Source organism: Rosa rugosa, chromosome 6, assembly GCF_958449725.1.
Source record: "Rosa rugosa chromosome 6, drRosRugo1.1, whole genome shotgun sequence".
In the NCBI taxonomy this organism is placed as follows: Eukaryota; Viridiplantae; Streptophyta; class Magnoliopsida; order Rosales; family Rosaceae; genus Rosa; species Rosa rugosa.
This window is the reverse complement of record NC_084825.1, coordinates 21,898,265-21,970,353: the sequence shown is the minus strand read 5'-3', so window position 1 is coordinate 21,970,353 and position 72,089 is coordinate 21,898,265. Positions and strand designations below refer to the sequence as shown.

The window sequence follows — 72,089 nt, the reverse complement described above, 5'->3', positions numbered from 1 at the left end:
GTAGGAGCAATCCCTCACCTTCTCGTCTCGACTCTCGCAAGGGAGATCTCTCGACGGCGATCAACTTTAGTTGATGGTGGTCTTGTACCTTGGAATCGGAAGGGTGAGGGTGCTCTCCCTTCTACTCCTCTTCTCAGCGGCGACTGATATGGCAGCGCTGATGGTGATGATGGTCGTTCTTGTGTCTTCAGATCAAGATTCGAGGTGTGGAGCTGGGTTGTGGAGGGAGGCTCTTCCACTAGAGGCGGTGGTGCATCCAGACCTGGCTTTCTTCTCCATGGTGTCGCTGTGGTGGGGGACCCGTTTCCTGAGGAAGATGATGGAGCTACATCCATGGATGAATGGGCGTCGGCGCCGGGTTTTGGTTTTTCGATCGGTGGTCAAGGTCTGGTCCCTCCCAGAGGCTATGATGGCTTTGCTCTGAAACTGTCTTGTACTTCTCCGTACAAGGACGATGGTGGCTATGGTGTTCTCGCTGGCGGCGGCCTTGCTGGCTACAGGTACGGTGGTGGGATGGAGGCCACCAGAAGGATTCTTGGTGGCTTTGGGCTTTTGCTAGGGTTTCTCGTAATTGGGCCTGTTGGGTTAGCATGGGCTGGATTAACTTGGGCTCATAGCATGTTTAGGTTTATTGTTTTTATTTTAGCATTGGGTTATTATCATTTTTCACGAAATGATGATGGCCCTATTATCTTCTTTATTTGAGTGGGGAAGATTGGCAACTAACAAGTAGCCTCGTAGGTAGTTTATTGATTTCGGGATTACTTTGTTTCTTGTTTTTGCGCTTAATCAAAAAAGGTGGGTGTGCTAGGGGTATGCTATTTAGTATGCTCATGTGAGGGGTGTGCTCGAGTTGTGTGCTCTATGTAATGACTTCTACTGACGGTCCTCTGGGCAAGTCATTATTGTACTGCTTGCTGAAATGCTAAAAGAGATTGACCTTTTCACCTCAAAAAAAAAAAAAAAAAAATCATATTATGACCTAAATTTAAGTCTATCCTGTTTTAGGGAAACGAGAATTGAGAAGAATTTGCTGTGTATTCTCATTGATAATAGGGGCCTCTTTATATAGAGGATTACAATGTATAGAATCTCAATCATATAAGGAAAGTAATCATACATTGAATAGGAATCTAGATCCTTCCAATTCAACCCTATTACCACTAGGTCAAGTAACCTAGATTTTGGGCCAAACACAAATAGAGATATCCTTAAACACTCCCCCTTGTGTTGTCCAAACGCGGTGCTTCTCTCGTTGCCTCGTTAAAAACATTGCCGAGTAACAAAAACCCAGTGGGACAAAAATAACCTCGGTCGAAGGGGAAAAAGAGCACAACACAGCCTTCACGTTTAGAGGTGAACATGTAGACATCTCCCCCTGATGTCTGCGCCTCCCCTTGATGACTACGATCATGAGAGTTCAGATAATTTTCGCAAGCCAATTCTTGCCACATGTTTCTCGATCGTGGATTTGTGCAATGACTTAGTAAACAAGTCTGCCTTACTATCCTCAGATTGAATCTAGTTCACTTCGATCTCGAGGAGAGTCTGTTGTTGCTGATTATGCTTAGTGTTATCGCTTTTGATGTAGTCTTGCCTCATTTGTTCAAAATAAGCAGCATTATCCTAAATGCTCGTAGGCTCATCTGTGGTAGACTTCAAACCACAATTGTTCGAACATGCGTAATTATGGATCCAATCCATATACATTCACGAGCCACTTTGTGAAGAGCAATGATCTATGCATTGTTTGAAGATATACCGACTAGGGTCTATTCTGTAGACTTCCAAGATGTCACGGTCTTTTCCCATGGTGAACACTTAACCAGTTTGGGAGCGACCTTTGTGTGGGTTAGAGAGGTACCCAGCATCAACAAAACCTTCCAAAACACTTATATCGTTTTGGGATGGGGACAGAGAACGCAGGCCAGCATTGGCGGCGTTCCTGGTGTGTGATGGGTCCGAATCCATCATCTCTTTGTAGGGATAGAATAAGCCCATATCAATCGTACATCTCAAGTACTGAAGGATATCTTTTACACCAATCTAATGGCGTCGCGTTGGCGCAGAGCTATATCTTAGCTAACAAGTTCATGGTAAATGAGATGTCCGGTCTTGTGCATTGAGCTAAGTACAATAATGCGCATATTGTACTCAAGTAAGGCACTTCTGCCCCTAGCACATCTTCATCATCATCCTTTAGACGAAAAGGATCATTTTCAGGATCAAGACTACAGACAATCATGGGGGTGCTTGAAGGTTTGACTTTGTCAAAATGCCTAAGCATCTATCATGCTCAAGTTCCAAACCGAGACATAATCGTGTTCTCCCATAATCCTTCATCTCAAAATCGGATTTCAAGTGTTCAGCGGTTTCCCTTAACTCTTTAAGGGCTTCTAATGAAGATCATGTCCAACATGAACTGCGATGGAATCCGAAACTTGTTATGGAAACGCGTGGGCATATCCCCTCCCAATCAAGTAGTCATTTTAGCGAGCGTTTCAACCTCTTTGTAAACGCGCTCCTTGGTCTAAAGCCTCTTGACTTGGGTAAATGAAGTTCACCATGAACCTTCATGTATATTCCGTATCTAGATCCCCATAGAGATACATAGTGACCACATTTGTAAGCTGCATGTTCAGTTATTCGGAAACCACCAAACTGATAGGGTAGTGGAGTACAATTACATCCAATACGAGAGAATCTGTCTCATCGTAGTCGATTCCAGGGCGTTTTGTGAGAAGCCTTGAGCCATAAGGCAAGATTGCCATCTCTTTTTCTCATCACGCTTTCTAACGAAGACCCATTAGTCAATAGGTTTTATGTCAAGAGGTGTTGGCATTACTGGCTCAGAAAACCTTCCTCTTCGTTAGAGAATCCATCTTAACCTGGATCGCATCTTTCCATTTAGGCCAAATCTCTCTACGTTGGTATTCATTCATCAACGGAGAGTGGTTCGATATCATCGGACTCAACAAACTCATGTGCAACGAAGTGCGTGACTACATCATCAATTATGATGGAGTTTCTATCCCACGTCTCATGTACACTAGTGTAAGTTTCATAGAGCTCTATATTCTCAGGAATAGGTTCTGACGTTGAGGTGTCCCCCAACGATAACCATGACCCGGAAGATACTCATGAGAAGGATTTTGAGTGTCGATGATCAAAGGATCGGAGTATGCTAAAGTATCATTCGAACCTACGGGCCTCCCACGCATCCTAGCTGGGGCCATGGCCTGTAACGTCAGAGTGCCACTCTCTTTGGCGTTGGCGCCATGCCTACCTCCGTGTAGGGTGGCGGTACGTCCTCTCGTAGGGACGTACATCCTTGCAGGCATATTTGCAGCAGATGTGTGATCTCGTCACTTTAGTAGGGATCGAGGTGAGACATAGTGGGGACAGACCACGACAATTTCTGTCGTTCCTGCTGAACATTCGTGTTCTTATCTCCCCCGAACGATGGGAAGACTGTCTCATCAAAGTGACATCCGCAAATCTAGTGGTAAGGAGATCGCCTAGCAAGGGCATTAAGTGGTGGACGATTGTTGGAGTCTCAAATCCAACGTAGTTGCCCATTCGTTTGTACAGACCCATCATAGGGCGCTGTGGCTGGGCAATTGGCACATAAATCTCACACTCAAAGATGCGTAAGTACGATACTTGTACCTAGTCAGTAGCTGTAACGCAGAGGTAGATTGAGTGGCGATGGGTCGTAGACGGATTAGCATAGCTGCATGCGATATTGCATCACCCCAAGTGGATATAAGGAGATTGGTGCACATTACCAATGTCCGGACTACCATCGTAGTCGTTTCTGTGAAACCATTTGGGTATGTACATGAAAATATGATGTCAAACATCAGTCACATTGCAATAACCATCGAAAGTCTTTCGATGTAAACTCTCTAGCACAGTCAAATCCAATTGACTGAATAGGATGATGCGGGGACTGAGCCCGTTATTGTATGATATGTGCTAGGAGTGTAGCATAAGCAGCATTACAAGTGAACAATGGCAGAACACGTGACCAGCGTGTTTGCATTTTAACCAACATCATGAAATATTTAAGCGTCCGCAAGTTGGTTAAATCAATCCACAGAATCCCCATGGATTCTATGTAAGAATAGAATGAGTATGTTCATTTCCTTTGCATAGGACGGTATTAGTCCTAATTTCCCTAAGGAACGGGTTTTGTAAAACGAGCGAGAGGCTTTAGAAGCAACCAATGAGTATTTTGGTTAGGCCTGAGCGTCTGAAACTCTATTTGAAGCAAGTTGGTGATTGCAGCATCACCTGTGGTGCCATCATCATGATGGACGCTATCCATGGTGTTATGGATAGGGACTGTGCCAGCCCTAGGCCGGTGGTGGACGGAGGCGGTGCCCTAGGCAGCTGCGTCGGTCACACTTAGTCCAGAAATCAACTTTTGATTTATGCTTCGTTTCGCTCGAAAGAAATGATGTCCATGTGAAGTCTTTAGTAGACGGATCATCATATCATGACCAGGATGACCTATCCTGTCGTGACAAAGCCAATATGTGTCGAAATCCAAGAGATCTTTTCTCATAACTTTTATAGGATTAATAGCTCGAATAGTGACATAGAGTCCACTAGAGAGACACATAAACTTCTCTAAGATGCTCCTTTGTTTGCAATCATTAGAGGTATTACAAAGGAACTCATTTCTGTTCTCTACATGCGTTTTCGCATGAAATCCGTTGGCTACTCATAGGCGCGATTTGCCCTAGGAGCGTAGAGAGTTTTTGCGACAGTAATCAATGTGCCTTTTTGGTAAGGGGAACTTGGGCTATTCCATATCCTTGAATTAATATTGATGGCCCAGCCATCGTAGTCACAAAGTCATATGCTCAGAATCAAAATTGAGTCATAATGAAAAGAACTCGAAATTTTATTCATAAGCCAACAAAGTACATCATTGTCTCTTAACAATTAGGAGAATCTAATCCAAATGCTAGCTAATGTAAAACAATGGTAGTCGTCTAACTTGTTTCGGTAATTCCAAAATAAATGTGACCAGGTGAGTAGAGAGATGTTGGTGGAGCAAGGCTCGCTTAAGTACCACTAATCTCAGAACCTTCCTAGACATCACACTTCCTTTGGGTGAGCCTACTTTGAAGAAAGACTGAACCATTGGCATTTACTACAAAGTATATGGCAATTGCCTATTACATCTCTTGGAAAAATAAAGACTTAAACAGAATTGGCGAGCTATTGATCCCAGCTAGATTTGTAGTCTTCAACCCTTCACTCTATATCATCTTCTTGATCTTCTTGTTCCACATAGTGAGCTTTTCTTGCTTCACAATATGCTTTGTAGGCGGTGACAAGTTCTTCACGAGCTCTACAAATGTGTGCCCAATGATCAGACACTCCACATCGAGAACATACATCTCTTTGCTCGAACTCCATTGATTGAGGCACTTTGAGCGTCAGTTATATGGCTCTTAGTGTTGGTGGCGCTACCAACATGGCCAGAGGCGTTGCCTCCCTCTCTCTTTCCACGTTTACCTCTTCGGTTTCGTGTTCGCCTATTTTGGTGGTTACCTTCCCAAGTAGAGCGATTACATGGACCAGAATGTCCAGAAGTATCCCTAAGATTAGGGTTTCGCTCTTGGCGCCCTCTCTTAGAGGTGCGACTATAATTGGATTCCGGAATATGCTCAGTTTCCACGGATCTCGAATTATAGTTCTTCACAAGGATATTGTCATGCTTTTCAGCGACATTCATAGTCCCAATGAGCTCATGAAACCTTGTGATCCGTCTTGCATTAACATCGATTCGATAGTTCTTAGCAACCATCAATGCAGAGATGGGGAAGGTAGAGAGAGTCTTCTCAATCAACATCGCATCTGTGATCTCTTTACCACAGAATTCCATTAAGGATTTAATGCGAAGTGCTTCCGAGTTATAGTCAAGAACCGACTTGAAATCACAGAAGCGGAGGCTATGCCATCTCACTTCTAGGTTAGGAAGCAAGGAGTCACGGACGTTGCCAAATCTTTCTTCGAGTGAGAACCACAGCCTTCTGGGGTATTCTTCGTTCATATACTCGTATTGGAGTGAATCATCCATATGACAAGTCATTAGGATGATGACTTTTGCCTTATTTGCCTCTAAGGCTGCTCCATTTGCTTCCAAAGCTTGAGCTTGCTCAACAGTTAGCACGTCCTGGCTAGGCTCGAGAATCATATCCAGGATTCCATCAGCCTTGAGATGTTGGCGGATATCATGAACCCACCTGTGATATCCAGAGCCAGTTGTTCCCAATGGAGCAAAGTCTTCATCCTGAAAGAGAACAAGAAATTAGGGTTAGTTTCGGAGCGAAATAGGCTACCACGAAAACATATGAAATTTCTGAGCGTAATCGCTTCCAAGAAATTAGGAATTTTCGAGCGTAGTCGCTTCCAAGAAATTCGATTCCAAGAGATATTTGATTAGATCGAAACAATGATGTAAGTGGTCGATCATAAATTCTCTATAAACTCTAAGTTTGGAGATCTCAACAAGCTCTAAGCTGGGAGTGAGCACGAACCCCCACAGTTCGGCTTAATTTGGTCTCCCCTATAATGAAGAAAGGGGAGGGGGTAAAAGAAGGGAGGTTGCAAGTCCCCGAAAAACAAGAGAAATTGAATTAAAAAACTCTAAAAAAAAGGGAACGTTTAGTAAAAAATACCTTGAAATAGGTCGCCGGAAATTTTGGTAGGAAAAAGTTGCCGGAAAAGTCGACGGAATAGTGGCCGGAAAAGTCACCGGCGGCGGCTGGAATAGTGGCCAGAAAGTTGACCGGAAACGGTCAACTGGTGTTGACCTGAGTTGACCGGTGCTGATGTGGCTGCTGACCACTTGCTGACTGTGCTGCTGACGGGGCTTGCGTCAGTGGGCTGTGGCTTGGGCTGCCTCTTCCCCTTCTGCCGGTTTTTCTTTTTCTTTTCTTTCCTTTTGCCGGTTTTTCTGCCGGATCTTTAGTCGGCCGGTTCAGCTAGTTTTAGGTCGGTTTTCAGGGAATTTCTTCCTGTTCTGGATTTCTGGGTTTGATATGTTACTGCTGGAAAAATTTTGTAGCAATTGGAAGTCCAGAAGGTGGTGAACCGGTGAAATATTTACGCAAGTTGTATGGAGCTTCCTGTGGTCGGTTCAGTGGATTTCCGGCCGGTTCTTGGGGGTGGGGTTACCGGTTCTGGACTCCTGGGATCAAGTTCTTCAAGGTGTGAGGTGGAGGCAGAAAATGCTCCAAGGTTTTGAATTCGGATTCAAGGTTTTTAGCTTCTTGAATGAGAGTTTGGCTATTTGTTTCAGGGTTAGGGCTTCATGCTGATAACGTGTTTTAGGGAAACAAGAATTGAGAGGAATTTGCTGTGTATTCTCATTGATAATAGGGGCCTCTTTATATAGAGGATTACAATGTATAGAATCTCAATCATATAAGGAAAGTAATCGTACATTGAATAGGAATCTAGATCCTTCTAATTCAATCCTATTACCACTAGGTCAAGTAACCTAGAGTTTGGGCCAAACACAAATAGAGATATCCTTAAACATATCCATTATATTTGGCACAAAAAAAAAAAAAAAAAGGATCTAGCATTGAAATGACTAAGTTTTTTTTATTTTAAAGATTGTAGTTTGTTTGCAAATTATATGAATGTATGAATGAGGTTAATTATTTGAGAAATTTTTTTTAAGTTTAGTGATAAATTTAATACTTAAAATTTTGATAGGAGATGTAAAAAGCATAAAAGGTAAAATGAGTTAATTAAGAGGTTCCAATAAAAATACTCAAACAAAAAATGATATTAATATGCAATTTCTTTCTCAAAAAAAAAAAAAAATGATATTGTAAAGGAGAATCAAACCTTGGTCACTTTTTATGCGGAGAAAAACGTACCATTGCACCGTGCATGGTGTCCGCTAACTAAAATTCTAGTGTATGTTAATGTATGTCATACATGAACTTTTTTGAATATTTTAGACCATCAGATATAATTAAACTGAGAATATATGTAACGGTTCAGAATATTCAATAATGGTAACCTGCTTACCCGTTAGCCTATATCAACATTTTTTTTTTTTTTTGCAAAATTCTAAATTACATATCAACCATAAAATTTGAGACTTTCTCAGAAAACCCTAAATTGAAAGGGCAGGTAAGAAGTCGTTCAATTTCTTCTGGTACAAATTTTCCGTTTGCTCTGATAAAACCCTAAGTTGAAAAGGAGAAGACTGGAGGAATGAAGAAGTGCGTTGAGGAAGGATAGGTCTCCCAATACTCATAAGTTTTCTGGTACCATATTTGTTTTTACTTCCTGCAACATGATTAGTTGTAATTCTACGACCACATTCTCCAGTCCAATCTCCACCACAACGCCTCCTTAGCCTCCACTGTCATCTCTCTCTGCGCCTCTCTCTCTCTCTCCTCTTCCCCTCGCTACACCCACCATGTCTTCACCTCTTTCCCGAACCCAAATCTCTCTCTCTTCAACCATGTCATATATCAGAGCTTTGACGAAGACCCCCTCGCTTTATTTTGAGGTCATGATTTCTTGATTATGATTCTTACAATGAGTTCTTGCAGGTTGGACCATCTTGGACTCTTGATTACTTCCAAAGGACTTTTCTTTTCGGGTGTCATCACATACTTTTGAAGTAAGATTCTTGCTTTTCTTGAATCTTGATTCTGTCAAATGCAATTACCTTTTATTGTTTCTTTCATGTCCATAGAATTAGTGTAGATATGGTGAACGATGTGGCAAGAAAAGTAGAACTATTAAATCAATTTTATATTTAGAAGTTAGAGCGACATTAGTTGGCTAGGTGTCAGGGTTGAAAGTAATTTTAAAGACTGCATCTTAGCAATACTATCAATCTGGTTAAGTATTAGTTGCTGGAACTAGGTAGGTAGAAGAGCTGGACGTGAAGTGGTGAATGATTAATCATGGTCTTTGATATTTGGCATATAGGAAAAACTTGTTTTACAACGTATAACAATTATTGATGCATGTACAATAGGTATTAGCTCAGCCAAAGATATAATTATGCAGGGGTCTTTATCGTGATACATGACCAACCATATAATTAGTGTTGAGAATTGAGATATTAAAATCAAAGCCCGAGTTTCGTTGGGCAGTTCTGATTTTAGTTGTTTTGTTTTTTAATTCCCTTTCTTTTGCATATTCTACTTGATATTTGGAAGAGTTATTTTGGTAGTTGGAGGAGTAATTGGATTTTATATCTGGAAGCACAGATATATACAACAGAAAAGAAAAGGTAAAATCCTTTTCTCCTACGGTTCAATATGAATAAGGTTAATACCCAACCCCATCCCCTCATGAGCAACTAGCAGTAATTCTCCAATGTTTTCATAATGTATTTTTTCATGGGTTCTTTTCTTAGGTTTCAATGATGCAGAAAAGATGACATAAACCCTCAATGACGATAGCTTAAACTTTAAGTACTCTACAATTGAAAAGACCACATAATCTTTTGGTAATGACAATAAGCTTGAACAATGAGGTTTCAGAATAGTTTATAAGGGTAGCTTTTCTCCATATGCTTTGAACTGGAACTGAACGTGTTATTATGATTGCAGAAACTAATTGGTTAATTTCATCTTTGCAGGGAGTTTTGCCTGATGGGAGAGAGATTGCAGTGAAGAGGTTTTTCTTTAACAATAGGCATAGAGCAGAAAATTTCTATAATGAAATCAACATTACAAGCACTGTGGAACACAAAATTTGGTTAGATTGTTGGGTTGAAGTTGCTCAAAACCTGAAAGCCTTCTGGGCTATGAATACTTAGCCAATCAGAGTAGTCTTGACCGCTTCATTTTCGGTAATTTACTTTACTGTTGTTATCATAGTTTTATAAGGACGTTGTATTTCTCATTGCTCTTTTCTTTTGTTGTATTTGGAGAAGTTTAGGCCTTATGTCCCCTTCTCCCTACAAATTATACGTACTCTCTTTTTATCAATAGTAATTTTCTTATGGAGCTTACTATTTGTATTCTCATTTTGATGATTTCTACAACTTATCTATGAATGAACTGATGTATGTGTATATAGAGAAACAAATCACTTTTAGACTCAAAACTGACGTAAAAGAATGATAAACAAACCACTTGAAAAAACAAAACTGATGTTACAGAAAGATAGAGACATCGGTTCTACTTAAAACGCATGTCAAATATGGATAAAGAAATCAAAAACTTGACGGAAATGATGTCATAATAAGAAATTAAATCTGTTTTTTACAAATCAACTGATGTCCAGACTCAGTTTAGACATCGAATTCTGATAAGAAACCGATGTGTATAATTATTTTGGACATCGGCTAAAAACCGATGTCTTGATTTTCTGGACCTTTCTCATCACCCATTAAGACATCGGTCTTGATTTTGTTTCTCATTGATTTTTAGCCGATTTCTGATGGCTTTATTCTAGTAGTGATCAAGGCCTGTTGGTTGAATTGACGGCAACCTAGGGCTCAAGCGGCGGCGACGAAACCCCAACGGATTGGACATCATTGGAATTGGAATTGGAGTTCGGATTAGTCGTCTTCTGGCTCCAAGGAAGACTAAGAGAGATTGAAAATTTTAGGGTTTGGGGGTTTTGAGGCTTATTCGATTAGATTTCTATAAATTCAAACACAAGAGAAACTAAGGATGGAGAGAATTACAATGGAGAAGTGATAGCGGAGCGATGGTCAAGCCGCCATGACTCTGATACGCTAGAATTTCAACAATGGACCAAGAAGGAAGAAGGACCAAGGAAGAAGGAAGAAACAGAGAGGAAAAGAAAGGCAGATAGAGAAGACCCGTCCTCAGTTCAAAAAAAAAATATATATTCTCTTTTGATTTTACGATAATAGAGATCAATAGTAGTAATTAAGGTTGTAATTTTGATAATGCTTCGATGTTCCAAGCCTAAGTCATAAAATTGATGATATAACGAATTATTGTAAAAAGTGGTAGTCAAGTTGTAATTAGTGTTAATATTTCAATATAACAAGTTTAAGAACCGTTTTACCAATAAAACAACAAATTGTGGTAAATAGTGGTAATTTAGTTGTAATAAGTGTTAATACTTCACTATTACAAGTTTTCAGAACCACTTTACTAATAAAACAGCGAATGTGTTGCTATAATGGTAAAACTTCATATATTTAAGTAAATTTGCGGTGAGTCTTTTATGGTGTAATAAGTTTGTCTATGTTGTAACTACTGTCCTATAAGAGTATTTACTTATTTGACAATGTTTTTTCTAGATTTTACAGCAATTGAGGTCCAAAGTAATAACCAAAGTTGTATTTGTGGTAATTCTTCAATATTACAAGTCTGAGAACCATTTGACCGATGAGACAACGAATTGTTGTAGAAGTAGTAGTCAAGCTCTTATTTGTGGTAATTTTTTATATTACAAGTCTGAGAACCATTTTACTAACGTGACAACGAATTGCTATCAAAGTGGTAAAACTTTATGTTTATATTGTAAATGAGGCGCGAGTCCTTAATTGTATATTAAAGTTCTCTATTTTGTAATTAATACTTTTCTTGTGTAAATCTCATCATCCCTGAGATAATTACTCGTTTGACAATGCATTTTACTATAAATTACAACAATTGAGGTATAAAGTGGTAATTATGGTTGTTTTTATGATAATTACTACAAATATGATTTCATTTACAAAAAAAAGGATCACTTTACCAATGCTACAACAAATGTTTTGTTTATATGGTAAATAATCATATTAGACCTAAAACTTTTCAAGTCCTTATTCTTGTAATCCAGTTGTTCTTTTTGTAACTAGAGTCATTTCTTTTGTAAATTATATCATCTATGAGACATTTTACAATAAACGACCACATTGGACCTATTTAGTGATAATTATAGTTGTAATCAAAGTAATTACTATATTTATGATCTTCATTACAAATTTTTGAACGATTTACGTATAAAACAATAAATGAGTACTTAGTATGGTAATTTTTTTTTAAAGCACACATGTCAAATTATAAGTGGATAACCTGTTGACCTGTACAACAGGTTTCACCAACTAATTTAATTTAATATATATTTATTAAAAAGTTGATGTATGACAAACATCAACATACCTTAGACTTCCCCCTAAATATGACTATTCATCGGTTTTTTTCTTTCACTTTCTTTCCTCCTCCAGCCTCCTCCCTCCTCTTCTTATTTCCAGTTCCATCATCGTCTTCTTCTTTTTATAACACCGATTAGAACGAGCTGAATCTCTTTACCTGGATAATGATTGATTTCTGAAATTTGAAATTGGTCAAAACGGAAGCTTCTGTTCTGTTGTTTCTCTCTTATGTTAATTAAACATCATCCGATCAAATTATTCATATCCAAAATCTGATTTCATTTTCTGTTCCCTTTGAATAACTTAAAAAAGCAAACTTTTTATAACCAGATTTAATTATTGACAATAGATATAATCCATTTGTAACATCTAATCTAAAGTTTTGTGTGTGCAGTCTTTGATATGATTCAGAATTTTAAATTTTCATCATAAAAGTTCACTAAAATTCATACCTTATATTGTTTCGGTAAGTTTTTCAATGTGTCAGGTCAACTAATCATATGTAATAATCCATAGCTTCATTAACTAACTGAATTCAAAAGTTTCCGTTGTTTCCTACTAAATACACTATATACAGTGAATTTAAGTTTTGATCAGTTTAGGAATCAGAGCAGAGACATTCATGTATGCCTTTGTTGAAATTGTCATACAAGTTTGTATATCTCTTCTTCAAACAAAGCAACTGAAAAGGAATGATCAAAAAACTATTACAGAGGCACTAACCTGGTCCAATAGGATTCATACTAGGGACAAATTTTACATCGTAAAATTGTCATATAATAACTGCTTTTTTTTCAATATTACTGTAATAATTTGATTCAATTGATAATCTCTTTCCACAGTTGTACTTCATCACTGCAGTATAACTAAAATCTCCTCTTTTGACCATAAACCGCAGACCTATAATCATCTAAAGGTCTAATGCAAATTATCAATGTCCCTGTTATAATTGAAATAAAAATTGAATATTAATTTGGTAAAATTGAAACAACATAGCTATCATCTGAAATTCTGAATTACTCATGTATTTTGTCTTTCCTCGCAGCGGAGATACTGTGTGCACATTATCAAAATAAACTTAGCTCATCAAAAGGCAGTTGTTAAGAGGCTTCCTAAAACTGATCCGGCCATCTACCTTTTGAAGGTGAGTAAAACTCTGAAAACAAGATTACATTACATTCATAGAAGTTAGCTGCACTATCTTTAGATCAATCACTATATTTGTTCCCATATGATTTACTATTGGCTTCACTGTTAACAGCATTGTTCATTAGTGGATTGCTCTGTTTCAAATTTAGTGTGGTTGTGAATATGAAAAGGTCAAAGTATAAATAGATATGAAATTACATTAACAGCTAAATCAGAATCCCATTGCACCAAGTTAGTTTCCAATATGAGAATCCTATTGGCAGCTAAATGAGAATCCTATTATCCTCGATTAATGGCAAAACAAACAAAATCATTTAAACCTTCAGATGCAACCTTAACCTGAGACCTGTTTTGGCTGTATCTTTTGTTGTTTTTCAATTTCTCTGGTTAGGGGGCTGTTGATCAGTTATTTTGCTCTATGGAGGTTTATATTTCAATCTACTTCACTTTATATTATGTTTTTGTTTCTATCAATATCACTTTATATTACAAATGGAAAAAAAAATTGAATAACAATTGATGTGAATGTGCAAAAAACAAGCATTAATATTTGCTACAAGTGGTATATGATTGTCTTTTAAACAAAGCGTTTCTTTATCTACAGCTATACTTTATAATATTCTGCTAACTTGATTTAGTTTAAAATATATTTCTTCTGTCAATCGAAAACTATACTTCAAACTCTTAAATATTTGTTTGTATTTTGAACCACTCTATCCAGTTCTCTTTATTCTTTATAGCTTTTAAACTGTTTTCTTTTATTGTTTTTTTTTGGAAAACTACACCTCCTATATTTTGATTGTTAATCCCCCAATAGTTTGTTCAAGTTGAATTTGATCTTATGTTCAAGATTCTGTCTCACTTTGTTTGTTTACCTTTTAACTGCCGTTGTGCAAGTGATCTTTAACCAGGTTCATCAATTTTTTTTTTGAATCTATGAACTTTGGATTTTGTTTTCTTTAAAAACAAAACATATTAAAAATGCATATTGCTCTTAAAATCAACACAATTAGAAAACTACATGTAGCATCGGTTAAAAAGTTTCTGTAGTTCTGCTATTTACACTTTTGTTCAATATCAGTTTATTGTGTTTTTTTCTTTCTTTCTCTGTCAGCCTGTAAAACACTTTCGTTCAATATCAATATTTTGCATTTACATTACAATAGTAGAGATTAGCTGCACTGTTTTTGGATCAGTTACTAAGTTGATTCCTGTAATACCCCGAAAATTCAAGTTAATTTCCGATGACATTTTGGAAATGATTTTGTGGTCATGGGAGAAAGTACGAAGCTCGGAGGAGTGGTGGAATTAGTTCAAACAAGTTTTATTCGAAAACGAACGTTATTTAGGGGCTCTCGAAAGTTGACTTTTTATACGTTCAAAATTTGGGAAAACTTCCTTCGTGAAAGTTATAGAGCGCGTCGATACGAGTTCGTGGACATGTGGAATGCTAGAATCGGAGTTCGTATGAAAACGTTATGGGCTTCGGAAAAACCTTCCAATTTGGTATAAAGCTTCCATTTTTGGAAATTTCCAAAAATAAAAAAAATCAGTTTCCAATTTTGGAAACCGGAGTCTCCCTCCCTCTCTCGGCCGGAAATCGCCTCCAATTTCTCCGGGTGATTTCTCCCTCCTCAGGCGAGCTTTTGACGTGAAACAAAGCCCAGATCAGTTCACCTCCTCCCCAAGAGTGGACTGGTGGTCTCCGTTCCTCCCCAAACGGCGGCTACGCGGCGGAGGACCTCGAAACCGATTTGAGTTCGATTTTGAGTCAACGCCGATATCTTGAGTTTCCGGCCACCTTTCTTTGTGATCCTTGGCTTGATGAACTCGCCTTGAGTTTCTGAACCAGTCTCCAGAAGGAATAGGAGCGAGTGGTGGACGTTTTCACGCTGATCGGAGCTCACGCCGGATTCTGGAAAAATTCCGGCCACCGTGACTGAGTTTGGTAATTTTCGACCTCTTCTTGACGTTTTCTGTTAGCAAGCCTTTAGAGTTTTTTGTTAAGCATGATAAGATGAAGAGGAGCAGCCCGGCCCCGACACCATTGGTGGTGGTCGGCGGCGGCTCTGCCACTAACTCCGGCGGCCCTTTCCGGCCACCTCCGGGGATCAAAAATATGGTTTCTGTACATTTTCAGATTCTATATTTCAATACGATCATTTTGATATATTATACGCAATTTTTGGATATCGTATGATGAAGTTATGAATTTTTAAGTTTCGATCGATTTCGATCGTTAGATTTGTGATATGTGAAGTTAGGACCGTCAGATGGACTTGTAGTTTTGATATGTTGATCTTATGACTGTCCCAGTGGCTTTGTGTGGTCATGGGCGAAGATCCGACCGTTGGATCTTCGTATAAATGCAAAACAGTGATTAGGGAGGCGATTCGTGAGAATCCGTCCGTCGGATTTTCGTATAAATTTGTGAAGATGTTAGTAAGGACGATTCAGGAAGATCCGACCGTTGGATCTTCGTGATGATTTTTGGAGGGTGATCCTAAAGGCGATCCGTGAGGATCCGACCGTTGGATCATCATTTAATTTCGATCCGACCGTTGGATTGTCGTTGAGTATGTTTTTGAGTTATTGGCTAAAATAAGGTCATGTGTGATTAGGTGATTGACGGTCTCCCTTGGGTGAACGATTTCGGTGTGTATTGTGTTGAATTGAAGACGCAGCGGGAATATCGAGGTGAGTAAACCTCACATGGTTCTTATTACGAACCAAAATTACCTTACTTAAATCGTAATGGATTGAAAATGTTTGACGAAAATGAATATTTGTTTTAAAATACATGGGCTCGATCTTCTACGATCCATAGGTAGGTAAAAGGTATTTTAAACTATAAAAGTGAATTTCTCGGTTTTCACTATGTGTGGTTTATAGTTGGTATTAGTGGTCATCCCTGAGCGGATGATTACGTATATATATATTTACGTGGAATATATATATTGGTTGACGTGTGATTGGTGTGTTGATATGATTGAGAATGGATTGGTGATTTTGGAGTTGTATTTTGAGTACATATTTACACAATAATAGTACGTATCATGGAATTATTGATCATATTGTGTGAAAGAATATAGTTGTACTCGATTTTGGATTTAGGGTCGATGTAGTGACCAGTATGAGGGTATAGGATGCTCTAATCAGTGATGATGGACTACAATACGGTTAGAGCTCTAGTCTGTCAGTCACTGTGTTTGTATAAATACGCTTTCGGGGTTTTAAGAAGAAAGATGTGAGTTTAGATCCCGTATTAATCATTGGTGATTTAGAGTTGGTGATTTTAGTGACTGATTTTGGGAGTACCCGTGTGGTGACATGTGGGAGTACCTGTGTGGTGAAATACTCCCCGTGTGGTGATATGTGGGAGTACCTGTGTGGTGAAATACTCCCCGTGTGGTGACATGTGGGAGTACCTGTGTGGTGATATACTCCCCGTGTGGTGATAATTGTAGACCAAAGTGGTGTAATCCAAAGTGGTGAAATAGGTGGTGAGAGAATTGTAGACCAAAGTGGTGTAATCCAAAGTGGTGAAATAGGTGGTGAGAGAATTGTAGACCAAAGTGGTGGAATAGGTGGTGAGAGAATTGTAGACCAAAGTGGTGTAATCCAAAGTGGTGAAATAGGTGGTGAGAGAATTGTAGGGCCAAAGTGGCGATAATGTGGATAGAGGCACTACAAAAAAGAATTGTTTTAGCTTCACCAATTTGCGTCGGCCTTCAATTGCCGTCGCCAATGCCTCCTCTTTTGCGACGGCAAAAACTGAGGGGTCGCGATTGTGCAAAATATTTGCGACGGTAACAACTGCCGTCGCCACTGGGCATGGCAAACTCAATGGTTTACTTCGGCAAGAGTTAGCCGTAGTAAAATACTAAGAGTTTGCGACTGTAAAAGACATGCCGTCGCGTTTCTTCAATTCTTCCCGTGGTATGAAAACCACGACAGTTGCCCTCTGCTCAAAAAGAAAAAAAAACTCTCTCAAAATGGAGGCCGATCTCTTCGTCTCTCTTGTCCTCCCGACCTCTCCGTCATCGCAAATCCCATCTTCCGCCAAATCCCATCTCTCCGTCATCGCAAACTCTCCGCCTCTCCGCGGCTCCGCCCTCTCTCTGCTTCTCGTTTCGATTCAAACCCAGAAATCTCCGCCTCTGGACCCTCTCGACCTCTCCTTTGAAGTTCTTTCGATTCAAACCCAGAACTCTCCGCCTCTGGACCTCTCCTTTGAAGTTCGATTTGAATCAAACCCAGAAAATCTCGTATCAATTCATGTCCTCGTACTCTCTTTTTGGTCAGTGCTGCTGCTCAGATCTTTGTTTGACTCATGAAGATGCTAGTAATACGTTTCTTTTTTCTGGGTTTTTTGTGTTTTTTTGTCCCCTTTATACCAGTTTGATATCCAAAGACTTAATCTTTTTGATTCAATTCTAGATTCAGGATTTGTTTTTCTTGATTCTGCTTGGTGGGTGTTGTGAATTGGAATACCCTTTTGGATTTTTGCTTGAGCACCCGGTTGTTTATGGATTCTCTAATAGTTTTACTAATTTTATGTGCTCTTTTTGATGTTGGTTGTTTTAGGCTGATGGAGAAGGAGAGACGTGAGGAGCTCTCAGATGAGTGAAGCCTCAGCTCTGGGTATGTGCTTTTTTTTTGTTGGTAAAGCTTTCTTTTATTTTTTTTCGTTTCCTGCTTTGTAATGCATCAAAATTTTTGAATTTGTGAGAAAGGTTGTGGATTTTTTAGTTTTATGATAGACCTGTGTTGTGGTTTTCTAAGATATTTGAAGTTTTGAACTTCTGTAGAAGAAGTTGAAGTTGGTTTGTGTCTGTTGCCAAATGTGTGCTTAGGAAAAAGCATGAAATATAGTGAAAGATTCCATTTTTATGAAATTTTAGGAATAATATCCTCGTTAGGTTGATGATAGGTGCATTTGACAGAAACAGAAAGCTATTAGGAACACATGTCATTTTGCATTTAGAGGATGATAAAAACTTTCCAAGCCTGATGCCGAACCCTTCCTACTAACTCCTTGTTGCATTTATCTGCTAATCGAGGGAGGCTTAAACCTGGAGTAATTTTGGAGCAGCTCCTAATGGTCGGTTTGGAGGAAGAGGTCTGTCTTTTTGCAAATTTAGATGATGAAAATGTTATATGTTATATGATGAAAATGTTTTTGTGAACTGTTATATTTATGTTTGATGTTTGTATGTTTTATAACTTTGTTTCTATCTTCTTCTTTTTTGCAGCTATAGGTACTCAACTGAATTTGCAGAATCAACTAATCAAGGCCCCTAATTTTCATGGTGTAAAGTGATTTTGTAATACCCCGAAAAATCTAAATTAAATTCCGTGGATTTTTAGAATTGATTTCACGATAGTGGGAGCGAGTACGAGGCTTGGAGAAGTTGTGGAATTAGTTCGAACGATTAATTTTCGAAAACGAACGTTATTTAGGGGCTCGCGAAAGTTGACTTTTTATACGTTCAAAATGTGGGAAAACTTCCTTCATGAAAGTTGTAGAGCTCGTCGATACGATCGCGGGCATATGCGGAACGCAAAAATCGGAGTTCGTATGAATTAGTTATGATTTTTTGAAAAAGTTTCCAATTTAGTATAAAGCTTCCATTTTCGGAAATTTCCGAAAATAGTTTCAGAATTTACAAAAATAGAAAAAAGCTGCTGCAGCCCTCGTCCCCGCCGGAAATCGCCTCCGATTTTCGTTTGGCCATATCTTCCTCCTCCGGCCACCGATCCTCACCAAACTTCTTCCATTGGCTTCGTATGGTCCTTGCGCACCTGTCTGTGGCAGCCTTGCACGGCGGCACGGCCCCTAGCGGCTGCGGCGGCCCGGTTTCGATTTAAGCTCGATTTTGGTCAACGCCGGTTTTCTCCTAGCTCCGGCCACCAAAACTTCCGATCCTTGGCTCCATGAACTCCCCTCAACCTGCTGATCATCATACTAGGAGGATTGCACCTAGAGTGACCGGTTTCACGTTCGTCGGAGCTCGGTAAGTTTTCAATCCGAAACGAAAATCTTTCGATCGGTATATCTCGAGCTGTAGTGCATCGTTTTGATTGATTCTTGAACCAGTGAGTTCTCCTTGATGTTCTTAACAACTCTCTAGAAGGGATCGAAGCCTGAAATTGAAGTTTTGACGTCGAAATCAAGCCTTACCGGATTCTGCAAATTTCGCCGGATTCTAGAAATTTTCCGGCCACCTCGACTGTTTTAGGTAATTTCAACCACTTCCGATCATTTTCAGCTTACATGATAGTTATGAAAGTTGTTAAGCATGATGAGAGGAAGAGGAGCAGCCCGGCCCCGACACCATTGGCGGTGGTCGGCGGCGGCTCTGCCCTAACTCCGGCGTCCCTTTTCCGGCCACCTCCGGGGGTCAAAAATATAGTTTCTGTGCATTTTTAGATTCTATATTTCAATACGATCATTTCGATATATTATACGCAATTTTTGGATATCGTATGATTAAGTTATGAATTTTTAAGTTTCGATCGATTTCGATCGTTAGATTTGTGATCTGTGAAGTTAGGACCGTCAGATGGACTTGTAGTTTTGATATGATGATCTTATGACTGTCCCAGTGACTTTGTGTGGTCATGGGCGAAGATCCGACCGTTGGATCTTCGTATAAATGCAAAACAGTGATTAGCGAGGCGATTCGTGAGAATCCGTCCGTCGGATTTTCGTATAAATTTGTGGAGATGTTTGTAAGGACGATTCAGGAAGATCCAACCGTTGGATCTTCGTGATAATTTTGGAGGATGATCCTGAGGGCGATCCGTGAGGATCCGACCGTTGGATCATCGTATAATTTCGATCCGACCGTTGGATCATCATTAATTTAGAATCCGACCGTTGGATTGTTGTATTTGTGTGGTTTTTGAATAAATTGCTAAGTTAAGATCGTGTTGGATTAGGTGATTGACGGATCGATTTGGCGGACAATTTGTGAAATTGTTGTTGAGCTGTTAAGAAGATGCAGCTGGATTAGAGGTGAGTAAAATCGCACATGGTTCCTTCATGAACCGAAATTTAGTGATTTATATTGAATTATAAAGGTGTGGAAAATTGTTTTAAGAAAATAAAGATTTGTTTTGAAATAATATGAACTTGATCGACTACGGTTCATAGGGCTACTACTCACAGGTAAGGAAAATGAATTTAAGTATAAAAATGAATTTCTTGTTTTTATTGCATGTGAACTATAGATGGTATTAGTAGTCACTCTTGTGTAGGTGATTACGTATATATATATATATATATATATATATTTACGTGAAATATATATTGAAAGTTATGACATTGTGTGATGTATTGAGTTGTTCGTGATAAAGAGTAGTTGAGTAAAGTGCGATAGTTGAAATGTGTAGACAAATTATATGTTAGTGTCAAGTGTTCTCATCGTGTGTCAATGATGGTGCCAAGTATTCTCATCGTGTGTCGATGATTGTGGCAAGTGTTCTCATTGTGTGTCGATGAAAGTGCCCAGTATTTTCATCGTGTGTCGATGATTGTGGCAAGTGTTCTCATCGTGTGTCGATGAAAGTGCCAAGTATTTTCATCGTGTGTCGATGATTGTGGCAAGTGTTTTCATCGTGCGTCGATGATAGTGGCAGGTGTCTTCATCGTGTGTCGATGATTATGACACGTATTATCGTAAGATTGAACCTTGGCCAAGGTGACAGGTTACGATTCAGTTAGAGCTCTAGTCTGTCTGCCATCATACTGTTTGAGGGATAACCTCAAGTTTTTATGTGTCTTTGAGTATGACATGCTGCGTGGAGGGGTTTTTATAACTATCATATACCCTTGAGTATATATTGGAAAGGGAAAGTTTAGTTGTTTGGATGGTCATGGTGAGATGTGAGTTGATTGATGTTTGAAGTGACGTTGTGCACTTCAATTTTTATACTAAGAATCACTTAAATTGATTTGTTCTTTAAAGTCGTGCAATTCCTTGTTTACTCATACGGGCTGTCAAAAGCTTACCGGGTTTGTGTTGTTGCAATCCCGGTACACTATTCAAATTGTGTAGCGGGTAATCCTACAGGTCAAGAGAATCAGGACGGAGATCGAGCTGCGTAGAGTAGCTGCAATTGTGTCAATCTGAATTGCTTTGTGAGCCGGTGAGGTGTGTTATGCTCATTTAGAGCTTTACAATATTTGTCACGCCCCGAATTTTGAATAATAAATTCAAATCCGAAACCTGAATAATTACAATTACAAAAAACCAAATCTCGAAACTTCGAGTTCATTATTACAATTCACTCTCACAATATATTATAAAGCTCAAATGAGCATAACACACCTCACAACTTACAATTGTTGTAAAACTCTAACAATTGCTCTAACCGCACGATCACCATCCTGGTTCTCCTGTCCTGTAGGATTACCCGCTACACAATTTGAATAGTGTACCGGGAGTTGCAACAACACAAAACCCGGTAAGCTTTTTACAGCCAGTATGAGTAAACAAGAAAGAACTGTTGATTTATTAGATTTCAAGACTACCACAAACCCACGTTACTTTCTCACTCTCATATATATATATAGACACTTATGAGTTACTCTCAATTTAGCTCATAAGATCACTCACTCTCATATATATATATAGACACTTATGAGTTACTCTCAATTTAGCTCATAAGATCACTCACTCTCATATATATATATAGACACTTATGAGTTACTCTCAAATTCGCTCATAAGATTTCCCAACATTTGGTAGACAGACTCATATATATATATAGACCCTTATGAGTTACTCTCAATTTCCCTCATAAGGTTACCATATATATATTGACACTTATGAGTTACTCTCAATTTCACTCATAAGTTCACTCCACATTTGGCAGACAGACTAGAGCTCTAACTGAACGTAACCACTCGTCCGGCCACAGACGTGATTACGATTTAATACTATTAATAACCACCAGCCCGGTACGAGAGCGTGATTCACTAATAGATGCCATGGTCACCTCGTGACCTAGTGATCTCCACAGATCACAACAATTTATTGTTCCTCAACAATAAAACTCAACACCTCTCACAATATATTGTTTCTCAACAATAAACTCAATATCTCTCACAATATATTGTTTCTCAACAATAACTCAACACAACTCCAACAATACATATTATTTCACGTAATAATATATATACAGACATTCACACAGGAATGTCTAGTAACACCAACAATAGTTCATATGATTGCAACAAAATAAAGCAATTAATTGTATTGGGTTCGTAATATGAACCACGTGAGGTTTACTCACCTCGATAATCCCGCTGCGTCTTCAATTCAGCTCAAAATACGATCCACAATCGTCCACCAACTCAAACCGTCAATCACCTAGTCCAATAATGATCTTGACTTAGCCAACAACTCAAATATGTAATTAAACGACGATCCAACGCTCAGATTCAAATTAAACGATGATCCAACGGTCGGATCTGAATTTAATGATGATCCAACGGTCGGATCCTCACGGATCGCCTTTAGGATCATCCTCCAAAATTATCACGAAGATCCAACGGTCAGATCTTCCTGAATCGCCTTTACTAACATCTCCACAAAATTATATGAAAATCCGACGGTCAGATTCTCACGAATCGCCTTCCGAATCACTATTTCTCAATTATACGAAGATCCAACGGTCGGATCTTCGCCCGTGACCTCACAAGGTCACCGGGACAGTCATACGATCAACATATCCAAAATTGAAGCAAAACCGATGGTCAGATCTTCACAGATCGTAACCCGAAGATAAACGTAAAAACGTTAAATAGTAACGTCAAAACGTAAATCCACTATTTATCAACTTTTTCTAACATGACCATGTTATATATCAAAACGCTCGTATGGATGCATAGATCATCGCCTAGATAATGAAAACTCGAAATATGGTCTGATGCGCCGCCACAAACGGTGGTCAGTGGGCGGTCAACGCGGCGGTCAACGCCGGTCAACCACCTCAGATGGCAAAGTGACCAACTACAAACTGGTTCAAAATGAAAGGGTGGTCGACTTTCATACCTGGAGCTAAGCCTGGTTCGGCCTAGATCGTCCTAGATCAAGCGTTGAAGTTGGATTAATCTCGTGCGTCTGATCAGATTCCAGATTGAATCAGGGACGTCGAAATCTTCAACTCGTGATCTTTCACTCCACACTCCAAATCGTCAAGCAAGGAGGATATGAGGATGATCAGGGGAAGGAGGAGATCACGAAAATGGGGAGGATCGGCCCGTGCAACGCCGGCGTCGATGAGATCCGGTCGGGTCGGTTACTTCGCCTGGGGTCGCTTCGATCCAGGTTTGGGGGCAACGGCGGTGCAAGAAAGTGGCACCAGGCGACTGGGCGGCTTGCGGTGATCACAAGGAGGGCCGGGTCGTGGCCGGAGGACGCCGGAGGCCGGAGATGGGTCCGGGTCGGGTCAGTCGAATAGTTCCGGGTCTGAGGGTTTTCGATCGAGAGAGAGAGAGAACCGGAGGGACTATTTAGCAAAAAGGGAAAAGTTTCGTCCTTAATGAAAGAATTTGGAAAATTTCTCTATTTATAGAAAAAACCCAATTTTAAAATATTCATAACTTAATCATACGAACTCCGAATATTGCGTTCCACATGTCCACGAACTCGTATCGACGAGCTCTACAACTTTCATGAAGGAAGTTTTCCCAAATTTTGAACGTATAAAAAGTCAACTTTGTTGACCCCCTAAAAACGTTCGTTTTCGAAAATAAAATCGTTCGAACTAATTCCACGACTTCTCCAAGCTTCGTACTCGCTCCTACTATCGTGAAATCATTTCTAAAAATCCACGGAATTTAATTTGGATTTTTTCGGGTATTACAATCTACCCTCCTTAAAGAAATTTCGTCCCGAAATTTGAGCGTAAGTCAATTCCTCTCGATTAAGGTTGACCTAACCATAGAATCTCCATCTTTTCCAAATCTGTAGTAATCTACAGAGCCTCAACCCTTTGTATAAAAATACATTCCTATGGCCACTAAATCCTTTCATCACAAACGTAAACGCACAACACAACTGTTCAACATCAATCCACATCAATTACACAAAATCATCACATGGATCATCTCATAGATCCTCACATAGATCTTCACATAGATCATCACATAGATCTTCACATAGATCATCACTCTGTGCTGGCATACAAGCACAGTAAACACTCTCACAAAGTGTTTCGCTACTCAATTAGCATCACGGTAAATCTCCATAGTAAAACTTAAGCATGCACCACTCTTCACAACCATAGAGATGCATCACTCAAAACAAATCATCCCCAAAAGCACGCCAATTAAGTATGTCACCCAATGATGATGACTTGGGCTTGCTCAATCCTTGGGCTAAGCACTAGGGCTGGCCAATTGGGCCTGAAGAAATCGGACCATCCACATTTCGAACCGGCCCAAACCACTTTGGGTTTAACATTTGGGCCTACTATTCGGGCCGAACAATTGGGCTTACTATTTGGACCTACCAATCGGCCCACCAACTTCCAGCTCGGCTACGGTATGAAATTGTACATACCGTATATACGTATACATACCGTACAGATCGTGTATACGTATGCATACCGTACAACTGTATATACGTATGCATACTGTACAGACCGTATATACGTATGTATACCGTACATACCGTATATACATCCGTATATCAAGCATATACGAGACCCAAAAATATTTGTAAGAGGTAGGGTTCGAACTCCCGACCTCAAACACGAAGGTTTTGCTCCCAACCACTGAAGCAAGAGCTGCCTTCATTAATATATGCTCACGTGTTATATTTATTATGTCATAAGTGACATAAATAAAATAACGGGGAAGGCAAGGTTCGAAACCTCAACCTGCCGCACGAAACCTTTGCCCCCCAACCACTGGAGCACAAGCTGTGCTTAATATAATGTGTACAAATTTTATACTTATTATGTCATAAACGAACATAATAAAAATAAACGAGAGGCGAGGTTCGAACCTCAGACCTCTTGTACACGAACTGTACACTCAACCACTCGAGCACGGCTGCTCACGTTATTATCCATACCAATCCTTTTATTTAAACCAACTGTTTCAACTGTTTCAACAATTCGGCCCAACTCATCCAAAACTGTTTCAGAAACTCGGCCCATCATGTCCAAAACTGTTTCTGAAACTCGGCCCATCAGGCCTCCACCCACAGCTACAGTGATGCCTTGATCCGAGACAGGCCCAAGTACGGCCCACTTGTGTCACGGCTTATCCCTTCCGTGATTTACGGCAGTCAAATCTGCTTTCGGCTAAAGCTGTCTGCCACAGCATCTCGAGGTTCGGCCTGTCCCCTTACACGCTCTCCACGCGCCAACAACTTTTCCGGGTTTTCGGATGACTTTAATCCAACGCGTGGATTCAAATTCTGAGATCGTTCATCCAACGGTGGAGATCTGCTCACCTTGTTCTATAAATAGGTGCATTCTGGGGAAAAACTGTTCACTCCAAAAGAAAAGAAATTTTCTTCCGAGCTCAAGCCTTTCTCTCTCAACTCTTCAGCCTTTCTCTTCTCAAATCCTTTCTTCATCAATTTCAATCCTTCTCTTCTGATCTTCTCTCCCATCTAGCTGATTCAATCCCATCTTTCCTCTGAACTTTCAGATCTTCAATCTTTTCCTCCAAATCTTCAATCCTTCTTTCTCAGATCTTTTCTTCCATTTGAAGATTCGATCTCATCTTTCCTCTGAGAATCTCAGATCTCCAATCACCAGTTCAACAACTCCAATCCTTCTAACAAAATCTCCCTCAAACACTAAACCATGTATTCCTCGATTTCCACATCCTCTCACCCCATGACCCAAGTGCCACGAACTCTGCAACTAATGGAGCTCCAAACCCCGCAACAAATGGAACCACAACAACAGCAACCAACAGAGGAGGGAGGAAACACCCAAGCAGCTGGAAGTAGTGCCAACATGGATTTCTGGCGAAGCCGTACCAGGTGGATTCCTACTCCAGAACAAATAAGAATCCTCAAGGATCTTTACTATGTCAAGGGATTTAAGTGCCCAACTACAGAGCAGATTCACGAGATCTGTCTCCAGCTGAACCAGTATGGGTATGTTGAGGGTAAGAACATTTACTTTTGGTTCCAGAACGTCAGGGCTCGAGAGAAGCAGATGAATAGGTGTAATCAGGCTGCTCCAGTGCCCATGAGAACTAGTTCTCTTGGTACTGGTAGATCCATTGATCTCAATTTTGGGTCCACTGGTTCTACTGGTGCTAGTGGATCCATCGACATCAATTTTGGGCCAGCTGGTGGATCCATTGACATCAATTTTGGGTCCACTAGTTCTACTGATGATGGTAGATCCATTGATCTCAACTTTGGTTCCACCTATTCTACTGGTAATGAAGGATTTCTTGATTTAAATTTTGTTTCATATTCTTCCTCACACTTCAACACTAATACCAGTCCAACTCTTTTGGCACAACAGGAGGACAAACATCCCTGCAACAACGAGGAGGAGATCACCAGGAGGTTCAAACTCTTCCTCTGTTCCCCGTGCACGGCGAGGACGTCTTTGGTAACCTGAAGACTACTTCCGAGGAAGGTAGTGCACATGATTACTATTTCGGTGGCTCAGGCGGTTACAACCGTGGATCTCCAGTTTCTCTTGAGCTCAGCCTCAACCCATCCGGAGCTGCTGACTAGGCTTAGTACAGCATAGTCCTCGTTTTCCTTTTTCTTTTTTTTTTTTTCTTTTTTTTTTTTGTAATATAAACTCAATAAGATGGTGTGCATGTTTTCTTTCCTGTTTGTTTAACCAACAACAACACCAAGGATCGAACCTTGGTCACCCAATACTATTTTCAAAACCATAAACAACTCTACTGCACACATCTTTCATAATGATGCAATAAAAACAATCACTCAAAAAAAATCCAACAATCAATTAAGTCGCATCGAGGTCTAGCTAGTATCCTCTGAGTCAAACCAAACACAACAATTTCATCGATAGGATTAGGGATTTATAAAGCTAAACACATCCTGAGTTAGCTAGGAAAAACCCACGTTTTTAGAGTTACTCTTACAACTCTTATAGAATCTCGATAATTCCATCTATCAATTGCTTCAACAAAAACTCACCACAATTCAATCCCTAACATTTAGCGATTCAGAAATCGAATCAAACTCCATATCACATAGTAATTCACTTGAACCACTATGGATACCTAACAAAGTCACTAAAATCAATATCTGAAATTGCGTTTAACTATATCACCTAAAATCAATCACCAAAGGCAAACCCTTGCCTGACTCTAACATGTCCTCCATGCTTCTTCCTGCACCATACATAGGCCTCAAAATTCAATTTCATTCACTTGAACAAAACTATATTCACAAGTCTGCTATAGACATCAGGGAAAAACCCATACTTTTACTCATAACTTTTCCTTCTAAAAGTTCATCACGTAGTGTATATAAAATCACCACACAACCTTCTTAGTCTACACTAAGAATTCAATCTCACACAAGGTCAGCATAATTGCCTCAGAGTCACTTTAATCACGTATCACATGTCAATTACCAAAACTCCACTAAGACGTCTCTTTATAAAACAAGATATCTAATCCTTGATACGTACACCTCATCTAAACATCTGTACGTCCAACTTAAGAAGACAAAATTTATAACAATTCATACTCGTATCCACACTAGGTACGTGCATAGGTCCACACCATGTCTTCAACCAAACACTTCAACAATCAAAAGAACCTCATTTCCATAAAACAATCCTCGTTGACTTAACAGAGTTGAATCAAGAGGTTCCTATTCCTCAAGGATTGTAACTCGCGGCCACTGAACTTATTCCAATACGAACCTACAAGACAACTGTAAGGTTCTAAGTACAACCCCTTCGAATCTCCATCACCTAAGGAGTATAGTATGCTTGGCTAAGACATGTATAACACTTAAAACACAGTATAAGTCAAATACAAATTCATATTAACCAAGTCAATACTATAGGGAAGGTATTCACGTTCCCTAAACGACCTAGCGGCCTAAACAACTCCCAACACTCACGCATACCCAATGACTTAGCCAATACCGAAGAGCACACGATGGGGATCCGCTGCAGACGGGCCATCACTCGGAAGGTATTGACACATCACCAAATATGCACCTTACGCTCTGATACCAAACTGTCACGCCCCGAATTTTGAATAATAAATTCAAATCCGAAACCTGAATAATTACAATTACAAAAAACCAAATCTCGAAACTTCGAGTTCATTATTACAATTCACTCTCACAATATATTATAAAGCTCAAATGAGCATAACACACCTCACAACTTACAATTGTTGTAAAACTCTAACAATTGCTCTAACCGCACGATCACCATCCTGGTTCTCCTGTCCTGTAGGATTACCCGCTACACAATTTGAATAGTGTACCGGGAGTTGCAACAACACAAAACCCGGTAAGCTTTTTACAGCCAGTATGAGTAAACAAGAAAGAACTGTTGATTTATTAGATTTCAAGACTACCACAAACCCACGTTACTTTCTCACTCTCATATATATATATAGACACTTATGAGTTACTCTCAATTTAGCTCATAAGATCACTCACTCTCATATATATATATAGACACTTATGAGTTACTCTCAATTTAGCTCATAAGATCACTCACTCTCATATATATATATAGACACTTATGAGTTACTCTCAAATTCGCTCATAAGATTTCCCAACATTTGGTAGACAGACTCATATATATATATAGACCCTTATGAGTTACTCTCAATTTCCCTCATAAGGTTACCATATATATATTGACACTTATGAGTTACTCTCAATTTCACTCATAAGTTCACTCCACATTTGGCAGACAGACTAGAGCTCTAACTGAACGTAACCACTCGTCCGGCCACAGACGTGATTACGATTTAATACTATTAATAACCACCAGCCCGGTACGAGAGCGTGATTCACTAATAGATGCCATGGTCACCTCGTGACCTAGTGATCTCCACAGATCACAACAATTTATTGTTCCTCAACAATAAAACTCAACACCTCTCACAATATATTGTTTCTCAACAATAAACTCAATATCTCTCACAATATATTGTTTCTCAACAATAACTCAACACAACTCCAACAATACATATTATTTCACGTAATAATATATATACAGACATTCACACAGGAATGTCTAGTAACACCAACAATAGTTCATATGATTGCAACAAAATAAAGCAATTAATTGTATTGGGTTCGTAATATGAACCACGTGAGGTTTACTCACCTCGATAATCCCGCTGCGTCTTCAATTCAGCTCAAAATACGATCCACAATCGTCCACCAACTCAAACCGTCAATCACCTAGTCCAATAATGATCTTGACTTAGCCAACAACTCAAATATGTAATTAAACGACGATCCAACGCTCAGATTCAAATTAAACGATGATCCAACGGTCGGATCTGAATTTAATGATGATCCAACGGTCGGATCCTCACGGATCGCCTTTAGGATCATCCTCCAAAATTATCACGAAGATCCAACGGTCAGATCTTCCTGAATCGCCTTTACTAACATCTCCACAAAATTATATGAAAATCCGACGGTCAGATTCTCACGAATCGCCTTCCGAATCACTATTTCTCAATTATACGAAGATCCAACGGTCGGATCTTCGCCCGTGACCTCACAAGGTCACCGGGACAGTCATACGATCAACATATCCAAAATTGAAGCAAAACCGATGGTCAGATCTTCACAGATCGTAACCCGAAGATAAACGTAAAAACGTTAAATAGTAACGTCAAAACGTAAATCCACTATTTATCAACTTTTTCTAACATGACCATGTTATATATCAAAACGCTCGTATGGATGCATAGATCATCGCCTAGATAATGAAAACTCGAAATATGGTCTGATGCGCCGCCACAAACGGTGGTCAGTGGGCGGTCAACGCGGCGGTCAACGCCGGTCAACCACCTCAGATGGCAAAGTGACCAACTACAAACTGGTTCAAAATGAAAGGGTGGTCGACTTTCATACCTGGAGCTAAGCCTGGTTCGGCCTAGATCGTCCTAGATCAAGCGTTGAAGTTGGATTAATCTCGTGCGTCTGATCAGATTCCAGATTGAATCAGGGACGTCGAAATCTTCAACTCGTGATCTTTCACTCCACACTCCAAATCGTCAAGCAAGGAGGATATGAGGATGATCAGGGGAAGGAGGAGATCACGAAAATGGGGAGGATCGGCCCGTGCAACGCCGGCGTCGATGAGATCCGGTCGGGTCGGTTACTTCGCCTGGGGTCGCTTCGATCCAGGTTTGGGGGCAACGGCGGTGCAAGAAAGTGGCACCAGGCGACTGGGCGGCTTGTGGCGATCACAAGAAGGGCCGGGTCGTGGCCGGAGGACGCCGGAGGCCGGAGATGGGTCCGGGTCGGGTCAGTCGAATAGTTCCGGGTCTGAGGGTTTTCGATCGAGAGAGAGAGAGAACCGGAGGGACTATTTAGCAAAAAGGGAAAAGTTTCGTCCTTAATGAAAGAATTTGGAAAATTTCTCTATTTATAGAAAAAACCCAATTTTAAAATATTCATAACTTAATCATACGAACTCCGAATATTGCGTTCCACATGTCCACGAACTCGTATCGACGAGCTCTACAACTTTCATGAAGGAAGTTTTCCCAAATTTTGAACGTATAAAAAGTCAACTTTGTTGACCCCTTAAAAACGTTCGTTTTCGAAAATAAAATCGTTCGAACTAATTCCACGACTTCTCCAAGCTTCGTACTCGCTCCTACTATCGTGAAATCATTTCTAAAAATCCACGGAATTTAATTTGGATTTTTTCGGGTATTACAATATTTCTTGTGAGAGTGAATTGTAATAATTAACTCGAAGTTTACAGATTTGGAAATTTTGTGTAAGTGGTGGAGTTGTTTCTGAGAAAAGAATTCAGAACGTTTATTTGTCTAAGTTGTTTAATTCATGTTTCGGATTTTGAATTTATCATTCAAAATTCGGGGCGTGACAGATTTTCTCAGCATACCTTGAACTATCTTGGAGATTTGGCTGCTTATGGTTTGAAATTTGGTCATAGATTATAATGGATTTCTGTACAGAAGCAATTTTATTTTTATTAAATTTTGTGTCAACTTTCTGTGCATCCATTGTTCACTAGGATTGGACATTTCATATTGACTTTGTTGAAGGAATTGTTATGTTTTGATCATAGAAATTTGGCATGCTTCGTTTTATGTGTTAACTTTATAAAAATAGATAGATTTGTAGCTGTTCGTTTTCCTGGAAAAGTTTTCATTGTTCCAGCTACTTATAATTGTTATAAAGTTAACTGGCAACAATTATATCGTTTTATATTGTTTTCAGACATTCATACATATAGACAGAAAGAGATAGGGGTTTAGGCTTATATAAAATGCTCAAATGCGAGTGTGTAGCTATTACTTAGGGGTTATCAATGAAAAACTATTTCTTGAACTCATGTGGAATAGTTGTTCTTACAATGAATTGGACACGGATGAGTTTTCTTCGTTGCCTGACTGAATTGAATTGTGTTGTTGTGATATTGACATTCTTTGTTGTAAATCATAGCCACTTTTGTTTTTAATTTTAGTCAGAAAATTGAGTTTTTATAATGTGAGAAATTTGAATTAATATTATAAATATTATCATAAGCTCGCAGATAGAACATTACGGTTAATTTAATGTATTGGTGTCACTGAATCAGTTTATGATTTGTGATTGTTGTGAATAAGTTTTTTGAATTATTCTCAATGACTGTTGTTATTCCTGCTGTTGTGACCGATTAGATTTCTATCCTTTTATTTTCTGATTGTGGATTGATTGTTTTATGTGCTATGTTTATAAATGCTGGAGTTTTTGCTTAGTCACTCCTTCTGTTTGCATTCATTATTTTCTTTTTTATAGTGTTACAGTTGGTTTCATTGTTTGACCTCTTTTTGTGATGGATTCCATAACTTAATTTTATTTCTTTTGGTTGTTTAGAAACTGTAGGTTCGAAAATGAAATATACTAAGTTTGCATTTTACAGAGCTATAGTTATGTCAAATTTTTTGATCACTTTTTATTTTATTATTTTTTTCTCTGTAGATTTTGGGAACAGCGCCCTGTCAGATTTTCTAATTGCTTCAGATTCAGGTATAGATGTTAAAAGAATGTGGATTCATTTATGCTTGGTTATTGAAATTGATGATCATACTATTTCTTGCGAACAGAGTGAACATAAAGAAATGTCATTTTATTTGCTGGGTTATTTTTGGTTCTCTCAGTATATGTGAGTAAGTACCTTCTTATTCCTGCTCAATTGTCTTTCCAGTACTCCAACAAGCTTCTGCTGCAATTTTTGCACAACTTCTATGTTTTTATAACCAATTTCTGTATTAATGTTTTTATTAATTTTGCAGTTCCTCCTGAACAACTTACCTCAATTACCGATGATGCTGGGTATCACTAAATATGTTTTTACTTCAACTCTCAACTATGAAACGGTATTGTGATTGATGTATAAAAGCTATCATAGCATCATTTCACTAATACATCCCATCAGCCAAATTTTAATGAGTTTGCTTGAGTTGATTGTTAGAGAACCAGCAGATTGAAATATAGAACCAAAGTAGTTTAATGATTATTTTTCCTTCTCTCTCCATACATTTACCTTTACTGCAATCTGAGATTAATGGCATGCATAACTTTATTCAAGAAAATATATGTTAGTAGTACTGCTATAACTATTGATGATTATTATTACTTTGAGTTTCTCATTGCAAACCCTTCTTTTTATATTAAATACCAGTTTATCACTATTTCCTCAAATATTTGGTAGACTCTATATCCCAAATAGACCAGTGCAAAAAAGTAATGTTCTTTCTCATTCCTTTTCAGTTATGTGTTGATGGTTCACAGCTTACACCCTAAATTAAAAGTTGTTAGCTATTTTGTACTCAGTAAGTGAATAACCTAAATTAACCATCATATCTTGCTTATTTTGAAACTTACTCAGACTTTCAATGACACTATTTTTAAAAGTTTTAGGCTCAGCTTTCCAGGTCAGTATATTTCTGACATTTGTTGTTTGCTTTTGTACAGTATGCTGAAGGTTTTTAATCGAGCTGAGGCGTTTGACGACCATACCTCCAATACTAAGGTACATTAAGTTCATTCCTTGGTAAGTAATTCTGCGGTTCTTCAAAATTGAAACCCGAATTTCCCAACTGATTGAATTTTGATTTATTTGTTATTTTCTGATGATTGATCAAGTAGTTTGATTATGGTGGTTCTTCTTCTTCCAAGGCTTTTCCGAACCCAAAGCATTCTTGATTATGATCTGTATACTTACAAATTCGGAACAATATTGGGCTGCGATCCAAGACCCAGAGGGATGTCATTAAAGGTATACACTCTCAATTTGTTTATATGTTGTGAATTGAAGTACTCTCAGTATAAACATATTGTTCTGTTTGATCTGTTTCAATGTGAATATCAATGTTTCCATAGAAAGATCAGTTCTCGATGATCAGAGCGCCTGCGGATAGAGGTAGTAAAGGCAAGAGTCTGGGCGACAAGGTTGCTGTCATCAAGAGGTGCTCCAGCTGCGGCAAGAGCATCAACAACCGTCTTGATTTGCTACAGATAGTCGGTGATGGAGAGGCTACCCTTTTGAATGGTCTGAATCTGTTGGTTCATAGGATCTGGTCAAGGCAGCAAGTTTGCGCTCGAGAGTGAGCCAAAGAGAGCTTGCAGAGGTAGAGCCAACTGCGAAAGGGACGAAGAACTCAGAGAGAGAAGCAATCGGCCAAATTCGACAGGTACAATCTTTCTTGACCCATTTAATGTAGGCTGGATTGAGATTGTTGTTGATGAACTGGGGTGGGCAGGGTTCAGATCCATCCACCATGCCGTACATCTCATTGTTCTGGAGTACTATGGTAGTGATATCCTTCCAAAGAAGATAGTTTTCTTCTTTACACATATAAACATATTGTCAGTATAAACATATTGTTCTGTTTGATCTGTATCAATGTGAATATCAATGTACACAGTGTGTAATGCCGTTGTCTATATGAAATTTTATGCTTTGGTATTAGACAGGTTAAATTCTCATACAATTTCCGTAAGGGTCTTCAGTATTTGTTTCTCATGTTGATCTTTCTGATGTTTCTGAGTTTAATCTTGATAGGAGAACTGTTGCTATTTATTGACATTGTTACATTTTGATTAGCTCACCTTAAAATAACTTAATGATATGAATACCCTTCCTAGCAGCTAAAGTCTGGTATGTCATGGTTTGAGATCGAGAATTTCCTTTCTAAGGACTTATTCCTGGATCGGTAGCAGCATTGATCTTATTGCACGTTTTCAAGGCTACTTCCAATGGAGCAGTTCATCAAAATTGTAAAATTTCAATACTCATTCTGCAAGGTTTTAATAACATTCATCTAAGTATTTCCTAATGATTCAGCTTTTTGAGATTTCATTTCTGTCTTCTTAATTTCACCCTGCATCTGAATTTTCCAGGATACTAAGAAAGGATACTTTATCCTTTTACAAGGAAGGCTCCAATTCAGTTTCTGCTTTCAAGCTTGAGACGTGTTGCTCTCTAACGTTAGCTCTCATCGAAACTTTCCACAATTCACATGGAATATTGCAGCTTGGGCAGACAACGATGTTAGTAGTACCTCCATTATTGATCTATCATGTACTATTTTTTTAATCTATTTAGCAGTCTTGATAAAAAAAAAAATCTGTAGTTCAATTTTTCAAGTGTAATGCAGGTATTAGAATATACTGAGTAAATTGATCACAGTAGGCTTAGTTGATGATAAACTGCCTAGAATATTATTTATCGGTAATAAAAATACCCGCAGCAAAGCGCGGGCTGTCTATCTAGTAAATATACATTTACAGTTCATCATACTCTTCTGATTCACATTTTCTACAAGTCTAATTCTCTGGTTGATTATCCAGGTTTGACTAATCTGTGAATGTCAAGCAGCTTGAGAACATATTGTGATCCATGTCAACTTCCACTATCGGATAGCCTATCCGCAGCAAAGCGCGGGCACGCTTTCTAGTTTTCTTTTGTTCTTTGGTTGATGATAAGTGTTGTTCAATTGATCAAACATGTTTATCAGCTATATATGTATTTGAATCTGGTATTCATGTTTTGGTGCATTTTGTATAAAATTTATTATTTGGCTTCTTCTGCTCCAAAGATAAAAATCTGGTATGCAAAATTGCATGCCAGGTTTTTTTTTATCAATGATATGCACTTTGCGACGGCATTGTTGCCGTCGCCAAAGACCTGACAGCAAAATTGTAGATGGCGTAGCCATTGCTCTTTGCGACGGCATAAATACCGTCGCCAAAATTCATGCGACAGCGTAATTGCCGTCGCAAATAGCAATGGCGACGCCACCAACGACATCGGCGACATTGCCGTCGCCTAGCCGTCGCCGTTGGTCTTTTGCGACGGCAATTTGGCTTTCGGCGACGGCATTGCGCCGTGGCAAATTGAATTTTTTTTTGTAGTGAGGTGTGTGGAAATGTGTTCCTTGTGGAATTCTATGAGTTCTTGATGCTTCTTGCATATGTGGTAATTGTTGGTTGTTTCTTTGAGTTAAAAAGAAGTGAAATTTAATGAAATCAACCCTCCTTTCTTGTTTACTCATACGAGCTTTAAAGATTGCTTTAAAGCTTACCGGGTTTTGTGTTGTTGCAATCCCGGTACACTATTCAAACTGTGTAGCGGGTACTACTACAGGTCAGGAGAATCAGGAAGGTGATCGAGCTGCGTAGAGTAGCTGCAAGTGTGTTATTCTGATTTTCTATTGTGAGGTTTGTTATGCTCATTTAGAGCTTTACAATTTTACTTGTGAGAGTGAATTTGTAATAATAAACTCGAGGTCTTCGAGACTTTATATTTGAGTGGCCAGTGGTGTGTTTGTTCTGAGAAAAAAATTCAGAACGTTTATTTGATTTAGTTGTTAAATTCATGTTTCGGATTTGGATCCTTTATTCAAAATTCGGGGCGTGACAGTTTGGTATCAGAGCGTAAGGTACATATTTGGTGATAATCAGTACTCCCCGAGTGATGGCCCGTCTGCAGCGGATCCCCATCATATACTCTTCGGTACTGGTATAATCATTGGGTATGTCTTAGTATGGGGTCTAGACAGCGTGTATGTCTGTAGGACGGTAGAGTTGTCTTCTAAGTTCGTATTAGAATAAGTTTAGTTTCCGCAGGTTGTAATCTTCGAGGAATGGAAACCTCCTGATTTAACTCTAATGAGTCGGTGAGGATTGTTTATGGAAATGAGTTTCTTTTGTACGTAGAAGTGTTTGGTTGAAGGCATGATGTTGACCTATGCATGTACCCAGGTTGGATACGAGTATAAATTGATAGAGATTTTTCCTTCTTAAGTTGGATATACAGATGTTTTTGGATGGGATGTACGTATCAAGGATTAAATATCTTGTTTTGTAATGAGATGTCCTTGTGGAGTTTGTTAGTAGGGTTGAGGTTAGGGAAGAAATTATTGTGGTTACTTCTTCCTTGTGCTTGTAAGTTGTTAAGCAGGGTTTAAGGTGCGAGACAAGAATTTTATTTTGTGCTCGATGGTTAGAGATGAGAGACCATTGTTTTGGGTTGTCGTTGAGTACTATAATTCCTTCAGAATCAGGATTGTTGGTAGAATTGGAATTAGTAGTAGTTTTGGTGATTCGGAATTTGAATTGAGTTCGCGAGATGTGTCTTATATACATGGTTGATGTTGCTTGCATCATTTTGGAACGATACGTTACGATTCACAAGGAAAACTGGATTTGAAATTTATTCATTTGAACACCATGGGTTGATGACCTGACCGTGACTTGTGAATATAGTTTTGTTCAAGTGAATGAAATTGAATTTTGTGGCCTTTGTGTGGTGAACTAGTTTTCTTAAGTTTTGGATCATAGTATGGAGATGGACTGCAGTGAATTTGAAGTTGTTGTGTGTTTTAAGTTTAAGTAGGCGGGACACTTAAAGTTTTGCAATGGAGTTGATTTTGGTGTAATTAATTGGGAGAGTTAGAATCAGTTCTTGTGAAGGATGTTGGATGAGAGTGTGTGCCTTTGGTGATTGATTTTAGGTGATATAGTTAAACGCAATTTCTGATATTGATTTTAGTGACTTTGTTAGGTATCCATAGTGGTTCAAGTGAATTACTATGTGATATGGAGTTTGATTCGATTTCTGAATCGCTAAATGTTAGGGATTGAATTGTGGTGAGTTTTTGTTGAAGCAATTGATAGATGGAATTATCGAGATTCTATAAGAGTTCTAAGAGTAACTCTAAAGACGTGGGTTTTTCCTAGCTAACTCAGGATGTGTTTAGCTTTATAAATCCCTAATCCTATCGATGAAATTGTTTGTGTTTGGTTTGACTCAGAGGATACTAGCTAGACCTCTATGCGACTTAATTGATTGTTGGATTCTTTTTGAGTGATTGTTTTTATTGCATCATTATGAAAGATGTGTGCAGTAGAGTTGTTTATGGTTTTGAAAATAGTATTGGGTGACCAAGGTTCAATCCTTGGTGTTGTTGTTGGTTAAACAAAAAAAAGAAAAGAAAACATGCACACCATCTTATTGATTTATTATTACAAAAAGGAAATTGGAACTACGCTATACTAAGCCTAATCAGTAGCTCCGGATGGGTTGAGGCTGAGCTCAAGAGAAACTGGAGATCCACGGTTGTAACCGCCTGAGCCACCGAAATAGTAATCATATGCGCTACCTTCCTCGGAAGTAGTCTTCGGGTTACCATAGACGTCCTCGCCGTGCACGGGGAACAGAGGAAGAGTTTCAAACTCCTGGCGAACTCCTCCTCGTTGTTCCATGGAAGATTGTCCTCCTGTTGTGCCAAAAGAGTTGTACTGGTATTAGTATTGAAGGGTGAGGAAGATTATGAAACAAAATTTAAGTAAATAAATCCTTCATTACCAGTAGAAGTAGTGGAACCAAAATTGAGATCAATGGATCCACCAGCACCAGTAGAACTAGTGGACCCAAAATTGATGTCAATGGATCCACCAGCTGGCCCAAAATTGATGTCGATGGATCCACCAGCACCAGTAGAACCAGTGGACCCAAAATTGAGATCAATGGATCCACCAGTACCAGGAGAACTAGTTCCCATGGGCACTTGAGCAGCCTGATTGCACCTCTTCATCTGCTTCTCTCGAGCCCTGACGTTCTGGAACCAAAAGTAAATGTTCTTGCCCTCAACCTGTCCATACTGGTTCAGCTGGAGACAGATCTCGTGAATGTGCTCTGTAGTTGGGCACTTAACTCCCCTGTCGTAGTAAAGATCCTTGAGGATTCTTATTTGATCTGGAGTAGGAATCCACCTGGTACGGCTTCGCCAGAAATCCGTGTTGGCACTACTCCCGGCTGCTTGGTTGTTTCCTCCATCCTCGATTTGTTGCTGGGTTTGTAGCTCCATTAGTTGCAGAGTTCGTGGTTCCATGGTGATGAGTTGCGAGGAAGTGTAAATTGAAGAACGAAGTTGTTGAGTGTTTGTGGGAGATTGACCTTAGAAGGATTAAGGTCGATGAAGGGGTGTTGGAGATCTGAAAGTTCAGAGGAAAGAAGAGATCGAATCTTCAAATGGAAGAAAAGATCTGAGAAAGAAGGATATATTGAAGATTTGGAGGAAAAGATTGAAGATCTGCGAGTGAAAAACTGGGGATTTGAGAAGAGAAAGGCTGAAGAGTTGAGAGAGAAAGGCTTGAGCTCGGAAGAAAATTTCTTTTCCTTTGGAGTGAACAGTCGCGTCTCCAGAATGCACCTATTTATAGAACAAGGTGAGCAGATCTCCACCGTTGGATGAACGATCTCAGAATTTGAATCCACGCGTTGGATTAAAGTCGCCCCGAAACCCGGAAAAGCTGTTGGCGCGTGTTGAGCGTGTAAGGGGACAGGCCGAATCTCGAGGCGCTGTGGCAGACAGCTTTAGCCGAAAGTGATTCTGATTGCCTTAAATCACGGAAGGGATAAGCCGTGGCAGGTGAGCCGTACGTGGGCTTGTCTCGGATCAAGGCCCTCACTGTAGTTGTGGGTGGAGGCCCAATGGGCTGAACTTCTGAAATAGTTTTGGGTGAAATCATTGGGCCAAATTTCTGAATAGTTTTGGGATGAAATTCATGGGCCGGATTTCTGCAACAGTTTTGGGTGTTTTGGGCCGGATTGTTGAAACAATTTGAAACAGCTTGGTTTAAATAAAAGGAATGGTATAGTTATCATCGAGAGCAGCTTGTGCTCGAGTGGTTGAGAGCGAGATTCATGTGCAAGAGGTCTGAGGTTCGAACCTCGCCTCTTGTTTATTTTTATTATGTTCGTTTATGACATAATAAGTATAACATTTGTACACATTATATTAAGCACAGCTTGTGCTCCAGTGGTTGGGGGGCAAAGCCTTTGTGCAGCAGGTTAAGGTTTCGAACCTTGCCACCCCTTTTATTTTATTTATGTCGCTTATGACATAATAAATATAACACGTGAGCATATATTATTGGAAGCAGCTCTTGCTTCAGTGGTTGGGAGCAAAACTTTTGTGTTCGAGGTCAGGAGTTCGACCCTTGCCTCTTACATTTATTTTTGGATCTTGTATACGCTCAGTATACGGACGTATTTTTATACATAGAACCGTAGCTTTGTATATTTCAACGGTATGGTATCTGTAGATTTCTACAGTATTGGTAAAGTTGGAGATAGTATAGTCAAGCGTGGTAGTTGAAGTAAGAATTGTGGTGATCAAGTTGATGCTTGGTTAGTGTTCTGAAAACTTTAATCGGGAGAAATGGACTCACGATTAAATTTCGGGACAAAATTTCTTTAAGGAGGGTAGATTGTAATACCCCGAAAATTCAAGTTAATTTCCGATGACATTTTGGAAATGATTTTGTGGTCATGGGAGAAAGTACGAAGCTCGGAGGAGTGGTGGAATTAGTTCAAACAAGTTTTATTCGAAAACGAACGTTATTTAGGGGCTCTCGAAAGTTGACTTTTTATACGTTCAAAATTTGGGAAAACTTCCTTCGTGAAAGTTATAGAGCGCGTCGATACGAGTTCGTGGACATGTGGAATGCTAGAATCGGAGTTCGTATGAAAAAGTTATGGGCTTCGGAAAAACCTTCCAATTTGGTATAAAGCTTCAATTTTTGGAAATTTCCAAAAATAAAAAAAATCAGTTTCCAATTTTGGAAACCGGAGTCTCCCTCCCTCTCTCGGCCGGAAATCGCCTCCAATTTCTCCGGGTGATTTCTCCCTCAGGCGAGCTTTTGACGTGAAACAAAGCCCAGATCAGTTCGCCTCCTCCCCAAGAGTGGACTGGTGGTCTCCCTTCCTCCCCAAACGGCGGCTACGCGGCGGAGGACCTCGAAACCGATTTGAGTTCGATTTTGAGTCAACGCCGATATCTTGAGTTTCCGACCACCTTTCTTTGTGATCCTTGGCTTGATGAACTCGCCTTGAGTTTCTGAACCAGTCTCCAGAAGGAATAGGAGCGAGTGGTGGACGTTTTCACGCTGATCGGAGCTCACGCCGGATTCTGGAAAAATTCCGGCCACCGTGACTGAGTTTGGTAATTTTCGACCTCTTCTTGACGTTTTCTGTTAGCAAGCCTTTAGAGTTTTTTGTTAAGCATGATAAGATGAAGAGGAGCAGCCCGGCCCCGACACCATTGGTGGTGGTCGGCGGCGGCTCTGCCACTAACTCCGGCGGCCCTTTCCGGCCACCTCCGGGGATCAAAAATATGGTTTCTGTACATTTTCAGATTCTATATTTCAATACGATCATTTTGATATATTATACGCAATTTTTGGATATCGTATGATGAAGTTATGAATTTTTAAGTTTCGATCGATTTCGATCGTTAGATTTGTGATATGTGAAGTTAGGACCGTCAGATGGACTTGTAGTTTTGATATGTTGATCTTATGACTGTCCCAGTGGCTTTGTGTGGTCATGGGCGAAGATCCGACCGTTGGATCTTCGTATAAATGCAAAACAGTGATTAGGGAGGCGATTCGTGAGAATCCGTCCGTCGGATTTTCGTATAAATTTGTGAAGATGTTAGTAAGGACGATTCAGGAAGATCCGACCGTTGGATCTTCGTGATGATTTTTGGAGGGTGATCCTAAAGGCGATCCGTGAGGATCCGACCGTTGGATCATCATTTAATTTCGATCCGACCGTTGGATTGTCGTTGAGTATGTTTTTGAGTTATTGGCTAAAATAAGGTCATGTGTGATTAGGTGATTGACGGTCTCCCTTGGGTGAACGATTTCGGTGTGTATTGTGTTGAATTGAAGACGCAGCGGGAATATCGAGGTGAGTAAACCTCACATGGTTCTTATTACGAACCAAAATTACCTTACTTAAATCGTAATGGATTGAAAATGTTTGACGAAAATGAATATTTGTTTTAAAATACATGGGCTCGATCTTCTACGATCCATAGGTAGGTAAAAGGTATTTTAAACTATAAAAGTGAATTTCTCGGTTTTCACTATGTGTGGTTTATAGTTGGTATTAGTGGTCATCCCTGAGCGGATGATTACGTATATATATATTTACGTGGAATATATATATTGGTTGACGTGTGATTGGTGTGTTGATATGATTGAGAATGGATTGGTGATTTTGGAGTTGTATTTTGAGTACATATTTACACAATAATAGTACGTATCATGGAATTATTGATCATATTGTGTGAAAGAATATAGTTGTACTCGATTTTGGATTTAGGGTCGATGTAGTGACCAGTATGAGGGTATAGGATGCTCTAATCAGTGATGATGGACTACAATACGGTTAGAGCTCTAGTCTGTCAGTCACTGTGTTTGTATAAATACGCTTTCGGGGTTTTAAGAAGAAAGATGTGAGTTTAGATCCCGTATTAATCATTGGTGATTTAGAGTTGGTGATTTTAGTGACTGATTTTGGGAGTACCCGTGTGGTGACATGTGGGAGTACCTGTGTGGTGAAATACTCCCCGTGTGGTGATATGTGGGAGTACCTGTGTGGTGAAATACTCCCCGTGTGGTGACATGTGGGAGTACCTGTGTGGTGATATACTCCCCGTGTGGTGATAATTGTAGACCAAAGTGGTGTAATCCAAAGTGGTGAAATAGGTGGTGAGAGAATTGTAGACCAAAGTGGTGTAATCCAAAGTGGTGAAATAGGTGGTGAGAGAATTGTAGACCAAAGTGGTGGAATAGGTGGTGAGAGAATTGTAGACCAAAGTGGTGTAATCCAAAGTGGTGAAATAGGTGGTGAGAGAATTGTAGGGCCAAAGTGGCGATAATGTGGATAGAGGCACTACAAAAAAGAATTGTTTTAGCTTCACCAATTTGCGTCGGCCTTCAATTGCCGTCGCCAATGCCTCCTCTTTTGCGACGGCAAAAACTGAGGGGTCGCGATTGTGCAAAATATTTGCGACGGTAACAACTGCCGTCGCCACTGGGCATGGCAAACTCAATGGTTTACTTCGGCAAGAGTTAGCCGTAGTAAAATACTAAGAGTTTGCGACTGTAAAAGACATGCCGTCGCGTTTCTTCAATTCTTCCCGTGGTATGAAAACCACGACAGTTGCCCTCTGCTCAAAAAGAAAAAAAAACTCTCTCAAAATGGAGGCCGATCTCTTCGTCTCTCTTGTCCTCCCGACCTCTCCGTCATCGCAAATCCCATCTTCCGCCAAATCCCATCTCTCCGTCATCGCAAACTCTCCGCCTCTCCGCGGCTCCGCCCTCTCTCTGCTTCTCGTTTCGATTCAAACCCAGAAATCTCCGCCTCTGGACCCTCTCGACCTCTCCTTTGAAGTTCTTTCGATTCAAACCCAGAACTCTCCGCCTCTGGACCTCTCCTTTGAAGTTCGATTTGAATCAAACCCAGAAAATCTCGTATCAATTCATGTCCTCGTACTCTCTTTTTGGTCAGTGCTGCTGCTCAGATCTTTGTTTGACTCATGAAGATGCTAGTAATACGTTTCTTTTTTCTGGGTTTTTTGTGTTTTTTTGTCCCCTTTATACCAGTTTGATATCCAAAGACTTAATCTTTTTGATTCAATTCTAGATTCAGGATTTGTTTTTCTTGATTCTGCTTGGTGGGTGTTGTGAATTGGAATACCCTTTTGGATTTTTGCTTGAGCACCCGGTTGTTTATGGATTCTCTAATAGTTTTACTAATTTTATGTGCTCTTTTTGATGTTGGTTGTTTTAGGCTGATGGAGAAGGAGAGACGTGAGGAGCTCTCAGATGAGTGAAGCCTCAGCTCTGGGTATGTGCTTTTTTTTTGTTGGTAAAGCTTTCTTTTATTTTTTTTCGTTTCCTGCTTTGTAATGCATCAAAATTTTTGAATTTGTGAGAAAGGTTGTGGATTTTTTAGTTTTATGATAGACCTGTGTTGTGGTTTTCTAAGATATTTGAAGTTTTGAACTTCTGTAGAAGAAGTTGAAGTTGGTTTGTGTCTGTTGCCAAATGTGTGCTTAGGAAAAAGCATGAAATATAGTGAAAGATTCCATTTTTATGAAATTTTAGGAATAATATCCTCGTTAGGTTGATGATAGGTGCATTTGACAGAAACAGAAAGCTATTAGGAACACATGTCATTTTGCATTTAGAGGATGATAAAAACTTTCCAAGCCTGATGCCGAACCCTTCCTACTAACTCCTTGTTGCATTTATCTGCTAATCGAGGGAGGCTTAAACCTGGAGTAATTTTGGAGCAGCTCCTAATGGTCGGTTTGGAGGAAGAGGTCTGTCTTTTTGCAAATTTAGATGATGAAAATGTTATATGTTATATGATGAAAATGTTTTTGTGAACTGTTATATTTATGTTTGATGTTTGTATGTTTTATAACTTTGTTTCTATCTTCTTCTTTTTTGCAGCTATAGGTACTCAACTGAATTTGCAGAATCAACTAATCAAGGCCCCTAATTTTCATGGTGTAAAGTGATTTTGTAATACCCCGAAAAATCTAAATTAAATTCCGTGGATTTTTAGAATTGATTTCACGATAGTGGGAGCGAGTACGAGGCTTGGAGAAGTTGTGGAATTAGTTCGAACGATTAATTTTCGAAAACGAACGTTATTTAGGGGCTCGCGAAAGTTGACTTTTTATACGTTCAAAATGTGGGAAAACTTCCTTCATGAAAGTTGTAGAGCTCGTCGATACGATCGCGGGCATATGCGGAACGCAAAAATCGGAGTTCGTATGAATTAGTTATGATTTTTTGAAAAAGTTTCCAATTTAGTATAAAGCTTCCATTTTCGGAAATTTCCGAAAATAGTTTCAGAATTTACAAAAATAGAAAAAAGCTGCTGCAGCCCTCGTCCCCGCCGGAAATCGCCTCCGATTTTCGTTTGGCCATATCTTCCTCCTCCGGCCACCGATCCTCACCAAACTTCTTCCATTGGCTTCGTATGGTCCTTGCGCACCTGTCTGTGGCAGCCTTGCACGGCGGCACGGCCCCTAGCGGCTGCGGCGGCCCGGTTTCGATTTAAGCTCGATTTTGGTCAACGCCGGTTTTCTCCTAGCTCCGGCCACCAAAACTTCCGATCCTTGGCTCCATGAACTCCCCTCAACCTGCTGATCATCATACTAGGAGGATTGCACCTAGAGTGACCGGTTTCACGTTCGTCGGAGCTCGGTAAGTTTTCAATCCGAAACGAAAATCTTTCGATCGGTATATCTCGAGCTGTAGTGCATCGTTTTGATTGATTCTTGAACCAGTGAGTTCTCCTTGATGTTCTTAACAACTCTCTAGAAGGGATCGAAGCCTGAAATTGAAGTTTTGACGTCGAAATCAAGCCTTACCGGATTCTGCAAATTTCGCCGGATTCTAGAAATTTTCCGGCCACCTCGACTGTTTTAGGTAATTTCAACCACTTCCGATCATTTTCAGCTTACATGATAGTTATGAAAGTTGTTAAGCATGATGAGAGGAAGAGGAGCAGCCCGGCCCCGACACCATTGGCGGTGGTCGGCGGCGGCTCTGCCCTAACTCCGGCGTCCCTTTTCCGGCCACCTCCGGGGGTCAAAAATATAGTTTCTGTGCATTTTTAGATTCTATATTTCAATACGATCATTTCGATATATTATACGCAATTTTTGGATATCGTATGATTAAGTTATGAATTTTTAAGTTTCGATCGATTTCGATCGTTAGATTTGTGATCTGTGAAGTTAGGACCGTCAGATGGACTTGTAGTTTTGATATGATGATCTTATGACTGTCCCAGTGACTTTGTGTGGTCATGGGCGAAGATCCGACCGTTGGATCTTCGTATAAATGCAAAACAGTGATTAGCGAGGCGATTCGTGAGAATCCGTCCGTCGGATTTTCGTATAAATTTGTGGAGATGTTTGTAAGGACGATTCAGGAAGATCCAACCGTTGGATCTTCGTGATAATTTTGGAGGATGATCCTGAGGGCGATCCGTGAGGATCCGACCGTTGGATCATCGTATAATTTCGATCCGACCGTTGGATCATCATTAATTTAGAATCCGACCGTTGGATTGTTGTATTTGTGTGGTTTTTGAATAAATTGCTAAGTTAAGATCGTGTTGGATTAGGTGATTGACGGATCGATTTGGCGGACAATTTGTGAAATTGTTGTTGAGCTGTTAAGAAGATGCAGCTGGATTAGAGGTGAGTAAAATCGCACATGGTTCCTTCATGAACCGAAATTTAGTGATTTATATTGAATTATAAAGGTGTGGAAAATTGTTTTAAGAAAATAAAGATTTGTTTTGAAATAATATGAACTTGATCGACTACGGTTCATAGGGCTACTACTCACAGGTAAGGAAAATGAATTTAAGTATAAAAATGAATTTCTTGTTTTTATTGCATGTGAACTATAGATGGTATTAGTAGTCACTCTTGTGTAGGTGATTACGTATATATATATATATATATATATATATATTTACGTGAAATATATATTGAAAGTTATGACATTGTGTGATGTATTGAGTTGTTCGTGATAAAGAGTAGTTGAGTAAAGTGCGATAGTTGAAATGTGTAGACAAATTATATGTTAGTGTCAAGTGTTCTCATCGTGTGTCAATGATGGTGCCAAGTATTCTCATCGTGTGTCGATGATTGTGGCAAGTGTTCTCATTGTGTGTCGATGAAAGTGCCCAGTATTTTCATCGTGTGTCGATGATTGTGGCAAGTGTTCTCATCGTGTGTCGATGAAAGTGCCAAGTATTTTCATCGTGTGTCGATGATTGTGGCAAGTGTTTTCATCGTGCGTCGATGATAGTGGCAGGTGTCTTCATCGTGTGTCGATGATTATGACACGTATTATCGTAAGATTGAACCTTGGCCAAGGTGACAGGTTACGATTCAGTTAGAGCTCTAGTCTGTCTGCCATCATACTGTTTGAGGGATAACCTCAAGTTTTTATGTGTCTTTGAGTATGACATGCTGCGTGGAGGGGTTTTTATAACTATCATATACCCTTGAGTATATATTGGAAAGGGAAAGTTTAGTTGTTTGGATGGTCATGGTGAGATGTGAGTTGATTGATGTTTGAAGTGACGTTGTGCACTTCAATTTTTATACTAAGAATCACTTAAATTGATTTGTTCTTTAAAGTCGTGCAATTCCTTGTTTACTCATACGGGCTGTCAAAAGCTTACCGGGTTTGTGTTGTTGCAATCCCGGTACACTATTCAAATTGTGTAGCGGGTAATCCTACAGGTCAAGAGAATCAGGACGGAGATCGAGCTGCGTAGAGTAGCTGCAATTGTGTCAATCTGAATTGCTTTGTGAGCCGGTGAGGTGTGTTATGCTCATTTAGAGCTTTACAATATTTCTTGTGAGAGTGAATTGTAATAATTAACTCGAAGTTTACAGATTTGGAAATTTTGTGTAAGTGGTGGAGTTGTTTCTGAGAAAAGAATTCAGAACGTTTATTTGTCTAAGTTGTTTAATTCATGTTTCGGATTTTGAATTTATCATTCAAAATTCGGGGCGTGACAGATTTTCTCAGCATACCTTGAACTATCTTGGAGATTTGGCTGCTTATGGTTTGAAATTTGGTCATAGATTATAATGGATTTCTGTACAGAAGCAATTTTATTTTTATTAAATTTTGTGTCAACTTTCTGTGCATCCATTGTTCACTAGGATTGGACATTTCATATTGACTTTGTTGAAGGAATTGTTATGTTTTGATCATAGAAATTTGGCATGCTTCGTTTTATGTGTTAACTTTATAAAAATAGATAGATTTGTAGCTGTTCGTTTTCCTGGAAAAGTTTTCATTGTTCCAGCTACTTATAATTGTTATAAAGTTAACTGGCAACAATTATATCGTTTTATATTGTTTTCAGACATTCATACATATAGACAGAAAGAGATAGGGGTTTAGGCTTATATAAAATGCTCAAATGCGAGTGTGTAGCTATTACTTAGGGGTTATCAATGAAAAACTATTTCTTGAACTCATGTGGAATAGTTGTTCTTACAATGAATTGGACACGGATGAGTTTTCTTCGTTGCCTGACTGAATTGAATTGTGTTGTTGTGATATTGACATTCTTTGTTGTAAATCATAGCCACTTTTGTTTTTAATTTTAGTCAGAAAATTGAGTTTTTATAATGTGAGAAATTTGAATTAATATTATAAATATTATCATAAGCTCGCAGATAGAACATTACGGTTAATTTAATGTATTGGTGTCACTGAATCAGTTTATGATTTGTGATTGTTGTGAATAAGTTTTTTGAATTATTCTCAATGACTGTTGTTATTCCTGCTGTTGTGACCGATTAGATTTCTATCCTTTTATTTTCTGATTGTGGATTGATTGTTTTATGTGCTATGTTTATAAATGCTGGAGTTTTTGCTTAGTCACTCCTTCTGTTTGCATTCATTATTTTCTTTTTTATAGTGTTACAGTTGGTTTCATTGTTTGACCTCTTTTTGTGATGGATTCCATAACTTAATTTTATTTCTTTTGGTTGTTTAGAAACTGTAGGTTCGAAAATGAAATATACTAAGTTTGCATTTTACAGAGCTATAGTTATGTCAAATTTTTTGATCACTTTTTATTTTATTATTTTTTTCTCTGTAGATTTTGGGAACAGCGCCCTGTCAGATTTTCTAATTGCTTCAGATTCAGGTATAGATGTTAAAAGAATGTGGATTCATTTATGCTTGGTTATTGAAATTGATGATCATACTATTTCTTGCGAACAGAGTGAACATAAAGAAATGTCATTTTATTTGCTGGGTTATTTTTGGTTCTCTCAGTATATGTGAGTAAGTACCTTCTTATTCCTGCTCAATTGTCTTTCCAGTACTCCAACAAGCTTCTGCTGCAATTTTTGCACAACTTCTATGTTTTTATAACCAATTTCTGTATTAATGTTTTTATTAATTTTGCAGTTCCTCCTGAACAACTTACCTCAATTACCGATGATGCTGGGTATCACTAAATATGTTTTTACTTCAACTCTCAACTATGAAACGGTATTGTGATTGATGTATAAAAGCTATCATAGCATCATTTCACTAATACATCCCATCAGCCAAATTTTAATGAGTTTGCTTGAGTTGATTGTTAGAGAACCAGCAGATTGAAATATAGAACCAAAGTAGTTTAATGATTATTTTTCCTTCTCTCTCCATACATTTACCTTTACTGCAATCTGAGATTAATGGCATGCATAACTTTATTCAAGAAAATATATGTTAGTAGTACTGCTATAACTATTGATGATTATTATTACTTTGAGTTTCTCATTGCAAACCCTTCTTTTTATATTAAATACCAGTTTATCACTATTTCCTCAAATATTTGGTAGACTCTATATCCCAAATAGACCAGTGCAAAAAAGTAATGTTCTTTCTCATTCCTTTTCAGTTATGTGTTGATGGTTCACAGCTTACACCCTAAATTAAAAGTTGTTAGCTATTTTGTACTCAGTAAGTGAATAACCTAAATTAACCATCATATCTTGCTTATTTTGAAACTTACTCAGACTTTCAATGACACTATTTTTAAAAGTTTTAGGCTCAGCTTTCCAGGTCAGTATATTTCTGACATTTGTTGTTTGCTTTTGTACAGTATGCTGAAGGTTTTTAATCGAGCTGAGGCGTTTGACGACCATACCTCCAATACTAAGGTACATTAAGTTCATTCCTTGGTAAGTAATTCTGCGGTTCTTCAAAATTGAAACCCGAATTTCCCAACTGATTGAATTTTGATTTATTTGTTATTTTCTGATGATTGATCAAGTAGTTTGATTATGGTGGTTCTTCTTCTTCCAAGGCTTTTCCGAACCCAAAGCATTCTTGATTATGATCTGTATACTTACAAATTCGGAACAATATTGGGCTGCGATCCAAGACCCAGAGGGATGTCATTAAAGGTATACACTCTCAATTTGTTTATATGTTGTGAATTGAAGTACTCTCAGTATAAACATATTGTTCTGTTTGATCTGTTTCAATGTGAATATCAATGTTTCCATAGAAAGATCAGTTCTCGATGATCAGAGCGCCTGCGGATAGAGGTAGTAAAGGCAAGAGTCTGGGCGACAAGGTTGCTGTCATCAAGAGGTGCTCCAGCTGCGGCAAGAGCATCAACAACCGTCTTGATTTGCTACAGATAGTCGGTGATGGAGAGGCTACCCTTTTGAATGGTCTGAATCTGTTGGTTCATAGGATCTGGTCAAGGCAGCAAGTTTGCGCTCGAGAGTGAGCCAAAGAGAGCTTGCAGAGGTAGAGCCAACTGCGAAAGGGACGAAGAACTCAGAGAGAGAAGCAATCGGCCAAATTCGACAGGTACAATCTTTCTTGACCCATTTAATGTAGGCTGGATTGAGATTGTTGTTGATGAACTGGGGTGGGCAGGGTTCAGATCCATCCACCATGCCGTACATCTCATTGTTCTGGAGTACTATGGTAGTGATATCCTTCCAAAGAAGATAGTTTTCTTCTTTACACATATAAACATATTGTCAGTATAAACATATTGTTCTGTTTGATCTGTATCAATGTGAATATCAATGTACACAGTGTGTAATGCCGTTGTCTATATGAAATTTTATGCTTTGGTATTAGACAGGTTAAATTCTCATACAATTTCCGTAAGGGTCTTCAGTATTTGTTTCTCATGTTGATCTTTCTGATGTTTCTGAGTTTAATCTTGATAGGAGAACTGTTGCTATTTATTGACATTGTTACATTTTGATTAGCTCACCTTAAAATAACTTAATGATATGAATACCCTTCCTAGCAGCTAAAGTCTGGTATGTCATGGTTTGAGATCGAGAATTTCCTTTCTAAGGACTTATTCCTGGATCGGTAGCAGCATTGATCTTATTGCACGTTTTCAAGGCTACTTCCAATGGAGCAGTTCATCAAAATTGTAAAATTTCAATACTCATTCTGCAAGGTTTTAATAACATTCATCTAAGTATTTCCTAATGATTCAGCTTTTTGAGATTTCATTTCTGTCTTCTTAATTTCACCCTGCATCTGAATTTTCCAGGATACTAAGAAAGGATACTTTATCCTTTTACAAGGAAGGCTCCAATTCAGTTTCTGCTTTCAAGCTTGAGACGTGTTGCTCTCTAACGTTAGCTCTCATCGAAACTTTCCACAATTCACATGGAATATTGCAGCTTGGGCAGACAACGATGTTAGTAGTACCTCCATTATTGATCTATCATGTACTATTTTTTTAATCTATTTAGCAGTCTTGATAAAAAAAAAAATCTGTAGTTCAATTTTTCAAGTGTAATGCAGGTATTAGAATATACTGAGTAAATTGATCACAGTAGGCTTAGTTGATGATAAACTGCCTAGAATATTATTTATCGGTAATAAAAATACCCGCAGCAAAGCGCGGGCTGTCTATCTAGTAAATATACATTTACAGTTCATCATACTCTTCTGATTCACATTTTCTACAAGTCTAATTCTCTGGTTGATTATCCAGGTTTGACTAATCTGTGAATGTCAAGCAGCTTGAGAACATATTGTGATCCATGTCAACTTCCACTATCGGATAGCCTATCCGCAGCAAAGCGCGGGCACGCTTTCTAGTTTTCTTTTGTTCTTTGGTTGATGATAAGTGTTGTTCAATTGATCAAACATGTTTATCAGCTATATATGTATTTGAATCTGGTATTCATGTTTTGGTGCATTTTGTATAAAATTTATTATTTGGCTTCTTCTGCTCCAAAGATAAAAATCTGGTATGCAAAATTGCATGCCAGGTTTTTTTTTATCAATGATATGCACTTTGCGACGGCATTGTTGCCGTCGCCAAAGACCTGACAGCAAAATTGTAGATGGCGTAGCCATTGCTCTTTGCGACGGCATAAATACCGTCGCCAAAATTCATGCGACAGCGTAATTGCCGTCGCAAATAGCAATGGCGACGCCACCAACGACATCGGCGACATTGCCGTCGCCTAGCCGTCGCCGTTGGTCTTTTGCGACGGCAATTTGGCTTTCGGCGACGGCATTGCGCCGTGGCAAATTGAATTTTTTTTTGTAGTGAGGTGTGTGGAAATGTGTTCCTTGTGGAATTCTATGAGTTCTTGATGCTTCTTGCATATGTGGTAATTGTTGGTTGTTTCTTTGAGTTAAAAAGAAGTGAAATTTAATGAAATCAACCCTCCTTTCTTGTTTACTCATACGAGCTTTAAAGATTGCTTTAAAGCTTACCGGGTTTTGTGTTGTTGCAATCCCGGTACACTATTCAAACTGTGTAGCGGGTACTACTACAGGTCAGGAGAATCAGGAAGGTGATCGAGCTGCGTAGAGTAGCTGCAAGTGTGTTATTCTGATTTTCTATTGTGAGGTTTGTTATGCTCATTTAGAGCTTTACAATTTTACTTGTGAGAGTGAATTTGTAATAATAAACTCGAGGTCTTCGAGACTTTATATTTGAGTGGCCAGTGGTGTGTTTGTTCTGAGAAAAAAATTCAGAACGTTTATTTGATTTAGTTGTTAAATTCATGTTTCGGATTTGGATCCTTTATTCAAAATTCGGGGCGTGACAGTTTGGTATCAGAGCGTAAGGTACATATTTGGTGATAATCAGTACTCCCCGAGTGATGGCCCGTCTGCAGCGGATCCCCATCATATACTCTTCGGTACTGGTATAATCATTGGGTATGTCTTAGTATGGGGTCTAGACAGCGTGTATGTCTGTAGGACGGTAGAGTTGTCTTCTAAGTTCGTATTAGAATAAGTTTAGTTTCCGCAGGTTGTAATCTTCGAGGAATGGAAACCTCCTGATTTAACTCTAATGAGTCGGTGAGGATTGTTTATGGAAATGAGTTTCTTTTGTACGTAGAAGTGTTTGGTTGAAGGCATGATGTTGACCTATGCATGTACCCAGGTTGGATACGAGTATAAATTGATAGAGATTTTTCCTTCTTAAGTTGGATATACAGATGTTTTTGGATGGGATGTACGTATCAAGGATTAAATATCTTGTTTTGTAATGAGATGTCCTTGTGGAGTTTGTTAGTAGGGTTGAGGTTAGGGAAGAAATTATTGTGGTTACTTCTTCCTTGTGCTTGTAAGTTGTTAAGCAGGGTTTAAGGTGCGAGACAAGAATTTTATTTTGTGCTCGATGGTTAGAGATGAGAGACCATTGTTTTGGGTTGTCGTTGAGTACTATAATTCCTTCAGAATCAGGATTGTTGGTAGAATTGGAATTAGTAGTAGTTTTGGTGATTCGGAATTTGAATTGAGTTCGCGAGATGTGTCTTATATACATGGTTGATGTTGCTTGCATCATTTTGGAACGATACGTTACGATTCACAAGGAAAACTGGATTTGAAATTTATTCATTTGAACACCATGGGTTGATGACCTGACCGTGACTTGTGAATATAGTTTTGTTCAAGTGAATGAAATTGAATTTTGTGGCCTTTGTGTGGTGAACTAGTTTTCTTAAGTTTTGGATCATAGTATGGAGATGGACTGCAGTGAATTTGAAGTTGTTGTGTGTTTTAAGTTTAAGTAGGCGGGACACTTAAAGTTTTGCAATGGAGTTGATTTTGGTGTAATTAATTGGGAGAGTTAGAATCAGTTCTTGTGAAGGATGTTGGATGAGAGTGTGTGCCTTTGGTGATTGATTTTAGGTGATATAGTTAAACGCAATTTCTGATATTGATTTTAGTGACTTTGTTAGGTATCCATAGTGGTTCAAGTGAATTACTATGTGATATGGAGTTTGATTCGATTTCTGAATCGCTAAATGTTAGGGATTGAATTGTGGTGAGTTTTTGTTGAAGCAATTGATAGATGGAATTATCGAGATTCTATAAGAGTTCTAAGAGTAACTCTAAAGACGTGGGTTTTTCCTAGCTAACTCAGGATGTGTTTAGCTTTATAAATCCCTAATCCTATCGATGAAATTGTTTGTGTTTGGTTTGACTCAGAGGATACTAGCTAGACCTCTATGCGACTTAATTGATTGTTGGATTCTTTTTGAGTGATTGTTTTTATTGCATCATTATGAAAGATGTGTGCAGTAGAGTTGTTTATGGTTTTGAAAATAGTATTGGGTGACCAAGGTTCAATCCTTGGTGTTGTTGTTGGTTAAACAAAAAAAAGAAAAGAAAACATGCACACCATCTTATTGATTTATTATTACAAAAAGGAAATTGGAACTACGCTATACTAAGCCTAATTAGTAGCTCCGGATGGGTTGAGGCTGAGCTCAAGAGAAACTGGAGATCCACGGTTGTAACCGCCTGAGCCACCGAAATAGTAATCATATGCGCTACCTTCCTCGGAAGTAGTCTTCGGGTTACCATAGACGTCCTCGCCGTGCACGGGGAACAGAGGAAGAGTTTCAAACTCCTGGCGAACTCCTCCTCGTTGTTCCATGGAAGATTGTCCTCCTGTTGTGCCAAAAGAGTTGTACTGGTATTAGTATTGAAGGGTGAGGAAGATTATGAAACAAAATTTAAGTAAATAAATCCTTCATTACCAGTAGAAGTAGTGGAACCAAAATTGAGATCAATGGATCCACCAGCACCAGTAGAACTAGTGGACCCAAAATTGATGTCAATGGATCCACCAGCTGGCCCAAAATTGATGTCGATGGATCCACCAGCACCAGTAGAACCAGTGGACCCAAAATTGAGATCAATGGATCCACCAGTACCAGGAGAACTAGTTCCCATGGGCACTTGAGCAGCCTGATTGCACCTCTTCATCTGCTTCTCTCGAGCCCTGACGTTCTGGAACCAAAAGTAAATGTTCTTGCCCTCAACCTGTCCATACTGGTTCAGCTGGAGACAGATCTCGTGAATGTGCTCTGTAGTTGGGCACTTAACTCCCCTGTCGTAGTAAAGATCCTTGAGGATTCTTATTTGATCTGGAGTAGGAATCCACCTGGTACGGCTTCGCCAGAAATCCGTGTTGGCACTACTCCCGGCTGCTTGGTTGTTTCCTCCATCCTCGATTTGTTGCTGGGTTTGTAGCTCCATTAGTTGCAGAGTTCGTGGTTCCATGGTGATGAGTTGCGAGGAAGTGTAAATTGAAGAACGAAGTTGTTGAGTGTTTGTGGGAGATTGACCTTAGAAGGATTAAGGTCGATGAAGGGCCGGTGTTGGAGATCTGAAAGTTCAGAGGAAAGAAGAGATCGAATCTTCAAATGGAAGAAAAGATCTGAGAAAGAAGGATATATTGAAGATTTGGAGGAAAAGATTGAAGATCTGCGAGTGAAAAACTGGGGATTTGAGAAGAGAAAGGCTGAAGAGTTGAGAGAGAAAGGCTTGAGCTCGGAAGAAAATTTCTTTTCCTTTGGAGTGAACAGTCGCGTCTCCAGAATGCACCTATTTATAGAACAAGGTGAGCAGATCTCCACCGTTGGATGAACGATCTCAGAATTTGAATCCACGCGTTGGATTAAAGTCGCCCCGAAACCCGGAAAAGCTGTTGGCGCGTGTTGAGCGTGTAAGGGGACAGGCCGAATCTCGAGGCGCTGTGGCAGACAGCTTTAGCCGAAAGTGATTCTGATTGCCTTAAATCACGGAAGGGATAAGCCGTGGCAGGTGAGCCGTACGTGGGCTTGTCTCGGATCAAGGCCCTCACTGTAGTTGTGGGTGGAGGCCCAATGGGCTGAACTTCTGAAATAGTTTTGGGTGAAATCATTGGGCCAAATTTCTGAATAGTTTTGGGATGAAATTCATGGGCCGGATTTCTGCAACAGTTTTGGGTGTTTTGGGCCGGATTGTTGAAACAATTTGAAACAGCTTGGTTTAAATAAAAGGAATGGTATAGTTATCATCGAGAGCAGCTTGTGCTCGAGTGGTTGAGAGCGAGATTCATGTGCAAGAGGTCTGAGGTTCGAACCTCGCCTCTTGTTTATTTTTATTATGTTCGTTTATGACATAATAAGTATAACATTTGTACACATTATATTAAGCACAGCTTGTGCTCCAGTGGTTGGGGGGCAAAGCCTTTGTGCAGCAGGTTAAGGTTTCGAACCTTGCCACCCCTTTTATTTTATTTATGTCGCTTATGACATAATAAATATAACACGTGAGCATATATTATTGGAAGCAGCTCTTGCTTCAGTGGTTGGGAGCAAAACTTTTGTGTTCGAGGTCAGGAGTTCGACCCTTGCCTCTTACATTTATTTTTGGATCTTGTATACGCTCAGTATACGGACGTATTTTTATACATAGAACCGTAGCTTTGTATATTTCAACGGTATGGTATCTGTAGATTTCTACAGTATTGGTAAAGTTGGAGATAGTATAGTCAAGCGTGGTAGTTGAAGTAAGAATTGTGGTGATCAAGTTGATGCTTGGTTAGTGTTCTGAAAACTTTAATCGGGAGAAATGGACTCACGATTAAATTTCGGGACAAAATTTCTTTAAGGAGGGTAGATTGTAATACCCCGAAAATTCAAGTTAATTTCCGATGACATTTTGGAAATGATTTTGTGGTCATGGGAGAAAGTACGAAGCTCGGAGGAGTGGTGGAATTAGTTCAAACAAGTTTTATTCGAAAACGAACGTTATTTAGGGGCTCTCGAAAGTTGACTTTTTATACGTTCAAAATTTGGGAAAACTTCCTTCGTGAAAGTTATAGAGCGCGTCGATACGAGTTCGTGGACATGTGGAATGCTAGAATCGGAGTTCGTATGAAAAAGTTATGGGCTTCGGAAAAACCTTCCAATTTGGTATAAAGCTTCAATTTTTGGAAATTTCCAAAAATAAAAAAAATCAGTTTCCAATTTTGGAAACCGGAGTCTCCCTCCCTCTCTCGGCCGGAAATCGCCTCCAATTTCTCCGGGTGATTTCTCCCTCAGGCGAGCTTTTGACGTGAAACAAAGCCCAGATCAGTTCGCCTCCTCCCCAAGAGTGGACTGGTGGTCTCCCTTCCTCCCCAAACGGCGGCTACGCGGCGGAGGACCTCGAAACCGATTTGAGTTCGATTTTGAGTCAACGCCGATATCTTGAGTTTCCGACCACCTTTCTTTGTGATCCTTGGCTTGATGAACTCGCCTTGAGTTTCTGAACCAGTCTCTAGAAGGAATAGAAGCGAGTGGTGGACGTTTTCACGCTGATCGGAGCTCACGCCGGATTCTGGAAAAATTCCGGCCACCATGACTGAGTTTGGTAATTTTCGACCTCTTCTTGACGTTTTCTGTTAGCAAGCCTTTAGAGTTTTTTGTTAAGCATGATAAGATGAAGAGGAGCAGCCCGGCCCCGACACCATTGGTGGTGGTCGGCGGCGGCTCTGCCACTAACTCCGGCGGCCCTTTCCGGCCACCTCCGGGGATCAAAAATATGGTTTCTGTACATTTTCAGATTCTATATTTCAATACGATCATTTTGATATATTATACGCAATTTTTGGATATCGTATGATGAAGTTATGAATTTTTAAGTTTCGATCGATTTCGATCGTTAGATTTGTGATATGTGAAGTTAGGACCGTCAGATGGACTTGTAGTTTTGATATGTTGATCTTATGACTGTCCCAGTGGCTTTGTGTGGTCATGGGCGAAGATCCGACCGTTGGATCTTCGTATAAATGCAAAACAGTGATTAGGGAGGCGATTCGTGAGAATCCGTCCGTCGGATTTTCGTATAAATTTGTGAAGATGTTAGTAAGGACGATTCAGGAAGATCCGACCGTTGGATCTTCGTGATGATTTTTGGAGGGTGATCCTAAAGGCGATCCGTGAGGATCCGACCGTTGGATCATCATTTAATTTCGATCCGACCGTTGGATTGTCGTTGAGTATGTTTTTGAGTTATTGGCTAAAATAAGGTCATGTGTGATTAGGTGATTGACGGTCTCCCTTGGGTGAACGATTTCGGTGTGTATTGTGTTGAATTGAAGACGCAGCGGGAATATCGAGGTGAGTAAACCTCACATGGTTCTTATTACGAACCAAAATTACCTTACTTAAATCGTAATGGATTGAAAATGTTTGACGAAAATGAATATTTGTTTTAAAATACATGGGCTCGATCTTCTACGATCCATAGGTAGGTAAAAGGTATTTTAAACTAGGGCCCTTTAAACTATAAAAGTGAATTTCTCGGTTTTCACTATGTGTGGTTTATAATTGGTATTAGTGGTCATCCCTGAGCGGATGATTACGTATATATATATTTACGTGGAATATATATATTGGTTGACGTGTGATTGGTGTGTTGATATGATTGAGAATGGATTGGTGATTTTGGAGTTGTATTTTGAGTACATATTTACACAATAATAGTACGTATCATGGAATTATTGATCATATTGTGTGAAAGAATATAGTTGTACTCGATTTTGGATTTAGGGTCGATGTAGTGACCAGTATGAGGGTATAGGATGCTCTAATCAGTGATGATGGACTACAATACGGTTAGAGCTCTAGTCTGTCAGTCACTGTGTTTGTATAAATACGCTTTCGGGGTTTTAAGAAGAAAGATGTGAGTTTAGATCCCGTATTAATCATTGGTGATTTAGAGTTGGTGATTTTAGTGACTGATTTTGGGAGTACCCGTGTGGTGACATGTGGGAGTACCTGTGTGGTGAAATACTCCCCGTGTGGTGATATGTGGGAGTACCTGTGTGGTGAAATACTCCCCGTGTGGTGACATGTGGGAGTACCTGTGTGGTGATATACTCCCCGTGTGGTGATAATTGTAGACCAAAGTGGTGTAATCCAAAGTGGTGAAATAGGTGGTGAGAGAATTGTAGACCAAAGTGGTGTAATCCAAAGTGGTGAAATAGGTGGTGAGAGAATTGTAGACCAAAGTGGTGGAATAGGTGGTGAGAGAATTGTAGACCAAAGTGGTGTAATCCAAAGTGGTGAAATAGGTGGTGAGAGAATTGTAGGGCCAAAGTGGCGATAATGTGGATAGAGGTGTGTGGAAATGTGTTCCTTGTGGAATTCTATGAGTTCTTGATGCTTCTTGCATATGTGGTAATTGTTGGTTGTTTCTTTGAGTTAAAAAGAAGTGAAATTTAATGAAATCAACCCTCCTTTCTTGTTTACTCATACGAGCTTTAAAGATTGCTTTAAAGCTTACCGGGTTTTGTGTTGTTGCAATCCCGGTACACTATTCAAACTGTGTAGCAGGTACTACTACAGGTCAGGAGAATCAGGAAGGTGATCGAGCTGCGTAGAGTAGCTGCAAGTGTGTTATTCTGATTTTCTATTGTGAGGTTTGTTATGCTCATTTAGAGCTTTACAAATTTACTTGTGAGAGTGAATTTGTAATAATAAACTCGAGGTCTTCGAGACTTTATATTTGAGTGGCGAGTGGTGTGTTTGTTCTGAGAAAAAAATTCAGAACGTTTATTTTATTTAGTTGTTAAATTCATGTTTCGGATTTGAATCCTTTATTCAAAATTCGGGGCGTGACAATTCCAGAATAATATATTTTTCACTTCAGTTTTTATATCCCTATTAATTAGTGGATTGCTGAATTTCCACTTTTATGTGGTTATGGATATCACAAGTCTAACATATACATATAAGATTAGATTAGCAGCTGAATGACATTTCATCTCACAATCACTTATACTTGCTTTATTATGCTAAAAAAAAAAAAAAGGGATCTTTAGATACAACCTTGATCTGAGGCATATTTTTCATGTACATATTGTTATTATTAAGTTTTTGTTTAAATACTTGCTAATTAGTTTTTTTTCGCTTCATAAACTTTTTGAATCCATTTGACTTTATTTTTTGTTCATGTCTCTGTAAATGTGAATCAGCTTACAAATAAACAAAGAACAAACAACAATTAATATAAATTTCAAACAACAGTGCAATAAAATTTGCTACAAATAATGTCTGTTGCATTTGTTCTCTGAATGAAAAACTAAACTTCAAAGTCTGAAATATTTTTTTCCATTTTGGATCATTGTTTGCAGCTCTCTTTATTCTCTGTAGCTTTTATACTTTTTTTTTGTTTTTGTTTTCTTCTCTTAGCAAACTGCAGCTCTTTAATTTGGATTGATACTTTCCCAATAATTTGTTCAAATCAAATTTGATGCCATGTTTTTTGTTTGTTTACATTTGAGCACAGGTTGTCAGATTAATTTCATTGAGTAAACAACGAAATCTCCTTTGAGCATGTTCATCTATTGGTTAAATCTATGAAAATTTCTCTTTGGCAGTTTATAGTTTATCATTTAAAAACAAACCGTCATAAACAAAACTAAGCAAAACATAAACTGCATTACTAGGCTCACTCTTTTTCATTAAATAAATTGTTAGTCTGAAATAGAAATCCAACACACTAATTCACAAAAACAAACTTGGCATAGATACCAGTCTTTGTATACAGAGTATACAATCTTTCATTTGGATTGTTAGATTTCTATTCATAAAATCAATATAATGTAATCAATGCTTATTTTTTTGTTCATATCGGTATAGTAATTTCATTCAATTGATTATCTGTTTGCATGCTACTATTTGAGTAGTTCAGTATAGGTTAATCTGTAAATTTTGACAAAAACAATTCGTATTCATTGTTTTTCTTAGTTGGTTTACATAAAAATTGTACTATGTGATGTCATAAGATCAATCGTATTAAATTTCAGTTATCCCAATAACATACAACAGTAATTTCTGCAGCAAAGCGCGGGCACACATTCTAGTTCAAGCCGAAATTCGGTATACCGATTTGTCGGTAACCACCGGCGGCGGCTCGGTTTCGGTTGCAGATTTGAGAAACCGACCAACATCGGTCGGTACCCGGTTGACGGAATTTGTCGTCAGTTTTCTACCGAATCCACGCGTACAGTATTTTATAGCTCCTGAAGCAAACCTATTTCTCTCCGCCTCTCCCTCCCGAGTCTGCGTTTGCGGATCTGAATAGGCCCGAACTGTTCGGCAAGCATTTCGTGGTGTTTGTTAACCTTCAAAGTATGGGTGTTTCTTTGATTGTCGGCTATCTCGGGTTAAGTGTTTCTTGATGGGTAATTTGATGTTCAATTGGGGGATAATGTAATTTGGTTGAATATGGTTCTAATTTTTGAATCCAGTGTTCTGTTTACTAATTTTGGAATTCTGTTCTTGTTAATTTGAATTCTTGCGCTCATATAGCTTTGGTTATAACTATGACTTGTCACTGGAATTTCCTTCTGATCAAATTCTTTTATCCTTCTCTTGTTCATTTTGCTTTAACCCGCTACTTAATTAACTGATTGAGGTGAAAACCTCCGAATGTGTATGCACTCAAAATTTAATTTTAATCAACTTGTCTTACTGTTCTAGTGCCTTGATCATAAAATTGGGTTTGTGCAATTTAATTAATTTGTTGTAGGACAAGTTCGTTTCTTGATATTGTATGATACCGGATTACCAAGTTAAAAAACATGTACATATCATCGAGTTTCCACTCAAAAAAAAATTTACATTGATGTTAAGCTTGACTGAGTTTTAATTTGTATTTCTTCCATCTTTCTAGATATAGATTTCATACTGTTTTCTCAAGCATCTGTATTTCGTTTTTGATCTGGGAATTCTGGTGTTTATGTTTAATTGTGAGCAGTTTAAAAAGTCATTCTTTACCGGCGTTTGCATTTAAATTTTGCAGATGTTTCCACGCAACTGGGGAAAGACGAAACACGAGGACAGGCAGAAAGTTCCAAAGGCTGCCGAATTTATGTCTTTATCTGAGGCTTCTAATAGGAGGGGACAAGGATCACGAAGTAGGCCTGTAGTTAATTCACCGATTGTAGATGCTTTGAGAACAGCGCAGGTCGTTAATCCATTGTTAATTCCCTATGAAGGTATCCCCCATGATGTATGGATACAAACTACGGGGTCAGCTTCCGTTTGGATTACGAAGCCTAATAGAACTGCTAACAGGATCCGAGATATTCACCGGCGCTTTATTAGGTAAATCTGCTTACATATTAAATATTTCTTTTAATTATTTTTTGACAAATTTTATTTCTCATATTTGAATTAATTAATTTTCTTTGATACTGGTGGACTGATCCAAACCAAGAGGATGGGCCTGAGTGATCTCTTTGGTGACCCTATTGGGCTCAAGTTTTGGGCTAGGGTTTTGGCCTTAGTGCATTATCTAGGATAGTATTTATTACTTTCAATAAGTCCCTATTTTCAGGGACAGTCTAGGTACTTTTGTGCACTTAGGTTTGGCATTTGGTCTGGTCTAGTCGACTTAATTCTCAGTGGATCTAGGTGTACACCAATTGAGGTCTCTAGGCAGCTAGGTTTATTGGTTAAAGAGTTAGGTTGGAAGGGCCGGATCTTTCTAGCGCCTCCGGCGTAGTACCAAAGGGGGATTCCCGCTATGTCTACGTATTGATTGTACAATGAGTGGGTCTATGTTTCTATGTACCGTTGTGGGTACTACCATTATCTTCTTGTCTGTAAATGGCAGCGGAAGGGTATGTAATGGCCTATTCTGGCTTTTGATGAATATATATTCGCCTACTGGCTCCATTATCAAAAAAAAAAAAGGCAAACGATTCGGTCATTTCATGGTTATTACAAAATGGGAAGACAAACTGGGCGAGTGGGAAAAATTCGAATATTTGCGAATTCTGTTGAAGTAGATTTCATTCCCGCCACTGAATCAGATCCGGAATTGAAAGTGGCACTTTTAGCATTCTTGAAGAGCATATTGGGAGATGATAATTTAAACGAGGAGTTACAACACTTTTATAATATGATTCAAGAATCTACTGAGTAAGAATAAGTCACAAACCCTCTTTTCTCAATTACATGCAATTTTCCTTTCTTGAGGTCGGATGTGCCGTAATTCTTTTAGATTTGGTCTTTAGAAGGAGGATTATAATGCATAGAATAAAATGTCTACAAAATTATGACTCTCCTATTATTTACCAGAGCTGAACACACACATCCCCATCATGTTTTGCTGTTGCAGCTTCCAACATGTAGTATGGTTTTGTGTTTCTACTATTAATTTAGGCTTATTGACCAAAAAAACTATTAATTTAGGCTGTTGCATATGTGTAGACAATACTTTACTTATGAAGCCATAATTGATGCCCTCCTAGCATGTGTTATCATAATAACAGTAGCATTTTGGACTGCAAATCGTAAAACAGAGGGAAAAAAAAAGGAATAGATATTTCTTTGCTTTGAACCTTGGAGGTAGTACTAGTGCTTATAACTAGATATAAATGGCAGCTTCAAGTCTAAACACAGTGCATAGGCCCCATTGGTTTAATATAATTAGGGAGAGGAGGGATTTGCAGGTTTTGTTATTAGACGTTCAATGGAACTAGTTGCTAAATTCTGTCTGGATTTTGCAGATATATGATCTTCATCATCAAATTGTTGCACGTTTTGCTATTATATGTTCAATGCAACCACTCTATTAATGAACTTGTCACGCCCCGGGTTTTGAATAACAAATTCAAATCCGAAGCATGAATTATACAATTTAATAGAATAAACGTTCTGAATTTTTTTTTTCCATAAACAACAACACCACTCGCCACTCAAATATAAAATCTCGAAAACCTCGAGTTCATTATTACAATTCACTCTTACAAAGTAAAATTGTAAAGCCCTAAATGAGCATAACATACTTCACTACAGAAAATCAGAGTATCACAAAGCAGCTACTCTACGCAGTTCGATCACCTTCCTGGTTCTCCTGTCCTGTAGGATTTCCCGCTACACCATTTGAATTTAATAGTGCACCGGGAATTGGCAACAACACAAAACCCGGTAAGCTTTAAAGCAATCTTTAAAGCTCGTATGAGTAAACAAGAAAGGAGGGTTGATTTTATTAAATTTCACTTCTTTTTAACTCAAAGAAACAACCAACAATTACCACATATGCAAGAAGCATCAAGAACTCATAGAAATCCACAAGGAACACATTTCCACACACCTCTATCCACATTATCGCCACTTTGGCCCTACAATTCTCTCACCACCTATTTCACCACTTTGGATTACACCACTTTGGTCTACAATTCTCTCACCACCTATTTCACCACTTTGGATTACACCACTTTGGTCTACAATTCTCTCACCACCTATTTCACCACTTTGGATTACACCACTTTGGTTCTACAATTATCACCACTTTAGTCTAACAATTATCACCACTTTGGTCTAACAATTATCACCACTTTGGTCTAACAAATATCATATCAACCAAGTTATCACGATTCCACACACACCTCAATGTCACACCATTCCATATATAATCATGTAAATATATATATACGTAATCATCCACTCAGGAATAACTACTAATACCAACTATAGTTCAAGACTTCAATTATAAGAATCGTGAAATTCATTTGTATAAATAAAATCATTTTACTTACCTATGGACCGTAGTTGATCAAGTCCATATGATTTAAAACAAATATTTATTCCATAAATATTTCCACACAATTGCGACAATAAATCAATTAAATTTACTCGGTTCGTAATATGAACCAAGTGAGGTTTACTCACCTCTAATCCCGCTGCGTCTTCTTAACAGCTCAAAATACGATTCACAATCGTCCGCCAACTCAAACCGTCAATCACCTAACCAAATACGATATTTATCTTAGCGCACAAATCATAAAACACACTTATACGAAGATCCAGCGGTCGGATCTTCACCCATGACCACACAAACATTGGGACAGTCCTACGATCAACATATCAAAACTATAATTCCATCGGGCGGTCCGATCTTCACAGATCACAAATTGAACGATCGAAATCGATCGAAATCGTAAAATTCATAACTTAAACATACGATCTCTAAAAATTATGAATTATATCTGCAAACGATCGTATCGACACGTAGAACACAAAAATGGACAGAAACTGTCCTTAAGGTGGCCGGAGGTCGCCGGAAACCACCATCACAGTGGCGGCGCCGCCACCCATCCAAAGTCAAAATTTGACAAAACTCCCAACATCAAAGTCCTTCATCTCAACTCCAATTTCACTTTTCGTAACTACACCAAAGTCAGATTATAAGCCAAAAGAGTCGAATTTCACCTCACAACATTTTCAGATCGGATGAACCCTAGTTTCCAAATCGTGCGAATTCGATCACCACAGCTCGATTTGATGCAACCCACCTTAGGATAAATGATCTACATCCTCAGGAGTGCAGAATCCCTTCAAGAAAAACGGCAAAAGGTGACCGGAGGAGGGAGAACAATAGTGGCGAAGTGAGGCGATTTCCAACTCGGCTGCACCATGTTCTTCGACTTGCAGAGACCACCACGATGGTTATTTCCCATCGATGTCTTCTTGAAAGTTTTAAAGGACTTCAGGGCGAACGAATTTGCTTTTGGAAGCAAGTCGATTAGAGGTCTGTGGAGGGAGATATGGCCGGACAAAGGAGAGCCCAGAAAACGGTGGGGGAAGAGCGATTTTGTCGTTGGCAGTCCCACTTCTCGGTCTCGATTCTTCTTCTCCAGCTCGTTTCAAGTTCGATTGGTTGCCCAGACTTCATGTATAGACCAAGGCGAGCAAAAGCCCTCCAAGAACTCGGCCAAAGGTGGCCGGAGTTGGGAGAACGATGGAGGCGAAAGGAGGAGGCGCGGCTGGGCTCGAGAGAGAACTGGGGAGGGATTTCTGGAATTCTGGAAATTCTGTCCTTGTTTGCAATTTCCGGAAATAGAAATGTATTTATACCAAAATGGAAATATCTTCAAAAATCCATAACTAATTCACACGAACTCCGATTTTCGCGTTCTACATATGCACGAGTTCGTATCGACAAGCTCTACGACTTTCATGAAGGAAATTTTCCCAAATTCCGTAAGCATAAAAAGTCAACTTTTCACGAGCCCCTAAATTACGTTCGTTTTCGAATAAAACTTGTTTGAACTAATTCCACCACTCCTCCGAGCTTCGTACTTTCTCCCATGACCACAAAATCATTTCCAAAATGTCATCGGAAATTAACTTGAATTTTCGGGGTATTACAGAACTCGAACATGATTTCAAATTGTTCGTCAACATAAAATGCATAAGGAACTAGACATTCAACTTATTTATAGTTGTTTCACATGCATATTTTTGGATTTTTGACATGCACCTTTTCTTTTCACTTTATCCCATAACCATGAGTATTGAATTCTTATATCATCTAGTGTAATTGTTTAATAAGCTCATATTTTTATATGTGTATTTATTTTGAAGGGTTAATTTTTGGCTGCTGGAATATCATCCGATACTAATGAGTATCAGGGAGCGATATTATCTTCCTACTGATTGTTGGTTAGGGCTTTAGGAGATTGAAGATTGGGAAGCAAAATTTTATAATCATGTGACGCTGGTTATTGGCAGTGCAGATTGTGCCATTAAAAATAAAATCTACCGGCCCCGTCACGAAGATTTCGTAACTGTTTACAATGCTAACAATAACAGAAATCCTGACAAAGGTTTTCATGAAGATTATGTGGGACTTTTAAGATTTGTAAGAGCTCTGGTGTTTCATGGTGCTGATCCAGGGAGAGATTTGGTATGTACGTTTATATTATTTTCGTTGCCTTTTGAATTTATCTTATTTTAATAATATATCTTTATTTATATAGTTTTTTTTTTAATTAATTAATTAATTAATTAATTAATTTTTTTTTTTTTTTTTTTGCAGCCGTGGGAGGATGTAGAGCGAGAATTAAGCAACAGATTTCCTCAGATGCTGATCCAATTATTTGGATTCTTATTCAAGACAATGTCTGAAAATGATCTCTCTTTCTTAGTTGACCGAAGGTAAGTTGATTTCTTAGTTTGATCGCTTGTTTACTATCTAGGTTCTGGGATTTTATTTTTATATTTTTATATTTTGATAATGTTTATTATTATTTTTTATTTAATAATGTTGATTAGTTATTTGTTGGTTAATTGCAGGTCTTCGGTTTCTGGTGATGATTGAGAAAGAGAGATAATAGGACTATGCCCTTCGAGGTTTAGACACTGGGCCATGAAACTAAATTTATGAAGTGGAGGGATAAATTTAAACTTATATTTGAAACTTTGAACATATTTATTTTATATTGTATTTTATGAACTTTCTTATTTTTCTTTGAAAACTATGTAAAATTTAAGGTGTGATGGATATTTGATTCGGAAGTAAAAAGATGAAATATGTTATTTTGAGTAAGAAAATTTTGTTGAGCTTGCCTCGGAATTGAAAGTGAAATTGGGCCTTGGAGCTAACTTTCTTCATTCTGACTAGAGGAAACAAATTTTCAGCTTAATAGTTGTTGGTTTGTTACCAACTACGATTGCCTAGGTGCAAAATCCCAAATACAAAATATTTGGCGAAAGCACACTGCCAACCACTTTTTTATCTAATCATCCCGTAGATAAAAAAGTCGTCGTCGTCGGACGGGCTGTCGTCGATTCGCTGCTCTCTTAGCCTGGTGTGGTGTTCGAGATCTGATTGATAGGTTCATGGATCTAAACTGGATGTTGTGCGTTTCTGGGGCGGCATGGCGTGGTTGCATCAGATCGGTTCGAGGTGGGCGTGCTTTGGTGGTTGCATCAGATCGGTTCGAGGTGGGGGGTGGAGTCTGGGATCAGACCTGGTGTTCTCGATGGGGTGTGGGCATGACGGCGGTAGGGCAGCGCGACCGCTTTGCACTTGCGTCAGTTTTGCTTAGGCAGCTGGAATCGGATCTGGTTTCCGACTTGATCTGGTATGGAGATTGTAATGTTGTGGCTATGGTTCTGGTTTCTGATTCGCCAGTGGCTATGGTTGGAGTGGGACGCTGCATATCTGATTGGGTGGGCGGTGCTGGTGCTGGTGTGCCGGAGATGGTTGTCCGACAACGGTGTGGGTGGTTTGCGGTGGTGACTGCAGCAATATGGGCTGGGCCAAAGGGCTGTTCCCTCCTCACTCTTTCGGTTAGACTGTGGACCTGGACTCAGAGTTTGGGCCCAAATTGGGCTGCTGGTTATTTTACTATTATTTATGTATTTTGGTTTTTACTTTTAGTTGAATGTGACTTTATGCTGGCAATAAGTCCCTACCCTATTGTGGTAGGGCGACGTGGGCTTTGTCCCGGACTGCGCACCTTGTGTGCCTTGTCTGCTCTGGTTAGGCGGCGAGTTCCTTGCTTTGTCAAATGGTCGCAGCCTCCCAGTGGCAGGATGAAACTTAGTGCCACCGAAATTGTTTTTCGGTGACAACATAGTGGGAAAGCTGATAGTAATAGTAACTTATGGCTCCGCGTGAGCAAAATCTTTCCGGTATGTCACCACCTTTGTAAAGCGAATAGAGTAGCCAATGATGCACTCTTCGCTAATTGGTGCTTGTTAGAATACATAGATTTTGTGGAGAATCCCGGTTTTAATCTAGGATGTTCTCCCTATGCTTCTTGTTATTTGGGGTTTTGGTATCATGTCCCCCCCCCCCATGTATTCTGAGGTTTAATTGATGGTCAAGGCTTGAGGGCAGCCGTACTGGCCCTTTTTCAAAAAACAATATATAGGAAGGAATCAAATACTATGATTCGTAATCCTAAATACATGACCCCAGATTGGTGTTTTTAATTGAAAAGGAGCACGCCTCTTTGCCATGAACCTGGGTTTTTCTTGTTCTCGTTGAAGAACACCCATGTTCCTCTGAAGTTGGATCACGTAAAACTTTTTTCTTTGATTTTCTTTATAAAATAAAATAAAAATTTTTAACTAAATTTATTTATCTTTTTGGTTGGAAAATAATATGATTGCCATGTCACTTGCCAAATCATACTCACAATTAATAACAACCATTTGATCAATTTAGATCTAAGGGATAAAATTAAGTGTAAAAAATTGTGTCAAATAATGTGTCCCTTGATCCGGACCCATTGATTTATTGTGTACGTTATTGTATATATATATATTTGTTAAAGTAAAAATGGATTGGAATTGGTCTACTCATTTCATTTCATAGTCCCTTTATATAGGGATAGAGTTACAACGGAAATATTAATTACATTAAATACATTGAATGCTGATTGATCTATAATTGTGTTGATTGATGGTAATCACTGATTCCTTGATTCCCTCTCCGTCAGTTGCTTTGACGAAGGCACACAATATGTTTTTCCTTTAACACTCCCCCTTGTGCCAAGTCAAAGACGAAATGGTGCATGAGTTGTTGCCTCACTAAAAACCTTGCCAAGTAACAATAAAAACCCTGTGGGACAAAAATACACCTTGGTCGAAGGAAAAGAGCACAACGCACCTTCTACATTTGAGAATGACATGTGTGTGTTAGACTCCCCCTGACGTCTACACCTCCCCTTGATCTTTACATTAATCAAGTGAGCTTGGAAAGTCTTCGCATTCCTATGCTTTTCACATGTTTCTCAACTGTGGCCTTAGGCAGTGATTTGGTGATCAAATCTGCCACATTCTCCTCAGACCTTACTTGATTCACTTGAATCTTGAGGAGGGTCTGTTGTTGCTGATTGTAGGAAAACTTTGGCGATATGTGTTTTGTACTATCCCCTTGATATATCTTAGCTTCATCTATTCGATGCAAGCTGCATTATCTTCATAAATGCAAGTAGGCTCTTCAGTGGTAGAACTCAAATCACTAGTCCCTCGAATATGTGTAATGATAGCTCTTAACCATATACACTCACGAACCATCTCAAGTAGAGCAATGATCTCTGAGTGGTTCGGGGAGGTAGCCACAAAGGTTTGCTTGGTTGATCTCCAAGATATCGCCGTGTTGCCAATGGTGAGTACATAACCATTTTTGGGAACGACCTTTATGTGGGTCATAGAGGTACCCAGTATCAGCAAAACCAACCAAAACGTCATTTGGTGTTTCAGTGTAGTGAGTGGCGCTTTCGCCATCAACATTTCCTTTAGGGATTGCAGTTCCATATGCGGTCCCTCTTGTCTCTCTGTAGGGAAAGAACAGTCCCAAGTCAATGGTCCCTTTTAGGTATCGAAGATGTTCTTGATACCATTCCAGTGACGCTGCGTTGGCGCTGAGCTAAATCTAGCTAACAAGTTCACTGAGAATGCAATGCCTGGTCGAGTAAATTGGGCTAAGTACAATAATGCGTCTATTGCACTTAGGTAGGGAATTTCAGCTCCCAACATCTTTTCGTCATCTTCCTTTGGACGAAATGGATCTTTCCTTGCATCCAAACTTCGACCGATCATGGGAGTGCTAGCAGGATGCGCTTTGTCCATGTTATATCGCCTGACTTTTGGACATACGCAGACTGGTGGATTAGTATTCCACAAACTCGGTGTTCTAGTTCAAGGCCTAGAGAGAATCAAGGTTTCCCAAGATCCTTCATCTCAAATTCGGATTTCAAGTAGCTCGCGGTTTCTCTTATTTCATCAAGAGTACCTATTATGTTCATATCATTGACATATACAGCTACAATTGCAAATCCGGAACTTGTTTTCTTTATGAAGACGCAGGGGCATACTTCATCGTTCTTATATCCCTTTCCAATCAAGTAGTCACTTAGACGGGTATACCACATCCGCCTGGATTGTTTCAATCCGTAAAGTGAGCGTTTCAACTTAATTGCAAATGCACTCTGTGGTTTAGAGTCACTTGACTTGGGTAATGCAAGGCCATCAGGCACTTTTCATATATATCTCTGAATCTAGATCCTCATAGAGATATGCAGTAACCACATCCATGAGCTGCATTTCCAGTCCTTCCGAAATTACTAAGCTAACTAAGTAGCGGGACGTTATAACGTCCATTACGGGAGAGTATGTCTCCTCGTAGTCAATTACAGGGCGTTGTGAGAAACCTTGCGCCACAAGGCGAGCCTTGTACCTCAGGACTTCATTCTTCTCATTACGCTTTCTGACAAAGACTCATTTATGTCCTACAGGCTTTACACTTGGTGGGGTTAGCACTATCTGACCAAATACCTGTCTCTTTGTCAGAGAATCTAATTCTACCTGAATTGATTCTTTCCATTTAGGCCAATCTGCTCTTTGTTGACATTTTTCAACAGAGCGTGGTTCGATATCATCGTGCTCTATGATTCCTTAAGCAACAGTATATATCATCAATGTGTATGGAAGATCTTTCTATCAACTCATACGCACTCTCGTAATCCTTTGAGATTTCTTTGTTCTCTGGAATCATTTCAAACATCGGAGCGTCCTCCAGCATTGATTCATGGACATAACTATAATCAGAGACAATCTCATGAGAGGGATTCTATACATTGATGATTGGTTTGTGCCTTACTCACCCTCTTCTTCCTTGGGGAGCCACGGCCTCAACCACACCTCCACTAAGTGCGGTTGCAGTGCCTCTATTTGCTGCACCGTGCCCCTTGTTGGGGACTTCTAACCTTGCAGGCACATTTGCAGCTGGTATATGTGATCTCGTCACTTTTACGATATCAGTAAACGCATCAGGCATCAAATTTGCTACGTTCTGAAGATCGATTATTCTTTTCACTTCACTTTCACTTTGTGAAGTGCGGGGATCAAAATGAGACAGAGTGGGGACAAACCACGACAATTCCTGTCGTTCCCTTGGAAAATCCTTTTTCCTATCTCCCCCTAACGACAGGAAGACTGTCTCATCAAAGTGACAGTCCGCAAATTTAGCGGTAAAGAGATCGCCTGTCAAGGTTTCCAAATAGCGGATAATTGTTGGGGATTCGTATCCAACATAAATACTTAATTGTCTCTGAGGACCCATTTTGGTGCGCTGTGGGGGCGCAATAGGCACATATACTGCTCAACCAAATATGCGTAAGTGTGAAGTGTCAGGCTCATATCCAGTTACCAACTGGTACGCAGAAAATGGTTGGCTAGCTGTGGGTCTGAAACGCATAAGTAAAGCTGCGTGCAATATTGCATAACCCCATGCAGATATAGGCAGGTTGGTGCGCATAACCAATGCCCTAGCCACCATATGTATCCTTTTGATGGTGGCTTCTGCGAGACCATTTTGTGTATGCACATGGGTACAGGATGCTCTACATCGATCCAAATAGATATGCAATAATCATCAAATGCTTTTGATGTAAACTCTCCAGCATTATCAAGCCTTATAGACTTGATAGGGTGATCAGGGTGGTGAGCCCTTAAACGTATAATCTGTGCTAGGAGTATTGCAGCATTTCTTGTGGACAATAAAACGACATGTGACCAGATTGTCGAAGCATCCACCAGAACCATAAAGTACTTGAATGGTCCGCATTCTGGATGGATAGGTCCACAGACATCTCTTTGTATCCTTTG

The 72,089-nt window shown here is 39.2% G+C and overlaps 3 long non-coding RNA genes across 10 annotated transcripts; all 3 read left to right on the top strand.

The window, feature by feature from the left end:
• The first annotated feature begins 32,407 nt into the window (after positions 1-32,407).
• Positions 32,408-35,523, top strand: LOC133718666 (uncharacterized). 4 transcript variants are annotated; one of them, XR_009850482.1, is made up of 9 exons: positions 32,408-32,502; positions 32,580-32,642; positions 32,769-32,852; positions 33,451-33,508; positions 33,625-33,754; positions 33,859-34,169; positions 34,627-34,782; positions 34,879-35,028; positions 35,329-35,523. It is a non-coding gene; the product is annotated as an uncharacterized LOC133718666 (long non-coding RNA). The 4 variants fall into 4 exon arrangements; XR_009850485.1 differs by having other exon boundaries at positions 33,655-34,169; XR_009850481.1 differs by having other exon boundaries at positions 33,625-34,169.
• A 12,929-nt stretch (positions 35,524-48,452) lies between these two features.
• LOC133718609 (uncharacterized) lies at positions 48,453-51,568 on the top strand. 5 transcript variants are annotated; one of them, XR_009850402.1, is made up of 9 exons: positions 48,453-48,547; positions 48,625-48,687; positions 48,814-48,897; positions 49,496-49,553; positions 49,700-49,799; positions 49,904-50,214; positions 50,672-50,827; positions 50,924-51,073; positions 51,374-51,568. It is a non-coding gene; the product is annotated as an uncharacterized LOC133718609 (long non-coding RNA). The 5 variants fall into 5 exon arrangements; XR_009850399.1 differs by having other exon boundaries at positions 49,670-49,799; XR_009850401.1 differs by having other exon boundaries at positions 49,700-50,214.
• An 8,589-nt stretch (positions 51,569-60,157) lies between these two features.
• LOC133718366 (uncharacterized) lies at positions 60,158-67,002 on the top strand. The gene is made up of 6 exons (XR_009850263.1): positions 60,158-60,803; positions 61,477-61,781; positions 62,373-62,600; positions 66,051-66,372; positions 66,505-66,623; positions 66,762-67,002. It is a non-coding gene; the product is annotated as an uncharacterized LOC133718366 (long non-coding RNA).
• The last annotated feature ends 5,087 nt before the right edge of the window (positions 67,003-72,089 follow it).